This window comes from Hippoglossus stenolepis, chromosome 3 (genome assembly GCF_022539355.2).
Source record: "Hippoglossus stenolepis isolate QCI-W04-F060 chromosome 3, HSTE1.2, whole genome shotgun sequence".
Taxonomy (NCBI): Eukaryota; Metazoa; Chordata; class Actinopteri; order Pleuronectiformes; family Pleuronectidae; genus Hippoglossus; species Hippoglossus stenolepis.
The window spans coordinates 28,235,106-28,296,053 of NC_061485.1; the positions used below are offsets into that span (position 1 = coordinate 28,235,106).

The 60,948-nt window shown below is 40.5% G+C and overlaps 1 protein-coding gene across 3 annotated transcripts; it reads right to left on the reverse strand.

Moving 5' to 3' along the window:
- Positions 1 to 28,211: 28,211 nt before the first annotated feature.
- Positions 28,212 to 60,147, reverse strand: phf2 (PHD finger protein 2). Of its 3 annotated transcripts, none has more exons than XM_035151743.2 (22): positions 59,652 to 60,147; positions 46,016 to 46,089; positions 45,740 to 45,854; positions 45,160 to 45,320; positions 43,542 to 43,683; positions 43,235 to 43,421; positions 42,839 to 43,001; positions 42,322 to 42,409; positions 41,912 to 42,018; positions 39,983 to 40,074; positions 39,792 to 39,881; positions 38,507 to 38,851; positions 38,180 to 38,296; positions 36,431 to 36,546; positions 36,035 to 36,213; positions 35,644 to 35,711; positions 34,374 to 34,540; positions 33,149 to 33,468; positions 32,329 to 32,424; positions 32,133 to 32,242; positions 31,736 to 32,051; positions 28,212 to 30,640 (listed from the first exon to the last, which is right to left on the reverse strand). In XM_035151743.2, the coding sequence occupies exons 1-22, from the start codon at positions 59,747 to 59,749 to the stop codon at positions 30,552 to 30,554; spliced, it is 3,240 nt and encodes a 1,079-aa protein (XP_035007634.1). In that variant the 5' UTR covers positions 59,750 to 60,147; the 3' UTR covers positions 28,212 to 30,551. The 3 variants fall into 3 exon arrangements, with proteins under 3 accessions (XP_035007634.1, XP_035007632.1, XP_035007635.1); XM_035151741.2 differs by having other exon boundaries at positions 46,004 to 46,089; positions 59,652 to 60,146; XM_035151744.2 differs by having other exon boundaries at positions 33,149 to 33,447; positions 46,004 to 46,089; positions 59,652 to 60,145.
- Between the last annotated feature and the right edge of the window lie 801 nt (positions 60,148 to 60,948).

Sequence of the window (60,948 nt, forward strand, 5' to 3'; positions counted from 1 at the left end):
AAAACAGTTGCTTGGAATCGATTTTGTGGGTTTCAAGGACATTCAAGTGCAAAACTAAATTAGTGGATGCACCAAGCTGACCTACTTGAAAAGTGCATGTTGGCAGTTAACAAGGTTCAGTTGTAGCTGGAAAATTTTTGCTTGCATGACTTTCCTTGCTGTCATCTCACAATCACAAATGAATTATCTTGTTAACTTGATATGAAAATGTAATTTCTTTGACAAGGCCACAGCTTTAATCCCGGCGCTGCTGCCTGTTTGAAGGGCAAGCGTAACAAGCCTGTAAATGGAGCCGAAGGCTGAACTGACTCAAGTGGAACTGATTGTCAGAAGAGATAATGACTGATCAGCATCTGAAGACACCGGCTGACATGAACAAACATTACCTCATTAGATTTTATTAAAACACATTATTCATGTCACAAGATAACTAATAAAACTGAATGCATTCACAGCCTATTATATTGATGATCACACAACATATTATGAGTGTACAATTAGTAAATGAATGATGATGAGGATTTTCCTACAGGAACAAGCCAGTCGCCATTAAAGCTCTGAACTGAACCTCTTGAATCAGAGCGGAGAGCAAACACTGCAATGGCTACAGAAACTCCAGTCACACTTAATTAACTGGCCTGACAATCACACAGCTTCATGTCTGACTTAAGAGCATCCACATGATTTCCAGTCGACTCTCGGTCATACAACTTAAAAAGGCAGAAAGATTGATATTGATAAGCCAGCACGATGTCAGATGGGTAGCAGCTTGTCTGAAATCATATGTCCAATACCTCAGTTAATTGTATCAGAGGGTTCAATGAGTGAGGGTGGAGTTGGAGCATTCCACATTGCCAAGGCCTGATGAGACAGTTATTTGACTCTACATATTTTCAAAGTAATTGCTATATTGATCCTCATTTTTTGTCCTGGTTTTGAAAAGTTTGCCCTTTTAACCAACGTTATATTACGATGTCTGATTATGTTAGCTTTTCTTCTTCTGTGCTTTTGTATCATCAACCTGCCAGTATGATAAAACTGCACATGCTGTGTTCAGCTTACAGAAACCACTTAAAAGGATTTCAGGGTATAAAGTTCACCAATGTATTTACATTTGACTATTTTGTCCTTCACTGAAAGCAAGACTATAAACTTAGTCATATTTTTTCCCCCTATCTTTATTCAAGAGCATTGTCTTTCAGTTTGAGAGCAGGAGTTATCTATTTTATATCCACAATTTGTAATGCTCTTACTCAAGATACAGCATGCACTCAGATATCCCCTGATTGAGCTCACATTTCTTGTGCCTCAACTCTTCTCCTTGCGCTCACACTGCTTCTGTGCTGCTTTTTTTAGAGCGTTGGGATTTTCTGTCAAAATTCCCTGACCAATAGAAAGTAAGGTATAGTGATGATGAATGAAATTGCCCTGCCCTCGTTTAGGTAACTTTTGCTTCTGGCACTATTCCCATGAAACACAGGGGTGAAAGAAACAGGGCAGCGTCTATCAAGTTTTTTATTGTTGCTAGAAACAGTGTTCCCATAACCTTAAAAAAACTTGAGATCCATAATATTGACATTTTATGTTGACCAGCGATATGTTGGACTCCTCATGTTTTTTTGTTCAAGCACACTTGAATTTGATTGTTTGAAGCCGGTGTAAATCGTGGAAGGCGGGAGTGCATGAACCTGTTTAAAGTTAGCAGAAGTTAATACACCCGCAAAAAGGTCGGGACAGTTAAATTCGTCGTCAATTCACCTGGCATTCTATTGGTCGACAACACAATCAAAGAGAGGAGGAGAAATCCGAGAGCAGACGTGTCACACGAGCACAGAAGCAGGCGAAATGACTGAAGCTGGAGAGGAGGACAGAGGACAGCGAGTGCTTAATTTTAAGGAAACGCATTACAAAATCTGTACATGAAATGAATAAGTCCAGCCTTCAAACTGTAAGACCACGATCTTGAATAAAGACAGAAATAAAAACCATGGAGTTGGCCTCTTAACACCGTAGTCTATAGATGTAATAAAACAATGTTGACTGAATTCAAATTAGCCGCTTCAATCTCAGGGTTCTTGTAATAAAGAATCATGCTGGCTCAGGTTTTTTAGTAATATGGTGCGTCCCATCAGGAAACATAGGTCTGACTTTATGGGTTTAAGACATCTGATATTTCGTTAGCATTAGCTTACAGTACACAGCTGGTTTAATGGAGGATTTCAGAAAATTACTGTAAATAGAGGCTCTATGAGTCCTGTTCTGTTTGTTCAGGACAAAGGTTAAAATTGTCGACTTTCTCTCATTTGTTGAAACATGCTCTGTAAAAGTCATCCACCCTGTAGTCTCATAATTAGCCCCTCAGGCAGATAGCTGTTAGCGTTAGCTTATCCTCCTCCATTAAACGACTTGTTTTCAGTAAACAATGGAAGCTAGCTAAGTTTCATTAGCTCAGCTGTCAACACTTAACACAAGTGCTGCTTGTACCACTTTTTGCAGTATCACAATATAACTTACAAGTGTGAACAGCGAACCATCAGTAACGTCACTCCAGCTTTCTAGCCTGCAGGAAACTGTTTTAATGTGAAAGGCTGACTGTCATGGCTGCCATGGACAGTTAATTGTATTTAGATTCAGGATGAGCAGTGCATCCATCTCAAAATAGAAAATGCCCTCATGTACCTGCTCACTCGTCAGGTCCTGCTCTACTAGACAGTAAAGAAATATAATCTATGACTTTGTTTTCTTTGCTGTGATTAGATTTTGATGTGGAATGGGATATTCAAGACACATTTCACTCCCTCACAATAGAGAAAAGACTAAATGATTACAACTTACCACGTTTTTTATTTAATTATGACATCGAAAGTTTACTGCCTTTAAGATTTCAATATAATACGTGAAGGGACACGATCTCCTGGGGCCGTAACAGTATAACAGATGTTATCTGCAAATAAAATCAGCAGCTGCCTAATATCAGTGGAAAAATTGAATTTTTTCACCCACTGACCTCAATGAAAAACACAATAAAGCCTTTTATTAACTAATTTAGAACTGAAAAGTGATTGTGTCGTCATTCATCACTGATGTTAAAAGTTTAAGCAAAGAGAGAACACGCCTTTTGAGAAAGTCAAAAGACAGATAAATCGCCGTCAGCTCTGGAGCGATGGTGCTTGCACAGCCCGTGGCGGAGTTCAAACACTGAGGCTGGAATTAAACTAGAGTGTAAATGTCTCATAAATCTCACAAAAACCACATGTGGTGACATTATATCCACGTTTGACACTTGGGAGTTCACCACTGCTTAATAGCTGGTAACCATTGATCCGGTAAAGCATAACTCGTTATTGGTTGTGTTCACAGAAGCTCTGGTGTAAAGGAATTCCCCTGGAAAGATGATGACTTCATGATCTGGAAATCATTTGAAGAGGAACCAACACTTCATCCACATTTTGCACTGATTATCTAATACTGTCTTTACTCTTGTTCAAGTTACCTACTTGTGAATGTGGAATATTCGGCTTCACACTGCGTGGCGTCCCACGTGGAGAGCAGTACAAACACAGCAATTAGAGCTGCTCTGGAGAATCAACATTACTGTAGTCCCCACTTATGTAAGCAGTGCCAGAGGTTATTATGTTCCCAGGGTTAATTATCCAAGCTGCTGATAACATGGGTTTTACAATGTTTTGCCACTTGAAAAAAAACCTACAACCTCTTGGTGAAATATAAATTTGATTGTCGCCTCTGGTGTGTTTTTCTCTTCTTGTAACACTAACTCCTGCAAAGCTGAGTGTTGTAACATGAAAACAATGTAGCCCCAGCTTTCCCCTGAGGGCGCTCTATGGTTACAAACAGACCCTCTTTTGTAATTTCCCTAAATCATCAAGTCGTATAACCACAGTTGGAAACGGAAGCTTTGTGTTGAGCCTCTTTTTAAAAAAGGCATCTAGGCATGTGTAGCTGTGAGTAAATGTTATAGCTGCAGTGATTTTGAATACAGATTCTGTGAAAGGAGTCAGGTCTGTCAAACACACAGCAGAGTGAATCGGTCATTGCAGGCCACTTATTAGCATTCATACATACAGCACGCATCTTGCTGCATGTTCTTTTCCTGGTGGGTGGTCTCGCTAGATGTGGAAACTGAATTAGCGCCTGACCAATTTTGCCTGAGATCTGGAAACATTCTTTACCTTCCAGAAATGACCTTAATATAGAGCTGTAATAAAACACCTCCTGCCTCTGGCGTGTTGTTTTACCAAATAACATCTAACTGCCCATTACTCCCCATTAAAGCTAATGGTCACACTAATTAGGATAATTCCGTAAAAGGCTCTGTGTTTAGACCAAACTGTGGACGAGCATTAACTTAATGACAAGACTGACCACTCTCACACTTTGCCAGTGTGCACTTTTTTTCAGCCGGCGATTAGTCTGCAGCCTTTTGGATATGGCAGCGTTGAGAAGTGCTCTCTCAGCGGTATCACTGAAGTTCAGCTGGTTGTGAGGTCATGTTACGCTTCATTTCTCTTCATAATGTTAACGGTCACTTAAATTAGTTTCAAACTGTAATGATGTCTGTGTAAACAGTGCGAATAGTTAATGTCATGACAAGATTAATTGATAGACGTGATGAGTTACTACTATAGACTGTATATAAAGAGGTTACTACGCTACATGAGACTTCTTTAAAGCTGCTTCCAATCACTATTTTCTATTTTAACAAAAATTATAATCCGGTTTAATCCCCCGGTTTAATACAGAGCATTTTGGTGTCTTTCAGGTTATGGTTTTAATTTTACAACCCACAATGTTGGTGTTTTAGTTTAGTCTCGTGACTCTCATCAACTTTATTGATGGGAGTCAAAAGTTATCTTTCTTTCTTTCTTTCTTTCTTTCTTTCTTTCTTTCTTTCTTTCTTCTATCAGCATTTCTTCTTTCAGGAGTTGATGAAGACCAAAGCAGAGCTAAGAAACTAAATATGAGGACTGACATTCAACAGGTAGTCTAAGCATGAATCTAAATGAATTCTAATGCTGCTTTGTATCTCGCTACCACATTAGCCATAACAACTTTACAGGGCAATATTACGTCAAATGTGTGTATGTGATGTTTACCTAACAATATATTATAAATAAACAAGTGAATAATTGATGTAAAACCAAATGTTAAAATTGTGACACAAGAATAATTGTTGTTCACTTATTTGTTCTGCCTCCTAAAGGCCATCTGTATTGTTCTAATTCATGTTCAGCTCCCTAGAAACTTCATTTAAAATGTTTACTTTTGTCATAATATGTCCAGGTTAGTGAAAGAGAAAATAATTTATTCATTGTTTTTCCAACAGTGATTTGTAAAGGTTTTGGGTAATTAAGAAACATACTATTACCCTCATTAAAGACATCAAACTTGTTGTAATGCTTTCGTGAACTTGGTTTTCACCTCTAAATAATATATTCAAACGAAAAATGTTACATTGTCAGACTAATTTCAGGTAAATTAATTTATAAAGCCAAACTTGTCAAACTGCCTGAAAGTTCCTTTTTTGTTGCAACTTTGTTTTCCTGGATCACAGCATTGCCTTGGGTTTGTTTTTGTCATGATAATACAAAACTATGTAAATGAGTCATAAATTCAGTCACCAGAATTAGCCTCTAATTTACTGCTAACATCTTCCTTGGCTGCTTCGAGCTCAGTCTATTCCGCTCATATTTGAGCCCTTCTGGGAGAGAGAACTCTGAGAAGCTGTCATCTATCTTATTACTGGTTATGACCGGTCAGGAATACCTCTGCTTTAAAATCCTCTCGAGCGATGTCGGTTGACACTTAACAAATTCCTCAGGACATGTTTTGTCTGACTGAAACAGAGGAAAATAATTGACTGCAGTGGCGTAAAGAATGCTTTTAAAGCTGCTTGCCTTTTCCCCTCTTTCATCCACTTTCTATGCAAAGTCTTTAAAATCCTTGTAGCAATCAAGACGTTTTTCTCTGGATGTTCGACGTAGCCTCTACCAAATGTTTAGAGCACTTTAACGCTGTAATTTTTTTGTTTTCATAAGTGAGGCGGCATAGAGAGCCAGCACACCGTATTAATTGTATTCTTGTGGGTACTGCTGATTGCCAGTCTGCATTGCCGCTGATTAACACCGGCTCTGGAACGGCCGCTGTTGTCCCAGGTGCTCTGTGTTTGGAGAGAGAAACCTTCCAACATTAAATACTTCACAGAGGAAGTCTCTCCCAGGGCCAAGGCTACACAGCCAGACCACATTGAAACACTTTCTGTGTGCTTTTACTTCCTCCGCTTTGTGTAGTTAAATGTTAGGATTTATGTAACAGTGATCACAGCAAGCAGCGAGCGGGGCTGAAGTCACAAAATTAATTTGTAGTCTGACAAAGAGCTGAAATCCTCAGGCAAGTCAGATCAATTAGCATTGTTTTATTTATCAGAGCATCCAGGGCTTTTCAAGGCAAAGCCTCCTCCAGACATTTGTTTGGATCCCTGCTGCGTAGCTTTCAACATACAAGATTAACCTGAATTGTTGTCATCTGAGTGAATGGAAATTGGCGGATTAGTGCCATGTTGTTTAGACTGGAATTGTCATATACAATAGACACAACAGCTGCTGCAGAATAACAGGTCCAGGAGAATGATGTGGCGCCCCCCCCCCTCTCCTGCTGCATTATCAGGTTTTGCTTAGTTTCATCTTTCCTCTTTCGCTCCACAGCCAGAAATGAGCGGATGATTTGTCTCACCGTTTCCATGCTTGCATTCATTCGACATGACTAAGATTGTTAAATGTTGCTGGCCCCACTCCAGCAGGCCTAATAAAATAAGTATTATTTCTGACTGGACTGTTGAATGGCCTGAGTCCACAGCACTTCTGTGTGTGTGTGTGTGCGTCGTGTGTGTGTGTGTGTGTGTGTGTGTGTGTGTGTGTGTGTGTGTGTGTTCAGTGGCCCAGGAGCTGCTAAACGGAGTTGATTAGTGCAATTGGAGTATTCAAGAACAGAGCAGCTGCTTTGATTCGGCCTGATTGCTGTTTGAAGGAAATGGCCGAGAGAGGCACTGTTCTGTCAGGAACTGTTTGGCAGAGTCCAGATGCCCCTCCCCTACTCACTCACACACACACACACAAGGACACACACTACTAGCAGACCTCCCACTCGCATATTTTCACTTCATATTCCTCGGCCTGCTCATTTTAACTCCTGCCATCTGAATATTAGCCGTGTGTCAAACTAACCATGAAATAATGAGCGTAATGCTGCTGACATTAACTGTGTGACTCATGCTGGCTCTGAGCACGCCGCAACCAAAATGGCACCCAGAAACTTGAACGCACAAAGCCAGGATCCTGGAGCAGAGCAGTACTGTGCTGTTAGGACTAAACCAAATTGTTTCCGTTTCAGATGGGAAAGGGGATACAAACATTTGGACTCTTGGCTTGGGAGCCAGTCAGTGACCACTTTCTTCTCAGCGCGTTAATGACAGGGTTTGTGTTCTTATACGCTCCCGGAGAGCGATGAGATATCGACAGTGAGCTGCCGCACAATCAGCTGCCTCCAGGCAGAGCAGCTGGAATGAATACAGCCATCGCTGGCTGGCCCTCTCTCAGGCCTGCAGTTTCCACCAGGACCTGAGCAGATCCTGTGCCTGAGAAGTTGAGTGATATCAGTCAGGGACTCTGGATAATGATAATGATCACCTCCCGGGTCTGCAGGGTCTCCGCTCACTGAAAAGCTGGTGCTAATTCTGAAGTGATGAATGCTATGGCCCTGATAAGCCTTTTGAGAAGAAATGATCCAAGGAGAGAATGAACAGAGGCTGAAATGAATTAGATTTTCTGCTGGATTGAGACTTGATCGCTTCAATTTCCCATCGACTGTTTGATTAATCTTTTAAAAACATGCCATCAAAGACACACAAATTCATATCCTGTGATGATTTTGTCACACAAAACTGCTGCCCGGTTGTGTCAGCCAGTATCCCCAGGCCCCCAGGACCAGCAGCATAACTATGGAGCTCCAGTACTGTATGTACTTTGTTCTGGCAGTCACTCGCTGAGCTAAAGCACATTATTTCTCTTTCAATGCCAAGTCTGGAGTAATGAATGTACATACATGCCGCTGTTTCCTCTGCCGCCCCCGCCGATGTTGAAACATGAATGACTCAAAAGCAGTTCAGGACATATTTCACAAAACTGTCTTCTCCCCTCAGAACCACTCATTCAAACGCCATTTACGTAGAGGAGGAACACATGGTAAGGGAAATGCAGTGTTATTGTGTAATTTTGTCCGCTTTATTTGGAAATTACTTTCCCGCCCTCCAGTAAAGCAAATGTCAGGGGAGGAAACAGATTTTATACGGCAGAATTGACACTAATTTGCACTTAATAACAAAATATATATAATTTTTGTTGCTGTTTTTTTTAGAAGGTCAAGTAAGAAAAGCGTTCTTGTTCATATAAATTCTTTGTGAAAGGAAAAATACACAAAGAGAAGTTTAAAGTTAAATGAATTCTTGGACTTCTACCATTATACCAGTAATAGGTCTTCAACTTATTCACTTCTGCCAGGACTCCTCGTAATATGAGGCCATTTCCAGCTCATTGCCAACGACAGGCAGTATTGTTGGGTTATATATGTCTTCCTGTGCACTCATTACATACTTGTCAAGCACACAGGACCTGCCTCCAATTTAAATCATAGGCCTGAAATTATTGCTTCCTTCAGTCTAGCAGCAGAAATGTAATTATCATGGCCATAATGGTTCCTAGTGTGCAGAGTGATGGGCTGTTGGTGTCTTTTCATGGAGTGCTGACAGGATTTTCAAACTTCTCTGGATTGTACATGTTTCCTTGAACTTGCTAAAGATAAATGTCTATCTGAGGCTACATCCTTAATACTATGTTTTCATCAGAAAACACATGAACTGTTTTGAGTGTTAGAGCCGCTAACGTTTAGAAACGCTGCTGGCCCCATTTTAGTTGCTGATTGGGTCTTTTCGGTAAAGATATAGCCTTCTCTAATGATGTCTGACAACCGTCATTAGACTCGGCTACCAGTGTAGAATGCAATATGGATGTTTTAGCTGTTCTGCAGTTACATTCTGCATATTACAATGCTACAACTGCTTACATGCATAGTAGAGGAGCTATTATTATATCTGCACATCTGTGTGCACACACATATCTTCCTGTTTATATCAGCACGCCCGTAACCAGTGTACATAAGTGATATGTGATATGTGTTTTCAGACTTGTTATGGACAGGGATTAAAACTGATATGGAGCCAAAACACGTGTGTGGACGGATCGATGCAGATGTCAAATGTTAAAAACACAGCAGCATGGATGTAGCCTGAGAAGGTGTGCTGGAAGACAGATTGCTCAGAGTGTCAACAGGAAAGCAGAGAGACAAAGAGGGCCATGCCATCGAGAGTGGACCAGAGTGAAAAAATAGTTTGGCTAGTGGGTGGTTGGTAGTGGATGGGTTGGGGGAGCGTGGTGGGTGGGTGGGGGCGGGGGTAAGCATCTGAGAGCAATCGCAGTGTGTGACAAAATGCAGACATAACAGTCTGCTCTGACACTTGTTACCAGCACATAAACACTTGCCTCGGCGAGATAGAGGGCTACGGCGGCGGAGGGCTTGTGTCGATCTGACATTTATCAACCGCTAATTAACTGTTAATTTGCCAACCTTTGGGTTCAAGCATGCAGTCAATTTATCACGCCAGACAAACAGCGTGTCCCGTCACTCCCGAGGGGTGGTCCTGCTGCCGGCTCACAACATCCATCTGACGCCCTCGCCCAGCCCGGCTCTGTCTGCATGAATCATCTGCTCCCTTTGTTCCAGCGTGATCTTTCTAAAGATGGAGGTGACCCTTCTAACAGTCGGGTGTAAAGCCTGTTATATTCATGTTTGTTGATTGTTGCTACTCAACACATATAGGGCACTGACATTTTTCTTCAAAGCATTTAGGATATAACATAACATAAAGTATATACATGAGGTTAGACTGATGTATCACTTTGCTGATGTATAGTGAAAAAGGTTTATACAGTTTAAATTGAATGGATTGTTAATGTTTGTATGGCTGCATAGTAGTAGTAGTAGTAGTAGTAGTAGTAGTAGTGTCTTTTAATCATATCTGCGCTGTTCCCTAGGTAGACATATAAATATGAATTGATATAAACACTGACATCAAATCAATGTTAAATGTCTTGCACGTTGTAATTCAGACATAATTAATGGCTGGAAACTGAGTTTTTGGCAAAATAAAATCCCATTGGTTTTAAATGTTAGAATTATTGAGTGAGAAATGTAGGCCTTGCTAAAAGCTGCCATGATAGAAACTGAATATATCCAGTATGTTAATATGCCAACAGTTGGCATGTTACTCGATCTACATGCTAATATCCAGATGTTTACTGTGCAACTTTTAAACAGACAAATAATCACGTTAAATGTATATTCATCATCATTAGCTTGTTTGCATAATTAATTATGATTCTGTTACTATATAAGTAATAGTAATACTTAAATGTGAAATTACCCTCATGGTTTAATGCACTTATTGTAAGCCGCTTGGAGGAAAAGCCTCAGCTAAATGATATGTAATGTAATCTAATAAAATTATATACAGTTAGCATTATACGTTAATAAATACTCATGTTTATATGATTTTTTTTAACATACATGGTTTTAAGCTGTTTTGTTTTAATGCTTTTCTTCTGACATTTTGTCAGTTTTATACTCTGGTCCTGAAGAAACATTTCATTTTAACTGTATTTACTGTCATTGAAATGACAAATGAACTCTTAACTTGGCACGTTGAACTGTGGTAGCTCATATTCAACATGTTTGCTGGCTATCTTTGCATTAACCTCTTACAATCCTTTATTAGGAGTTCACTTGTAGAGATTGTTGTTTGGATATGTTGGAACACTGTGGGTGCTTCAATGCATATCTTGTGAGCATGTGATTATAACATTGAAGGTCATATACTTGCTATGCCTGGCATTCAAGTGGTTATAACATACTGCAGGGAGTATAAAGGCACAACCTCGGAAGGAAAAGCTGAGGCTGTTTGGAATATCAACACTTGTCTCTGGCGTATTATTAAATTACAAAGTCCATACAACTAAAATTACAACATAATAAATCACCATCCAAGAAAAATTAAGTTAAAGGTTCAGTGTGTAAGATTTAGGTGAAAAGGATCTATTGGCAGAAATTGAATATAAAATAATCCTAGTGTGTTTCATCTAAATTGTATGAATGTTGTTTTCTTTACCCTATAATTGGCCCTTTATATATTTAAATACTTTATATTTACACAGGGAGCAGGTCCTCTCTGTGGAGGCCGCCATGTTTTTTACAGTAGCCCAAACTGGACAAACTAAACACCTTTTGTGTTTTTATGACAACTGAAGGTTACCACGGGTTCTCTTTCATGTTTTGAAGGGGAGGGTGAGGTGGGGGGTATTCAGCTGCAACATGAAACTCCACCACTAGATGTCACTAAATTCTACACAGTGAACCTTTAAGCCATTTTTTGAAAACCTGCACACAAGTCACATCTAATGATTGTAAATACACCAACGGCAGGGTGATCATATGGACTCTTCTTGAAAACATGTCTCCATTTGAAGTTGTCACACCTACAGCCACCATGCTAACACAGCTAATATTGTTATTATACTGTGCTTTCAGTCAAGGATATTGTGTCCCATAATGACCAAGGGCTGCTTTTGTATTTTCCGATTTTATAATTAATCCAAGTAATCAAGAAAACTTGTCTACTTGGATTTTCACGGTGTACATCCTCGTGTATAAAGACATTGGGAGATCAGCAAATAGCAACTTTGCTCAAATCGCACTGCATGGCCCACAAATACCTCATTCAGCAGATGCCATATATACTGTGCATGGTAAAGTAATGATAACACATACAGTACCTAATAGTCATGTGTGTTGAAAAATGCCTCAGACCTCAGAGCCAAGTTTTCAAGTTATTCTGATGAAAAGCTGTCAGCAGCTGAAATATTTTTAATCCAGAGCATCCTGATCGTTTTCTTGGCAGGAAACAGGGGTGTGTGTCTGGGATATCTGATAGTGTGTGAATGTGTGTGTGTGTGTGTGTGTGTGTGTGTGTGTGTGTGTGTGTGTGTGTGACAGAGTTGAACAAACATGCATATGCCTGTGTGTGTTCTAACTACAGCGGCTGTTAGCGGGCAGATGGAAGTGTCTACCACTCTGAGGTGACAGCACATGTCAGGGCAGCGGAGGAAATGCCCCCATAAAGCATCGCTGTTGACAGCTACGGCTCGGTCCGCCTGACACCTGAAGGGAAGCTCTGTAGCTGGCCGGGTCACGTCTGCTAGCGCACACACACACATACACAGAGACGCCTCTCACAGATCAAACCCCTCCACAGTCACAAGAGCTACCAGCCGTACCAACACATTGCAAAGTGGTAACACAAAGGCTTGGGGCTCGGTGTGTGCACTGTGAGGTTGGTATCATCTGCAGCTCATACATCATACTTGACAGCAGGCCAATGGTAACATCCTCATTTTCTCCTCTGACAACAAGAAGAGGGAGATTACACTCCTGCTTGTTGTGCAAATGGCAAATAATTCCAATAATGAAACCAATTTTCCGAGCCAATCTGTTGCCCTGTATGCTCCACTTAAGCACAATTGCTCTGAAACCGAATGCGTGGGGCTAATCCTTTTAAAATGAAACACTTAAAAAATTAAATGATAGATCTCAAGCTGACGTAAATAGCGCAGCTCAATTAGGGCTATTTGAAATCCTAACTTCTCCAGCTAATCACCTCTCGGTGAAAACATAGAGCGGGTTTGATTTCACTGGCACTTGTTATTAGGGGAAGGTATGCCCAGAGATAGCAACCCCCCCACACCCACCCACCTCTTCACCAATTGCGCTCACTCAAGCATACGAGCCAGAGTCCGGTGCCAAATGAGGCTGCTTTGCAGCAATTTGACTTCCTTGAGGAAATCTCTGAGGCACTTTTGAGAAAGGACAGACTGTTTACTAACAGTCTCTGATTGCATGTGTTAGTCTATGGGGGGAGAGGAGCGGCACACCTGTCACGCAGCTCTCTCTCTCTCTCTCTCACACACACACACACACACACACACACACACACACACACACACACACACACACACACACACACACACACACACACACATTGATCTTAAATGAGTTTAATAAATTCTCTTTTATCATCTGAATGACAGGAACTCTACCTGTGTGAGAGGGATTCAAAAGCAGCCACAGAGAACTTCCAAGAAACTCATAAATAGTCAACTTTATCCACTCTGTCAGCTCCTGGATGAAGGCGCTCAGTCTTTTCCGCACCTTATTTTCTCCTGCCTCACATTGCTTTTTGATGATTAACATCTGCATATTAAATGGAATTTTGCAAACTCTATATGACCGAGGATTAATTAATCCTCATGACTCCGAATATTTTTGAAATAGGTAAACGAGGCCCTTTTTCCAATTTGGTTAACATATTTATATTAGGCTTTAAGCGGCAGCGTTTAGCGGCAGCTGAAATACTGCCTCAGTGTGCTCTGCCTGCAGCTGTGTGTGCCAGAGCCGGGGCCTGCTCAGTCTAATGTGCTCTGATAGTCCCACCAGAGGATTTCCTTACACCAACTCCCGGCCGCCGCTCGCTTGATCAGGCCCAGGCCTCAGTGCACTCATTCATCCTGCGGCCCCCCGAGCATGTGTGTGTGTGTCAGTGTGTGTGTGGGTCAGCGTGTGAGAGCTCACCTCGGCGGTAATGACAGCCCACTGAAAGGAGACCTGTGGTGAGCCCGAGCTCGCCAGATCTTTTCAAGATGCCTGCAATCAGGCGCTCAGGACCGTGTCATTGCTCTGCCCTTCGCGCTTGCACACACACAGTTTGAGGAAGAACGAGGTTTCCTAAGAGTCGAGCTGTGGCACGGTGAAAATACATGAGAGTGTGTGGCCTCGCTGATCAGGATTCAAAGTGAAAATGTCCTTATTCTACTGCTGGACGTGTTTTGGCCTCAGAACTCCCACTCTGCATACCGGTCACATTCAGTTTGCTCATAGCTGAGCGCTCCAGGATATTACAACTTTTGAGGGTTTCAAATGCTAACAGTGGTAAACACCGAACCCATTAAACCTGCTTTACATAATCCAACTCAGCGCAACAGAGAGGCGTAGCTCTCTGAAGTTTGTTTCCTGTAGCACATCATTTAGGACCCAGCAGGTCATTACAATCCCTATAAAAGGACAAAACTGCAAATGTTTGTGTTGCCGGCTGGAAAAATAGCATTCAATCAAAGCACTTTAATTTTAATCATACTTGTTTCCTCTGCAGTTTGGTGCCCACGGTTTGAAACCAAAGAAACAAAAAATAAACACGGCACTCCTGGTAAAGAAAACATGGATGAATTTACCCCGCTTTGTCTTTCTGTCTGGGTTTGTCCCACGTTTTTCCCCTGCAGGACCACACCACTCACCCACCCACGCGCACACGTCAGGTACGGGGAGAAAACAGTCAACTGTGTGAACATGTGTTTTACTAAATTTGCTTATGTAGAAAATGTCACATAAAAGGGAAGACATACATAATGTAGGCACTCTTTTCTCTCCATATTCAGGTCTGCCATGTGAGGTGTTGCTGTGAGACTCTGGCCATGTGTGGACACTGTGCAGGCCAGCCTGCAGCCCGGCCACTCTGCAGCCCTCTCTGTATTATTACAGCTGTAAGTGTGCCAGCCAGGGGAAATTTGTCTGCAATTCACCTGAATTAGAAGCGCTAACCCAGCTCTCCCGCGGCAAGCGTAATGGTTTGTTTATTTTCCTTATCTGTCATTTGCTTATTGTCCCATTGAGTCGCTTCAAAAAGAGTCTGTGGGGAGGAGGTCACCGCCACACGGCTCTGGAAAGTCCCACTTTTACACTCTTTAGTTAAACAGTCCAGCTTTGTGCCGCAGGTAACGCATCTCTCCAGGGGCCTGCGTGATGAGGAGTTCTCCACCCGGCTCACTTTGGCCTTTTGTTTATCTCTCTTGTCTAAAATTTCCAGTGAAGAGAGACTTTGAATAAATGCCACAGTAACTCTAAATGAAAAGATGCAAACAGCCTAAAAATAGATAAAGAGTGTGTCTCTGCCCAGGCTGACTGTGACTTACGTTGTTTCAGCAGCACAAGTCTGTAATCAGCGAGGGCCGATCTGCAAGTCGACCTCAGTCAGCCACAAGAATGAGGCCATCAAGATGTAAATGATTGTCTATAAACCATGTCATATGGTGAACAAATATGGTAATGTGGTGAACATCTTGAGTCCCCCAAATAAAACATTTTCTCCAGACCTCTGAGGAGAATAACCATGGGATTAGGTTGTGCTTATCAATTTTCCATTACGCGTTTTATTTTTTTTCTTGTCAATGAGAATTTGCGTGTTTCTGTAAACAACTTACAGCTTCTCGAAGAATTCAGCGGAGATGAAGACGAAGACAAATCGGGCTGACAATGTTTAAAACCACCCAGTGGGGAAGAGATAATTAACAGACAAACAAAAAGCCATTTAGTTTAACAGGAGTGGCACAGCGGCCAAGTGCTCCTTGGTGTGCAGCTAAGTGTGTGTAATGGCCCCACAGATGTCTGTAGTGTTCTTCCTCATTGAGATGTGGTCAGTGTGGGACGTGGAGCAGGCTTTGTTGTTGCTGGGGTTGAGGGTTTACACAGAGCCGGGCAGCCTCAGCGTTCTAAATCAGCCCGTCACACACCACTGCCTCCCTGTCAGAGACCTATCTGCTACCACTTACTCAGAAATGCAACAAATTTACTTATAATTACTTAGAATTTTGTCGTGCTTGTAAATACTTGTGCTCTGACAGTTCATTTATTTTGTTTGATTGCTGCCGACTATTTATAGAGAAAGGCGGCCTGAATACAGATTCCATGTGTCATCTAGATTCTGCAATGGGACAAAAGTGGCTGGGATGATTATCGACTGGTTTCAGGGTGTTTATGTACTCACTGAGGTCAAGGAGAATATGGCTGTAATTGACATGCATTCAATCTTAGGGTGGCATTCCTCCAGCTCCGCATGGGAGTGTCTGACAGCAGCAAACACGACTCATTATCTCAGAAACCTGTGTTCTGTGCAGAGTAATTGCTTCCCATTGTTCTCTGTTGTAGACTGATGTCTAATGTGCGCAAACTTTCTAGGTGCTGTTGCATGAGCTCGCACCAGTGGAACATTTCAGACATGAACGCAGTCAAGACGAATGGGCTCAAATAACGGGCAATAGGATGTTGACCCTTTAAAGTGGTGTTTGTACTTGTAAATCAACATATGTAAAGCCTGTCAAATAAATCTGTATGAGAAGTTTTTACAAACTATATCTGGGGTGACGTTACGCAAAGACAGAGAAAAAGGAAGTCAATAGATCATTTAAATTGTATTTGTATAGCCCTTATTCACAAATCATAATTTGTCTCACAGGGCTTAACAATCCCCTGCCATTAACCTTCAAAAAGAGTGAGGGAAAACTAGCAAAAAACCTTTTAACAGAAATAAAGCATAGAAACCTTGGAGAGAGCGGCAATAGAACATCAACAAAATAACAATATTTACAACATTCATGAGAAAAGACAGTGTCTAACATAAATGCAGAGGTATATCAATGTTTAACGTATATATACATAAGAAATGTCTGAAAGAGAGGAAGGGAGCACCAATGAAAGTGTTATTGCCAGTAACAGGAGTATATGTTAGTAGGTATATTGTATATCGAAGCAATCTAGTTGTTAGTAAATTGGAACTGTAGAGATACAGAGCAGAGAACTGTGTAGTACTCAGTGTTCAAAGTTCCCACACTGTGTGTGACACTACAAAGCACAAATCCTGCCCCTGGCTCTTCACTTGCATCTGATTCTACACAACGTTGGAAGGTTTCCTCAGAGATTCCACTTGGTGTTGACATGACTGCATCACATTATCTCTGCAGATCTGTCTGCTGCACATTCATGCTGTCAATCTCCTGTTGTACCACATCACAAAGATGTTCTACTGGATTCACACCTGGTGACTGAACTCACTGTCGTGTTCATGAAACCAGTTTGAGCCTTTTACTTTGTGACATTATCCTACTGGAAGAAACCATTACAAGATGGTAAACTGTGGCCATAACATGGTCAGCAACAATACTAGATAGACTGTGACATTTAAACTATGAATGATTGCTCAAATCAAGCAATCATGTAAAGGTCCAGTGTGTAAGATTTAGGTGAAAGGGATCTATTGGCAGAAATTGAATATAAAATAATCCTAGTGATGTTTTCACAAGTGTGTTTCATCTAAACTGTATGAATTGTTGTTCTTTGCCCTAGAATGGCCCTTTATATTTAAATACTTTATATTTACATCAGGAGTGGGTCCTCTCTACGGAGGCCGCCATGTTTTCTTACAGTAGCCCAGACTGGACAAACTAAACACCTTTTGAGTTTTTATGACAACTGAAGGCTACCACATCTTCTCTTCCATGTTTGGATGGGGAGGGTGAGGTGGGGGGTATTCAGATGCAACATGCAACTTAACCTCTAGATGTCACTAAATTGTACACACTGAACCTTTAAATTGTATTTGTATAGCCCATATTCACAAATCACAATTTGTGTCATAGGTCTTAAGACGGTGTGACATCCTCTGCCCTTAACCCTTAGTAAGAGTAAGGAAAAACTACTCAAAAAAAACCTTTTAGCAAAGTGTGAAAAGAAAAATATCTCCACACCGTCACACCAGTAGCAGCGTGGACTGTTGAACATTACAGGCTCCATGGATTCATGATGATGACATTCTGACTCTACCATCTGCAGCCTCAGCAGAAATCCAGATTCATCAGACTATGTTTGTGGAGCTGAAATGATCTTCTGCTGTTGTGCACCATCCACCTTAAGGTCGGACATGAGAGATCACTTTTTGTCATTCTGATGTTTGATGTGAACCTGACCTGCATCTGCAGGATTTTATACATTACAGTTGTGGTTTGGTCTCACAGCTCTCATCAACCTCATTTCCAGCCACAGCTGTTTTGCATGAAAAGGTTTGAATAAACCGACTGTACATTACCTGCCCAGGATCAAACAACTGATTGCAACGACTGTAGTGGAGCATTTAACAGGTAAAGAGCAGATATCTCACACAGGAGTTGGTGGAGACCAAAACCAGAGCTAAAAGCAGAATATTACATTCATCAGGTGACCAGAAACATGACTCCAAAGCTGCTTTCAGACATACACTGAATCCTCTGTATTGCATGTGTGAACGCAAATGTCCAAGTGAGATGCGGACTTTGTTCTCCTAGTATAAAGTCAGTATAAATCCAGAAGTCGATATGAGAACACAGCAGGGGATCCCAGCTGGATTCACTGTGGGGGTTTGATGATTCTTATAATGTGTGAAAAACAGACAAATTTTAAATAATAAAATAAAAAACAAAACAGGATTTGATGCTGTTGTGAATATGTCTGTGCAGAAAAACCTCCTGCTGTGTTGGGGATGTGTGAAAGAAAACTGAAGCAGGTAAACCAACCAATTCTCTGGATTTTACCCAGAGGTCGTGTCTGAAAATAGCTTGAATGAGCATTGATGCTGTTTCCTGTCTGCTGGATGTGTATATAGGCATTGATCTGCTAACACAATTGCCACGGATATTTTAGGGATATCAGCTGCTCCAATTAACCCAGCTTTAGAGAGTGACTTTCTTTTAGATATTTTAGTAGTTAACTAGAATTGAAGAACCTCAGCCAAGGCCCAGCAGTCCCCTTCAATTCAATCAAGCTGCACCAAATCACACAGACTCATAGATATTAGTTCCCTAAATGTGTCTGATTCTAAATCAAGATCCATGAATTATTTCCTGAGAAAATGTTGATATAGAAAGTGAAAACAATTCCTGAATCCACCCCCTGATCAGTATCCAAACTAAAATGTATTGGATTCTTCCCTGACCCACATCATATCCTTTCACTACGTTTCTTGGTAATCTGTCCTGGAGTTTCATGTGTAATCTTGCTTGTAAACAAACAAACATACAAATCAATCAACAAATGAAAGGACTGGAGTGAAAACAGATCCTCCTTGGTAGAGGTCTTTCAAACTACTATTCAATTCAGAGTTAAACTTTTTTTTTAAAAATGTGGCAGAATTCTGTTTTCGTGTGTATACTTTCATTTTAATCATGATCCCTGATAAAGTTAGATGCACACACACACACACACACACACACACACACACACACACACACACACACACCACACACACACACACGTATGTATAGGTAACACAAGTCTTTTCATTCTCTGTAATATCTAAAATATATAAAACAGCAGAAACTCCACTGGAACCACATTTGGCATCTTTTAAATCCACAGGCACTGATCATGATTAACTTTAGCAAGGCAATTCTAAGGTGTTGCATACTTTAAAAGAACAAACTCTTCTCTCTTTGTCCGCCCTCTCATGCCATTTGCACAGCAGTAAGCTGCACCCCCATCCCTCACACCTCTGCTCCTCCAGCACACGGACAATTAAGCACAAAGGGGTGACAATGTGGCTGCCGTCCATCTCCTGAGAGCTGCCAGCATCTGCCACGCTCCGTTTCAGATCCACAAACACTGACTGAAGGCCTGATAGCGTGGCTGCGGATGAACAGTGGCTGCTTGGCAGGCGAACTGCGTCACTGACACTGTCATACGGCAAGATGAGGCCAAACTTTTCTCCAGCTAGATAACTTCCAGAGTGATTGCCACAATCAAGTATAATCAAGGACTCTTCAGTGATTGCTTTTTATTGCGATTTCAAAGACGCAGTTTCCTTTTTGTCAAAGAGATTCAACAGCAGGATAGTTGTGAGTAGTGATGGGGGATTTTGGTACGTACCCAAGTTTGGATCATTTCAGCTCAAGGCTCACATGGAACCAATACCCAATGGCTAAAAAATTAGAGGATGATAAAATACACAAGTCTGAAGAAAAGCAGAGTCTCACACCACAATCTAATCATTTCCAGTTTCAAGTCAGTGGGTTCATGCAAACTTTCCTTGAAAGCCATTTGAATATTTTATCACTGATGATTCAGATCACCATCATGAGCAGAGGATGTATGGTAAATGTTTCTTTTACCATGGCCTTTCAACTCCCCCCGGTATTCAAGTTTAGTGTCTGCAAGATAACTGCAAAACATTTATTTTCATAATGGAGCCTGGTTGGATTTGTCCTCCATAAGGAGCCCAACTTAGATGGGTTAAAGGAAAGCATTACAGCCAGCAGGCATGTGACCGCATAATTTCAGCCAGAGGCCTACGCTTCCTCTGTTAGCTGTCATTATGCCCTCAGTAAGCCACAAAAAGGCCCAGCCATCCTGTGGAGATCACTGCACTCCTCGCCGCTCCGCCTGATTGGCTATTATCTAAATGAACCAATGTTCTATATCAGGGCTTTTGACTACATAACTACCCTGTTAATATTCGGAGGAAGTGCTGGAGGTCAGGGAGCTCTCAGCCGCTTGACCTCAGGGTCGCAGGAACCTGAGCCGCAGAGTGGCACATGGCAATGAATGAGCCCTAATGATTTAGATGGTATCTGTTACACAGCCCGGAGAAAGCCAATCTCTCTGGGCAATCTGGCTGTGGAGAAAAAGCAGAGGTTCGAAAATAAACCCCACTTGTTTCAGAGAGGGGCAAAGCCGCCTCACCAGCGCAGCACGTCATCGGAATCTACAATGATGAATAATTACACACAGATGACCACACGGCCACTTTGGATGCGCTGCCGCTGGACGCATGTTGTGCATGTAGCTGTTTGGAGAGCTGAGTCCAGGAAATGCAGCGAGTGATTGGGATTGTTTGTTTGCTTGGTGCTTAAGTGACTTCAGCACCTTGTTAAAGAGGCCCCACACAGTCTTTGACGGCGGGGCCCGTCACAGGGGCCTCTTCGGAGGATTAGCTGAGCAATTGCTTTAGTTGGGCTGAAAACAGGCCCTTTGTGCAGCCATTTAAGACGCTTGTTGATGCGTGGCGTGGCTCTGAGTTTCCTCAAAATACTCTGGTAAACATTGGGCTTATGCACAGCAGCAAAACCATGACCTTAAAGAACGCTTTCAAAAGCAATTTTCCTCCTCTAGCGCTGCATGTAAACAGTGTAATTGTACTTGGGAGACTCCCAGTGCCAGCTGAGTGTAATTTATTTCCATGTCATCCACAATGAAATCAGAGCCACTGTGATATGAGCTGAAAACAAAGCAACATTTCTCCATAGTAATTTATTACAACCAAGACCTCGCATCATGCTGTTATCATCCCAGCTCATCTAATACTGCCTGTTTGAGGCTAATGACCATCAATCAACCAAATTTGAATTGTTTAGCCCATATTCACAATCACATTTGGCCTCATAGGGCTTAACAATCTGTACAAGGTGCGACATCATCTTTCCTTAACCATCGACTACAGTGAGGAAAAACTACCCCCCCCCCAAAAAAACCTTTGCAGGGGAGAAGAGGCAGAAACCTGAGGGATAGTTGCAAGTGTGGGATCCCTCTTTCAGGACAGACAGAAGTTGAAAGTCTACAAAACGTAGATTATATTACATTTTTATTGTTGTTTTCTATTTTAAACATCACAACAAACACTTTTGATAAGAGTTTGGCCATTGGAGTTGTGTTCATTTCATATTTAGAAAATAAATACACAATAAATACCAAATATATCAGTAATTCATTCGAGTAGTTATTTACTCTGGACATTTCATTAACTAACAAATATAAACAACAACAACACAAATACAACAAAGATATGTTATGTACATAATTTGTCAATGTATTCATGGCATGTTGGAGAGAAAAATGGATAATGGAACATCCTCTCTCCTGAGGGTCAAGACAAATATATAAACTTTCCAACAATTCAGTTCAGATCAATTTTGTTTGTGTGGTGTCAAATCATAACATACATTGTCTCAAGGCACTTTAAATCAGAACATACAGTGGGCCTAAATAAAATGAATGCAATGTTAAACTACAGTACTTTAAAGCTACACACAGTAAACAGTAAAACACTGACAAAGTCATTTTTCAATATTATGGTAACTTTCCCTTTCGATAGGCGTCCACACTAATCCAGCGTGCTCCATCCCATAAAACAGAGAAGTTTGGCAAAGCTGCTGGTCCCATTATAGTTTAAACATTCTGGGGTTGTGTTTTAGTCTGGATGGGCGGGAAGTGACAGTTTTAGAAACATCCACAGTCACCTCCTGATTGGATGTTATCAGTCATGACTCAGTAGCAGTTCCACCTCGTTGTTTGTCCAAGAAAAGAAATCCCTGCTCTTACTTTTCACCATTGCTATTTGTAGTTTGTAGAATTTTCTGCAACTAAGCCACCAACTGTAGAGTCGACAGTCTTCTTCCCCTTTACACTGGCACATACGTGACCAGTATGTCGCTGCTTTCAGACATGCACTTATCTCCTGACATTATCCGGAGGGGCTGCATGTGAGAACACAAATGTCCTAGTCAGTTGCTGCGGACTTTCTCCGGAGTTTCTCCTGCCAGCCACCAAGTAGCAACTCCAGATAAGGTCCGAGTGAGCCCATTTGGAAATACAGCAGGAGCTTACACCATCTTTCCCCATGTGAAAGAAAAGGTTTTAAAACATTACTGGATCCAAGTGTTTTTTTGTATCATTCTAAGATAGTTTTTGAGTAACCCTGCTGACACACAGCAATGGAAGCTTTACTTCCTCGGCAGAGGCAATAACGACGTCAACTGGATAACTCACCTACGTTATGTTAGTGATAATCACTAGACAAGAGGCATCCTTGAAAACCAGAGGTGACAGTATTTTTCTGCTTCTCCACCCAACGTTTTACAAATAAAACTTCAGAAAAATGATTCAAGAATCAGAATTAATATAAATTATACTGACAAAAAAACAACACTTTAAAAAAAAGAACGTTATATATAAAGTATTTATCTGGTCATCGCTTGTCGTAATTTAGTAAAGCGGCCTTGTGTACTTTGAAAGTCCACCACTGAGGATGATGATAATGTCAGTATTAATGAATGTTCTGTTACAGTCTACCGTATGCAGCTAGGTCCTTATAAACAAAAGTCCTCGAAAAATATCTTCCCAGCTATGTGAACAGATGTTTGCCTGTGTGTGTGCAGCGCGGCTGAATATGTTGCATCTGTTGTTTGGCTTCTCTGTTTACAAGGATCTATCACACAGTACACATCCTAGATGTTTAGAAGTCAGAAGGCCTTGATGCAACGACATTGTTAAACACTTGACACGGAGAAACCCTTCTCCGTGTAATACTCTCAGAAACCGTGTTCACCTCTGAATCTATTGGATTTATTTAGCACCTGCAGCTTCGTGTTTCCTGAGGTTGAGTCAGTGGTTAAAGGTGGAAACTAAGAAATATAATAGAAATGAAAATGATGCAGGAGGTCTGTTCATTAGAAAGTGAAAAGAAAAGCAGAGAAAGAGTCATTTATCCAAGGTTCTGTGCAACTATAAAAAATATGTATAACAAAACATACATGTTGAAACAGGAAAATCTGACTGCCTAATGCCACAATGTGGTTAATATTGATTGAGTATATCTCTGTCTCTCCCATTTGTAATGCTAATAATTATGTTGAAATAGATAAATTATTTCCTAAGTTAATATATTTATTATGCGAGTTTCAGTTTTAAATAAATGAGAGCACAGCTGTAACGAGAAGGAGCTTGGTTTATTCTCTTCATCATGATTCAGTTTAATCTCCCTCTTCATGTGCATTCAAACTCACAGAAACCAGCTTAAAAAAATACAGTAACTAACTTCAGCTAAAGTTAGTTGTATATATTTTATCTTGCTGACCAGTTGGCTGCCTCTTTGGTGGGGTTTATATTTTTACAGTTCAATGACTATCAGCCGACGGGTGTGATTCCAAGATATCAGGAATGCAACAGCTAAAGTGTTAAGAAATAAAGATACAACATTAAATGCTACATTAACTCTACTTCAGTCAGTTCAGCAACTGCAGCTAATTAACAATTTAAGTTGTTGCTATGAAAATATGTGAATGGGTGGTAAAAATTAAAAAACTTAATAAAACCACTCTAATGGAGATTGCCTATGAGAGCAGTCCTGTTGTGTGTCTGATGTTGTGTGAGTGATAGCAGTAATTTAAGTGTGACGTTCTCTGCTCCTAACCTTCGACCAGAGTGAGCATTCTTTCCTAAATACAAATCATTTAGGCCAATACGGTGACATAAGGGTGTTTTTCATGTGTTGTTTCTTATGCTGAAAGAAACCTTCGATGTAATTGCTCGTTGTCTATGTCTGTAGGAAATAGTATAGTATAATACAATACTTTTTTATAATGTAGTATAATGTTAAATGTATTTTTTTTATTTGCCTAATGTCCTTTTTAAATGGATGAATATTTTCCTCTCTAAAAGAGAAAAAGACGACTTGTAAGTTTGATCATTTGCACAAAGACTTTTTCACAGTAGTGTGGTGAGTGTTTTTCTGTTTCGTCCATTAGGTGCCACTGTATATTTCTGAGTCATGTTTTGCATTTGGTAGTGCATTATTACTTTTGTGTTTATTTTATTTCATCATATTTTCCACTGATAATAATACAGCTAATTTAGCGATGAATGCAGAGCAGCAGTGGATGTAATGATGGAATAATGCAGAGTGTATGTGGGAATAACTGGGGGTTCATTATTCTGCCCAAATTGTCTGAATACACCATTACAGCGTCAGAATGCACTATTTTCCATAGTGTATTTATGGAAATGATACATCTCTCAGGTATAATAATATTTTATATGGTAAAACTAATGTCAAAGGGTCAGATCTAGTATTTAACTTGAGGAGATATATAGAGTGTGTTTGAGTAAAATGGTCTTTTGTCTTTATCATGGTGAACTTTAAACTTTTAATAAATACACAACAAAACTCAACATGTGCTGACAAAATGAAGCAAAACATGTAAAGAAAACAACCAACTGAAAGCAGCCTGAACACATGCCCGTCTGTCCTGCTGTGACTGTCACTGAGACAGCAGCAGGTAGTGAATGAAACGAGCTTTCCACGAGGCCTTGATCGCGCTCACATTAATAACACTCTCATTTGGGTGGGCTCTCACTTCACTCGTGACAGTCATTTCCTTGATGGGTGTCAGAAATTAACGATGAAGTGTTGTCTTCCAGTTCCAACATTTTAAGCCTGCCAAAGGTTAAGGAAACACGGCACCATAACACAGAGGCTCGGTGTTTGTCTTGAAACCAGGCAGCGCTCGCATCTGCACTCCAACTCTGGAGCTGTCGGACACTCGTTCCTATGCTGAGCGAACACTGTGTTTTGTCTCACAACTGTTCACACTTCATTAGTGAAGGATCTTTAAGGCCGCAAATAGAAATCTAGAAGAATATGAACTCTTTATACACTTGGCAGAGCATTCGTCCTGGAAGTTAAACAGATGTGGCCAAACCGACTCAGGTTGGAATCATCGCTCCCTCAGGCAAAAGTGACAGTGAAATGCTATTTATAACAACAATCATTATAATAATAAAAATAAAAATAAAAATAATAAAAATAATAATAATAATAACAAAAATAACAATAATAATAATAATAATAATAATAATAATAATAATAATAATAATAATAATAATAATAATAATAGTAATACATCTTTTTTTAAATAGGTACATTGATACTTTTTGGGAAGCAAACTAAGAAACACTAGGAAAGTGTGTGTGTGTGTGTGTGTGTGTGTGTGTGTGTGTGTCAAACATCACTCTGCACTTGTGAGTTTGTGTGAGACACCAGCAGATAGTTCCTGTTGTCTGACAGAACAGTTAATCCACACAGTGGGGAGCGACGGCGAAATGCAGAGAAACACAAGTCTTGGAGTCGTCAGCCACTTTTCATCACCGCCACAAAAACAGGCAACTTAGGACTCTTTGTGAGGAGATGGCTGCAGGGCCCGGACACAGTTGCTGCTCCCCATAGCTTTACCAATCTGTTGGCAGAGGAATCACTGCTTATGATCACTAATGACAGGCCTGAACTCAGAGGAATGGGAAGAATAAAAGGCAGAGTAATGGGGGGGGGTGGGGGGGGAGCATTTTAACAACTTGCATCATTGCACAGCCACACAAAGGCAAAGCTTAACCTGACATTCCTGCGTAATTAAGACATCTCTCACATGGCACGTTTCTCCTGACCACTGGGGACTCCCATACAGAACGGGAGGGCTTTCAAAGCAGGCGAGGGCAGCCCATTCACATCTGTGATCACTAAGCATGTGCAGCGTGGCCATGAATGCAGTTAGACTGTAACACTCTGCAGGCGATGTTTTTAATACACTGACATTTAAATTGTGATCCCACTTGCCCTTTAGTGGGGACCAACAGCACCGGTGAAACTGAGGGACGACCAGAGAAAATGTTCAGCCAGTGAAACTTTGATAAGGAAATTAAATTATGTAGAGCAGTTTTTTTTATTTCATTATTTTTTTTTAAATTAAAATAATAGGATAATATTTTTGTTTCCTCTGCAATCCAATTTCACAATGTGTGACTCTTACTGCACTGAGCATGTGGTTTATAACAAAACAGATTTTAGGCCTCAGTTGTAGATAAAAGAAATATGACATGATTGATGATTTGAACTAAATTGACTTTGATTGTAAATGCCACATTCACACTTATATTGGGATGACAAATATACAAAAGCAGGTTGAACACACTACTTTAAAATGTCATTTAAAAAAATATATAATTTTTTGCGTGTAGTTTATCTGCAGCCACATTTCAGACTTTTATTCCACTGCAAACAATGCAGCAGTGAATCTTTGAGTCTGCAGTGTGTGTGTGTGTGTGTGTGTGTGTGTGTGTTTGCCTCCACTTTCATCCCAGTGTAAACCTGCTTTCATGTCAGTGTGTGAAAATGATCCTGAGCGGACAAATTATGTGATTGTTTCGTGCGCTGATGTCGGCGCACTTCACGATCTTGTGTTAACAATTAGCCAACAATAACAACTCACTTTGATGCTCACCAGGGTGGAAACGGGGTCACGACCTTAAAACAGCCACGCCGGTTCAATGCAGCCCTCCCACCCACGCCCACGCCCACGCCCACGCCCAACCCCCACCACCACCACCCGGATCTCATTCACACACTCACACATCTGATTGAGAAATTAAATAAAAGACTGGTGCAGGAGGAAATGCAAGTTCCCATGAAGACCACTGCTCACGTTTTATTCTTGTGTGAAATCAATTGTGTCCAGATGTGTTATTAGGCCTGGATTGACACAGTGGAGCAGAATGTATGAAGGCATCACATCATTTATCAGTTGATGTAATCAGGCTTTAATTGCACAGAGTGAGACTTGTTTTTGTTGGAGACGCTGATTTGAAACGTCCTGTAAATAATAATGTGTTGATCTCGTTCTTTCCCCAAAACTAGTTTCCCTTTCTTTTCTCTAGTTATAATAATACAGCTGGAAAAATTTAATAAAATCAGATAGAATAGACAGCATCAGAATGTGTATTCAAATCGTATCTTAAAATCCTTTGAAAAAAGTCTAGAAATTCAGCTCAACACTGCATCCTGCATTTTCCCTCTACTCCAACAGCACTGCATTATGTGTATTTAAAAACATGCACATACACTTTATGACTCCATCTAGTGGCGTAGACTTATAATAATAATACTGGCTGCCACAGACTTAAGAACACAATCAAATCTTGTAAAGATGTTAATGTGAAAATGGGTTTTTATTTCTATGACTTGTTTTGAACTGGTAGATCCTGTACGGATTTCTGTGTAGCTACATGATATTTAAACTTTGCAACACCTGCTCAGGACAGTGAAAGTCCCTGAATAAAAAAAGAGTCCGACTACTGGAGAGCACTTTCACGTTAATACAGTTTTAATGGTGTTGACTTTGGCTTGGTTTTAATTAATGACTTGGCTAAAGTAGCTGCTACAGCTTTGGGAGACAAGATCCCGAACCGAGACCAGGGGCTGAAGCTCGGCCTGAAAAAAAACAAGGGAGCCGGATCAGTGTGTGATCAGTGTGCACTGGTGCAGGGTATGATGCAACTGGAAATATGACAATGTGAAGCAGGAAAAACATTTTTAGTCGACACCACAGAAGCCGTCACATTGCAAGTGGGAGAGGAACACATTACAAAGGAGGTTTTCCACAGTAACTGTATTGCAAAAGTAAACAAGGCGGACAATCATATCATTCAACAACAATATGTTTGCTCCTCGGAGTTTGCCATTTCTCTATGTCTTAAAAAAGTGAGCCATGATCTCAAACAGAATTGTCTAAATACAGAAAAATATAGATTCAGGTCAAAAAGGATTGTAAATACTTACTAGTACTGTAAATAACAGTGAGGGAAGACAGCTACAACAGGTATCATTCACTGTCCTGGCACAGTGGATGCATTTAATAGGTCGGACATAAAAAAATAAACCACAACAACGCAACACACAAATTGTACAAATAAAAACCTGAAAATATGTCCCACTGGCAGAGTTTGATCGGAGCGAATCTCATGTGTGAGGAGTGGACTTGTGGTTTACATCTGTGACTAAAACACTGCTGCTATAGAGTGCAGCACATTAAACCAGGTTTAAAGATGTCCTGACCCAAATGAAACGGCGTGACGGAGGCGAGGACGCGTCTGCTCGGACCTAGAATATTAACAATAATAACATGTCACATTGGAAATGGTTACCATGGCATCATGATAACATCGACACTGAGCGAAGATGGGATGGGGATGGGAAAAAAAGTTTGCTAATGAAGTTTCTGGTGTGTAAAATGTCTGCGATGCCCCCAAACACACACACACGCACGCACACGCACACGCACACGCACACACACACACACACACACACATCCAAAACAAAAAGGAAAAAAGAAAAACTCAAATTTTCTGCTGAGGGAAATTTCACAAGTAACTCTTAAGAATTGTACAAGTATAAAAAAGCTACAAACATTAATAAATTACATCACTGACACATAAACACTTCACAAGGTGCTAGTAAAATAATTCCGAAACCCTTCAGGATACTAGAACTCGAACAAGAGGCTGGTCATAGAAACTTTAAGTATTTTTTTTCCTTTTTATATCATTTTTCCTCAAAGCTTCGTGTCTTGTTCAAACAGAATAACAATACAATTAGCTTTGTGTATGTAAGGCCATATGACAATAAAATGTATTATTTCTTCAGTTGTTTTCCAGGCAACACCTTTCAATCTAAGGGGGGAGGGGGGAAACAAAGTTAAAAATGAATCTCTGCTATTAAAAGAAAAAGCAAAAAACAAAATAAAAGTTCAAATATTAGGACTATAATGTATATCCATATATATATATTTGTATTCATTTATTCATAATTAGCAAAACCGGTAAAAATGTAGGATTAAGCCTTAAGGAGAAAAGATACAAAAAGTAGTAATTTAAAAGGCTATGTACAAGCTACATTCTATATACTGTACTGTGTGAAGCCGTATAAATGCAGAGAGGAGCCTAAGTTGTTGGTGCTGCCTGCGAAAGCAAAAGAAGAGAGAAAGTATCCCCATGCAACTGCAGACCTGACATGGATGAGGCTTATCATTAGCTACAGGTCCCACGTGGTGAGCAGTCCTATGCTTCTCATGTCCAACACACATATCCTCAGCAGGCCTCCATGGCCATTTAGTCGTATGCTTTCCTATGTTTAACTGCAGGAAACATCCGGACGCCGCCACCGCCACCGCCGCCGCCGCCGCCGCCGCCTCCTCCTGGTGCACAGCGCTACTCGTGATTCACTTTGTGCTTTACAGTTGTTCCGTGAACTCTCATTTCCTATCTACGACACGAATAAATAAATATCAGGGCTGATAGTGCTCTGCAAACGTCAGTGTTAACATAAAGGGATAAATGCTCGAGTTGACTCCAATCAAAACCGTGCTCGGCAGCAACACACGGGGAATCTGCGCTCCTGGGAGAGGCCGATCCATCCATCATCAGTGTTGCAATGATAAGCTGCATCCATACAGAAGGAATTAACAAGTAAAATCCCCAGACCCTGGCCAAAGCACACATGCAACTGAATACATGCAAGGGATACTTTCAAAAATCTTGGAATGACTGCAATGTACTTCTACTTCATGTTTTAGCAACCCCTGATAAACTAACAGCTGTAGTAAAATGACATGTTCTCTTAAAAAATATTTATAGTAGGTTCTGTACACTTTAATATCTGAAAGTTATAAAGTATAAGTAGAGGCAAAAACCTATTTGAGTGATGTTCTTCTTAGAAATTGAAAAATGCATGATTTTCTTCTTCTCCCATCTTGTTGCAGTTATTGTTTTTTTCCATTGTTGGCTTTAATCAGTGAACAGGGAGTGAGGTTGGGATGGGACCCAGCTCATGAGTTCCCAGTCCTACAACAGTCCGCTGCATACTACAGGAGGAGCTTTCCATTTCGATGGATCTTTAAAATCTTTCCAAGTCTTTGTTTGGCTGTTGCCATGCCTTTCTTTAGCCGCTTCGCTGTAAAAAGAACAAGAGGAGACAGGAGGTAAGACAGGGTGTCCAGCTACAGTGTGAGCGCTAATAACACAAGATATACTTTGTTTTCATCCATGTTTGCTAGCTAGGAGTCGTCTTCTTCCCCTTAATGCTGGAGCATTGATATGTTGCTTCTTAGTAGCAGGAACGTGTATATCGTTCCTCTCTCCTCCTATTGGACCCACTCATAAACACGCTCTATAGCACCACCAGTGGGCAAAACCCCACCGGGTGCCTTTAAGCTAAAACACTATCACAGCAATATATATTGTAATTCCTATTTGTTGCCAGCAGTGGTCCATCGTTTTCGTGGACTATTTGGTATTCCTTTAAAGAGCATCAGTAGCTGGAGTCGTTTTCATCCTGAGATATTTTTATTCTTTTTGTTTTAATTTTTGCACCCATTGCGTGTTATAAACGTCACCAACACGCCCACTCGCTTGTGGTTAATCCTGCGCAGGATCTCCTAATGTGTTCTCACATGGGTTCATTCAGGCATTCGGACACTCTCCAGAGTTTTTACCACGAGCTGGCAGGAGAAACTCTGGAGAAAGTCCGCAGCCTCTCACTTCTAACTCAGACTTTTGTATTCTCTCATGCAGCCCCTCCAGAGATTCTCTGGAGTTCAGTTCATGTCTGAAAGCAGCTTCATTTACTTATTTGAGGAGGTCAGAGGTCATCCATCTCCAGTTTATAGACCATTTCCTCATAAGAATATTAACTCAAGACAGTTTCCTGGAAAGATGTTTGATGATAACTACAACTACAAAACCTGGTATATGGATGGAATGTTCATGGTCAACGTGCTAAATTGAGGATATAGCTGAAAACTGTTGTGGAACCAGAATATACCATTCAGCGTTGTATTTGCATCCTTTTCCAACATCAGCTACTTTCAGCCCTTTATCTGTTTGCACATAGATTCAGTCAGAACTACTTTACAATCTGCGAGAGTAAACTCTTGCCTGATTGACATTTTATGCGTCATGCTGCTAGCGTGGCTAAAAAAACCTACACACAGGAGCTTTAGACATGACTCTGTAACATGGTGAATAAGGATCCCTCATTACAGCCCACCTTTGGCATCTGCTGACCCCACACGATCCCCCTTCGCCGTGCTGCTGCTGTTGGTGCTCGTGGAGTTGGTGCTGTTGTTGGGAGAAGACATGGACGGTCGCCTCTGACTGAGGAAGACCCCAGGAGCCATGGGCTGCGGCACCCCCGGCGACTTGACCGTTCCAGTGTTGAACTCGTGGTCTGTCAGGCTGCCATCTTGGGAGTCCAGATTGTGCTCCGGCGAGCTACTGTCCTGAGAGATTTTTGGGGGCTCCTCAATTACTATTGCCTTCTTTTTGGTGCTTTTCTTCTTCTTCTTGGTTTTTTGTTGCTCCTCCTGTTGACACATATAGTTTTTTGAGCACCACTTTCATGAATACTTATTAGTATTGTGTAAAAGTATTGTTCATTAACAAACCTGATGAGAAAGCTTTGCTGCGGCTGCGGCCAGCCCCGTCTCTATGGACGCCACTCGGGCTCCTTCTCTTGCCGGCCTCTCTTGTCGGGGAACTGAGGGTCCTACACGGGCTGCGATCAGATTGATATACAGGTTAAACCTCACTTAATCCATAAAATGTACAGTGGACATCCTTCAATAATATGCTTGTATTTACCTGTCGGGCTGTATGGCGTGTCATCACTGCTTTTCCGTTTTTTCGATCTTGATTTGAAAACAGGGTTATCCTCTTCGGACTCCAACGAGGGGTAAACTACAATCACAAGTTGTAAAAGATTACTAACATGTGCTTCGTTGTCAAAGAGAATATAATATACTGGACAAGTATTGTCATATATAATGAACAGAGGAACGAATTTGTGTACTTGTCTCTGCTTCCCAACCTTGTCTCTGCTTCCCAACCAACTAGAATGGTGGAAGTTGCAGGACAGCTGTGAGACAGCTGCTGAATGCTTCCTGCTCAGCACAACCATCACAATCTAGATCTTTAATAACTGATAATTGGATGATCAAGATAAAAAATGACCTGTTTACAAAAGAAGAAACGAGAGCCAGCATGTGAGAAACGCTTCACGCAGGACTGAGGATTTCAGAAGAGAACGTTCGTGCTATGAAAAACTAATTAGACATAATTAGAAGTTGAAAAAGGATGTAAAATAACAATTGATAATGCGTGTTAATGGCTTATTAAAGAGGATCTGGGCTTTTTTTCACAAATTGGAGCAACACGAAAGGGAGGCACTGGAAAGAATGCATGAAAAATAAACATAAACCCTATCATCCAGTCCTAATGAAACGTTCAAATGAAAAGGCCACATCTAGAGTTAAAGAGCCACATGTTGATCCACTGGGGTCAAACAGTTTTTAACAGCACCTGTTATGCAGCACTGAGAATCATGGCAGATCATTATTTTCTCATTCATTGCTTACAAAATAACTAAATCAAATGGCACAGGAACAAGAGAAATTAGTCTCACCATAATCTGAGTCCTTGAAACACGCGTCCATGTGATCCTGGTCGTCATCGTAATCCAGACTCTCAATGCTGCTGCTTTTCCTGGGTTTCTTGGGGAGCCGTTTGGTGGGCCGCTTGCTGCTGTTGCTGCCTCCGCCGGCGCCGGCCCCTCCGCCGGCCTTCTTGCCAGCCTGCGCGCTGTGTGAGTTGCTCTTCGACTGGCTATTGTTTTTGGACTGGCTGTTGCTCCACGGCTGCTGCAAGCTGTCTGAAGACGACAGGTTGGCCATGGACAGCATGCCCTGAATGGCCTCCTGTGTGCTGGGAGATGCAGGTGGCTGACTGTAAGTACGTCAATAAGAAATACACAACAACGCAGCCATTACACAGCGGTCAACATGCAGGAAGAGGAGAAGAGCGACTGAGAAAATAAATTGAAGTCGGCTTTGAAGTCCATGTCAATGTCACCAGTCGTGCTATTAAGCATCATTATCGTTTGACATCTGCAAAATGTTTAAAAAAAACCTCACAGAATCTGGAAAAGAAAAATAAAACTGTCAAATCTAAATATTCTCCACAGACGTGCGATTGCTTTTAGAAGCAGCAATGAAAATAATTTCCCACACCTATTAGGGTTATTAGCTGCAGCAGTGAGCAGAGTGACCATCAAACTCCCACAACGAGCTGAAGGTGGGCTGCGTTCCATGCTTTCACAAAGTTTCCTCTTCAAAGATTTAAAATGATTTGAGAAATTAACATATTTCAGTCGACGTTTGGCTCATTTGTAGCTTTCAGTGCAGTGGAAACAGACCATCAAGGGCTGAACAAAACAGCAAACAACAAAAGGCGAAAAGGAAGAGCCTGGAGCCACGCAGCGCTTGATAGATTAACACGGGATGAAACAAACATTGACTTAACACTAACTGCTGACAGATTCTGTGTAAATTGTTGCCCCAGTCACTAGTTGATTTTTCAGCTCTGAGCAAAGTTATAAAATTCAGCTTTTTCATCCACTTATATGGGCGCTGACTGGGCCGTTAGTTTGTCAGCGTGTCACCCCATTAAGTGGAGTAAGACCTACATTTCATTTACGCAGGGGAGAATGGTCCACTGGGAGCCATTTACAGACCGTGTAAGACCGTGCATGTGCTGCAACCCGAGTGTGTTTAGACGTGAACGTTTCATTGGTGTTGAAGGAAATGGAGTGAAAAAGTAGAAAGTAATGACGCGAGGAGAAGTCAGTCTACCTGTTGGTGCTGTAGTCAATCCCTCCCACTTGCTTGCTCGCCTGCAGCAGGTCAAGAATCCCTGCGGCGCTGCCGGCCTTTTTCTTGACCTTAGAGTTGCGACCTTTGACCTCAGGCTTGGTCTCTGTGTCTATGTGCAGAGTCTCCTCATCCGAAGAGTCGGCGCTCTGATTTTGGAGAGAGTGGACAGAGTGGAAACAGACATGAGAGACAAAGAAACCGTTTAAGGCTCGGACATTCTGCAGGACACTTCTTGTTTTGAATGTGATTTATAGGAGATATTTTATTGGAGCTGTTTTGTTTCCTGAGTCTTAACCATTTATTTCTATTTCTATTTAGTTTAGAGGCTATGTTTACACCCTAGTTCATTAGTTTGTTGGTTGGTTGTTTGTTTGTTTGTAGGCAACATTACACAAAAACTACGTGAGTGATGAAACTTGATGGAGGCATCAGGTATGAGTCAGGAAATAACCCATTCTTAAACATTGTGAGATCCACTATAACTATGTGAAATTTGGTGCAGCTTGACTGAAGTTAAGGGAACTCTTGGGCCTTGGCGGAGGTATGCACTATACTGAGTGACATTCTAGTTTATTAGGGATTTCTGCCAGAATAACCCACTAGGGGGCACTGTAAAAATGAGCTCTGTATTTTTTTTTTATTCATATGCACATTTTGACACATGTAAACAAAATTAATTATAATACAGTGCCAGTTTATTTGGTGTGGACTTTGATCTTTATAGTTTGGACCATGTGCTTATATGGAGGGGGCTTGGTTTATGGCGTATACTGCAGCCAGCCAGCAGGGGGAGATTCAGATGTTTTGGTTTCCCTTTTGGGGGCTGTCATGTAGTCCATCTTTATTATACAGTATTTGCTTTGAACATATTCCTAAAGTAACTTGAAAGGAAATTCCCACAAACTAAGTGACACAAAGTAAATCTGGTGTTTCTGCCACCTCTGAGGATGTGGATCCACTGGGACAGTTTCCTGTTTTTCTTGATTGATAACACAGACCAGGATGATGCTGACATTAATTATGAGACTTCTGCTTGGTTGGAAGTGGAGAGGAAGCTCAGGGAAAATCAAGGTTAGGATATGGTTTGCATTCTTAGAAAGTTTCAGTGTAAATGACACTGTAGGTACAAGTTACAGCACTCTGTACAAAGTGTATAATGACATCACAAACTGGTGAAACATCAGCTACTTAAGAGGAAAGGCACAACGTTTGGTTAATGTGTAGAACATTAGTCACATTTGAGACGTACCTTAGTCACCAAGGGTTGCAACTTTGGTTTTTTGGCTGCCTGAATGGGCTCTCTGATATCTGACAGAACTGGGAAATACAAGAATTCTTTAATTGTGCAGCAGTGCAAACACAGGCTGTTAATCTGAAACGATCAATAATCATCATATTATTTGCGTTGTCACATACAGCCCCTCCAAAGAATGTCCGGAGATTATTCAGAGTTCAGTATATGTCTGAAAGCAGTGTAAGTAACCAAAAGTAATAATGTAATTCAGAATTCAATGCCAATTTTCACACTTTACAATACTCAATGCTGTGTCAACTGAGACTCTAGAAGTGTTGAGGTTTGATAGTTGATTGTCCAAATCAACTGAAACCCAACAGTTTCCAATAAGTCCAAAAATACTCACAGGAAAGATCTCTCTTAACGGTGTTCTTTTTCCGTCTGATGGGGAATTCATCAATCTTCAGCTCTCCCTCATCTGAGACGTATTCATACTCGTCTCTCACTGGCTTGCTTTTGTCCTCTTTTAGGTTTTGTAATGAACCAAAAACACTTGAGTTGGTCTGAGGTTTCAGCGTCTTGGAGCTGGAGAGGAAACCACAGGACAATAAAGGGGTGATGTGAGGCTCAGCCAGGCAACTGGCAGCGAGAAGTCCTTGAATTAGCTCTAATGGACATGGTGCTGATAGCCACATAGCTCTGTAATCACCGTAATATGCCACATGAGAAGGTTGACATGCTCTTCCCTCAAAAGACCTTTTATGAAACATTTATGTGGCAATCACAGCTATTCCATACATACCCAAGCATTTTCTTGTGAGACACAGTAAAGCTGAATTTGTCTTTATTGCTTGACAGTGGTGTTCTGTCGAATTTGCACTCCTCCTCCATTTTCAGCAGGGAGTCAGGTTTACTGTTCTGTAAAGTTCAAAAGGAAACAAGTTTAGGACATGATGTTATATGACAGACAGTGATCAGCAACTGTAACTTAGAACACATAGATTAGTGTTGACATTTTAGGTGAAAAAGATCACACTTTGAAAATGTACAGAGAACTGTCATCCAGCTGCCTTCAGCCCTGCAGAGCGGTTCAGCGTCTTTTAGCTCATTGTTTTGTCTTTTCAGTCAACAAACCAATCCCATCATAAATCTTTCAACCGGCTGCACACCTCATTAGCGACTAGCTGCTGAACAGAGAGGAGCCTGTAGCTACTTAATTTTTCTCAAGCGTTGGTGGGGACCAAAATCTGAGCTAAAAGCACAGAGAATATTGAACTTCTATTAGTCAAACTTCCGATTAATGCTTATATTGCTCTGGGTCGGTTATTTGTCTTTAATGAGGTGAAATCACGTTAATGTCAATCTGCTGCTGCAGCAAATAGCCAATGACTAAATTAAATAAATGGATTAATTAATTAAACTAACAGGCTAGTCTTTTAATACATTTTCATTCATCCATCTTTATTAAAGCTCGGTTACATATTTATAAAAATTATAAGGTTTTAGCCCATTTCCACTTTGACTGAAGTGTACTTTAATTACTACTCAAACAAGTAGCGTCACATCTTAAGTGCCATACGTGAGTAACACAAAACTGTTCTGTAGAAAGTAGCAGGGAGTCATTCCTTGATAATGAAAACATTAGTGTTTAAAATCCTGAAATCATCATGATGTTTATCTCCATGGATCATTTTGTGACTCAGTTTAAACTGAACCAAGACAAATGGCAAACAGCTGCCATAAACTGCAATTAAGTGAAATCCAAGAATATACATTTTCAAATATTCACTCCTTAGCAATTTTGTCTCCTAAATTAAAGGCACATGACAACACGTGTGTAACGTGAAACTGAGATGTCACATTGTCTCATTCATGTTATAACCTGACACTAACATGCACACTGTACACAGAGGAGCTGTGATAATGAGTGAAGATGAGGTCCACAGTGACCTTGGTAAACATCTAACAGCGTCTCTGCTCCATCTGCAAGTGTTTGGCCTGATGTGACGGAGCAGTGGGACGGGGATCCTTGGAGGGACTACAAACATTCAGCACAAGTTTGACATTGAATTTTCCACTAAACTAAAGCACTTTAATGTCTTCCTCTTGACAAAATTACACTTTACCTCTGAAAAAGCCGCCCCATGTTGGTAAGTAATAAGGATACACAAAGCTTTTGTAAAAGATGAGTGCATATTTGGTGGTGGGTACGGTAATAATGTAGTTTCCTTCTATAAACTCTGGGCCGGTGAAGGTCTCTGGAGCAGCTGTGATGAGCTGCAGACCTAAAATGTGCGACTAAGGCCGCATCATTATTTCCGCTGATTGCTTTGAAGTGAAGTGTGCAAATCTCTTTTGGACAATCACACTTCTTTTTTCTTTTCTCTTCAGCCGCTCAGCTTGTAACCTTCAAAAGTGCTACAAACATTTTTTCCCTAAATGACAACAAACGTTCACTTTGTTTTAACTTTTAACAGATTGTAATACTATTTACTTTGGCCTGTAACAGGCAGCCATTAGTTTTGAATGATGACGGCTGAAACGATCTTACCTTATACTTCCATTTTGCTTCAGTCTTGTTTTTATTCTGCTCTCTGATTTCAAACTTCTCCACGTTGTTCTGCTTCGATATTTCCTTCTCTGACATACTCAGGACATTTTTAACAGCCTGAGAAAATGGAAATATTTGAGATTATTAACAGAAAACATATTTAAGAGTCACTGTGAGTTACTTTCTGTGGACAAGTATGGTTAGATTTGACTTTCTGCTCGAAAAGATACAAAAAAATGGAGTCCTATTAATTTAAAAAAGGATAAAAACCATAATTTCACAACAAAACGACAGTTTTACTTTATGCTAACATTACCAACTGCTCACCTTCATCTTTTTCGGCTGGTCCATTTTACTCAATATGTCCTTTGCATGGGACTCGAGAGCTGCGAAGCTGGAGGGTTTCGGAGGCGGCGACGGCTCTTTTGCCTTCTTCGCTTTCTTCTTTCCTCCTTCCTTGACCTTCGGCACCTTCGGAGGTTTGGGCGCCTTGGGTATCTTTGGGGGTTTGGGAGGCTTGGGAGGTTTGGAAGCCTTCTTTCTAGCCTTCTCTCTGCTGGGTGAGGGGACATGTGCCGGCGACACAGGCTCCTCAGGCTCAGAGTGGGTGGATGGCGGCTCCTCCACTGGCACCTTAATGGCGGGCTCACTCTTAATGGCTTTTGTTGCATTCTACAAGTGGAGGCGGGGAATGGAGAAAGGCCAATATAATTTTGCAATCAGTAATAAAATGTCACCCTGACGACTGAAGATGTATTGAATATGAAGTAAAAAGAATTAAAATAAATAGTAAAAAGTTGATGATCAAGTATAGGGCTGAGCCACATGCTGCAAAGCTTCAACCCTAGCAAAATCCCAATCACAATACTAAGATGTTGGAAAAGCCATGAGTCTGCAATGACTAACTAACAAGCAAACTGACGAGTTTGGCAAAGCAGTTGAAGTGTGAACTTTTGAAAAATAACCTTAATAAATTGGAAATTACATTTGCCTAAGTAAGTCTTGAATGTTCTGCTTCCAGTACTACAATACAGGATTTGTATTATATTTTATTTTATTTTCAGAAGTACCTGTTTCAAAGTGAGTCTCTTAAGTTCAAATCAGCAGCAAAGGAAGTAATTCACCTTAACACCTCCTCTCTTCCCACTGAACAGAGCCAAGGCCATCAATTGACTTTGCAAATTCAAATATTAAAAATCTAAGTTAAAGTCTGTGGGGGGCAGTAGAGGAAGGTTAAGTGTCTTCAAAATAAAAAGGGCTCATCCTATAGAGATCATGAATGTTCTTGTAAATTTCACTCTCATTATATCATGCAATATTAAGTGCAAATGTGACTTTTGGGCCCAAGAGTGGCATTGCAGTATCCAAAAAAGGAAAAGGTTTGTCCAAACCATGAATAAGGTAAAGAAGGAGAGATCACCAGATCATTACATATTATCCTCTGAATGGCCTCATTAAATCTGACCTCTAGTAACGAAGACTCTAATATGTCGCTTGTAAAAATGTAAACCTTCATCTCTCACTGCCACCAAAATGTAAAACTACCTGGTGAAACACATAGAGACTGATTAATTGATCATATTGTATTTAAACTTAAATCAATTGAAAATACCTCTGACAGTCTGATCTCTTTGGCAAGATCCTTTATGAGCTGGGATGGTTTCATGTTCTCTGGAAGCTCATCTTCATGTTCTAAGAGCGCCTGTCAGGAGGTAAACAGACCACACCGTCAATCCTGTAACAACATCAGACACAAACTACTGACACTTACTGTACAGTAAATCCTCTTGGGTAAATCTGTACCTGTTTCTTTGTCCAAGCTCTGAAAGCTCCATTGATGATTTTGGCACCATGTATCAGATATGGAGCTGGTTGTTTATTTGCTTTATGTAAACCTACGGGAGAAGAAACACAGATGTTATCATTGAATCGACTGTGACCTTTAAAACTTGAGAAGTCGAGGCCATTAACTTAAAAAAGAAAGTCAAACTATGGCGCACAGCTGAGATTTACAGGATGTAAGCGAACAGATGATTATTGCTCTCGTCAGTGAACAGGAGAAGAACTCTGTCAACAGTGTGACTGTGTGTTTAGACAAACCAGAGCTCAGTCCCAAAACAGCGGAGTGGCGAGTTTGAGTCGTCGAGGAACAACATCAACATCATCCTGCTCTCTCAGGGCGTCAGCCACAATCTCAAACGATTTATAACAAAAAGTTCCTTTTCAGTTTTAGCTGTGACCAGTATAATTTAATAAAGCACAGTCAAATGACTATACAGTAAATTCTATACACAGCTACTGTGTTTAATCCTGTTTACTACAAAGAACATTTGCCCTCCATCACAGGAAAACTATTCTGAAAGTGTGTTTGATTCATTTTATTTTTTCTACAGTTCCTGATAAGTTTCAATTTATGTTTGGTCAAATTTACAGTATCTTTATATGAATGAACTTCATTTCCCATGTGTACTTGCAGCACCATAGGTTTGTTTCAGAAGTCTTTGAATATGACCTTTAAATAGAATATTAACAGTGTATGAAAATATATATATGTAGATCAAATTAATTTGTTACCTGGAAAAATATATACTGTATATAAAAACAGCCAAAGTTTTGGTCAGGTGAGTATCCTGCATATGTATCATACATTTTGTTTTTCAGTTTAGTTTGTATTTGTTCGTGGTATTGTGTGTTTTTAATGTATATTTGACTTAGCGAACCAGCTATGTTTAGATCATCTTTTACAGTCTATTTGTTTTATTCTTCTTTATTGTTGTGAGCTGCTGCAGTGTGAGCTCACCAAGGTAAAGACTTGTTAATAAAAATACATCAGTGGAAAATAATTGAACTGGCATTCGTGTTTCTAAGTGACCTCAAACATATGCACTGTGATATTTTGTTATTTTCTAGTTGACATGAGCAGATACTGATACATCTATAAAGAGCTATTGCTGTCTCACTGATTTGGTCCTTTAAAACTAAAAACAAACTCATTGAATTAGCGTTAGTGATATTCTAGGTAATACCTCCAAACTGCATCTATAACAATTAGTTCTAACCTTTGGCAAGTCTGGATTGAGATGCTTCAACTTCAATGCTTCACTTTAGCAAACCAAGTCTTAATGTGGATTTACTCTTTAATGTAATGGTAAAAGATATCTGAGAAGTCTTTTGAAAGGAAGTATGTCTAGGATAAAATAGGAAATTATTAGGACAAAATATCAGCAGCAGAGAACTGAGTCACTTTCCTGCTCTGACCATGAAGTTAAAAAGAATAATGGTATATTAATGGCAAAGCCTGGTGGGTTAGAAATAGTCTGCACAGCACACAACAGGCACACACACGCACACACACACATAGAAAATGGTGGAAACATAAACAATTGGCCCAGGCCAGCTGAGCAGAGTTTAAACACAGGCTTGTAATGGAGCAAATGATTCTAGCTGGGCCAAATCTTTTGAAGCTAATCATCTGTGAACTCAGCGATTCACCGATTTAATGACTGAAATAATATTAGAGCATCCAGCTCCTCATCTGTGCTGCAGACCTGCAGCGTTACGCCTGTGCCGCTTGGAAAAAAGACATTTCTGACAGTGTTTGTATATTCTCCTCTTTCGTGCATTCTTCTGGAGAGATGGCCAGTTGAACAGGGATGCAAGTTTACACGAGAATACTGCACGTGAGAGCGCAGGCTGGGTCTATAAATACATGAAAGTGATTTAAGAGTTCACCTTTGAATCGCTCCAGGAGATGTCGTCCGACATACCAGCACGCCGTCTCAAAGTTGGGGAAGGGGTTGAGAGTTTTGACGTTGAGCCGCTTCTCAATTTCATACGCTCTGAGGAGAATAAACCGAGAATGCTCAGCTAAACACTGTCATGTATTAACAACAAGTTTATTGCATCAAACTATGTAATTCTCAAGGTTTTTCCAAACGTGGAGAGTTCATAAACACACACAGACTATTTGGAGCTAAAAATGATGGAAACTACTGAGTCAGATCAGCCAAGACCTTAGAGTCACATTAAATCCCTCAAAAGTAGGACATGGTCATGAAAACAACAACAAGCCAGTTACCAAACACAACAACAACAACACAGCACAAAGAATGAATGTGTGTGTGATGAATCCGTGAACAAACCTCATCTGCATCTCCACACTCAGGTTGTGGACAAAGTGTCCAGAGAACGCCAGGCAGTCGACTGGGGTCAGTATTGCAATGATCCAACCTGAGGTGACGTCATATATCATAAAAGAGAAAAGTCAGTATATGTAATTAAAATATTCTATTATTACCTGTTATTTATAGCAATCAAGTATTTTTATGACTTTGCATCTCTGTAATGAAGTACTTGGATTTGTCAGGTATTCATTTGCTGTTTAAAGAGTAAGAAAATGTATTTCATTCATGTCTTGACTGATTTTTTTGAATCATTTTTCCCAAGCAGAAGTACAAAACCCCAAGTTATTTGATGAAGGCAAACAGACACACACACACACACACACACACACACACACACACACACACACACACACACACACACACACACACACACACACACACACACACACACACACACACACACACACACACACACACACACACACACACACACACACACACACACACACACACACACACACACACACACACTGACCTGACGGGATGAACAGAGTCTGGCCTTGCTTCAGAGTGCATTTGTAACACTTGTCCACTTGGTCAGCGAAGAACATTTCGCTGTGATTGGACGATGATCTCCAGCGCTCGTACAGAGACAGGTTGGCAGACATGGGCTTGATGAGGAAGAAGATCTTCTCCCCCTGAAAACACAAATGCAATCAGATTTTCTGGCATCATCTCCATCATCATAATCATGTGAGAGACATAATGTCTTCCACATTGTCTCTTGACGGCCTCCTAAGAATCCGTTCAGAATAGAAGGAAATCAGTGCAGTGTAAACACTGTTCTCATCATATTAGAGGCAGATGACACTGACTGTGTGATACACAGGTTTTATTGCAACATCCTGTTCTAAGCAAAAGTGTGACAGACCTTGAGGATATGGTACCAGACTGAGGCGCCGCCACACTCGATGTGGAAGTCTGTGTAGCTGTCTTTGACACAGATCAGACAGTATTTGGTGACTTTTGGCTTCCCAAGCAGAGCATCGTCAGGCCAGTAGTTTTCTACCCAAGACAACCGTCGCACAATCTGTGGACTCTCCACTATACTGTTCATCCTGTCCCAGGAAAACAGAGAGAGAAATCATCACCAGGAGTGTTCCAGACTTTGGCCCCTTCACCAGCCAGATTTCATTTTAGAAACGTGACCGTTAGACACACAGAGACACAGTATGTACCTTGCGTCCGAGAACTCCAAGTTGATGACGTTTAACACTTTCTTTCTGTTTGTGCTATAGTAATAGTCGACAAACTCTTTGAGCTTCATCTTGCTGTCCGTCTGTTTGGGGACGTCAACGACGTCCACGCCAACGTCGGGACCTGAGATGATAACAGGGGACACAGACGACACAATAAGACAAGATGCAGAAAAACTAACCACCAACAGGCTTTACACTTTCTTTAGACTGGAAAGTGTTCAACAAAACATGTCTGTTGCAGTGGACTGTTGAAATCTAACAAGTGATCTCATCACTGAGCACCAGGAAACAAGGGGAATAAAGAACAGCAGCGCCCCCTACTGAAAAGCAAAATGGTACATTGGTCTTGTGATTCGTGAGGGTAGATATTATTATTGTTTGCATCTTACTATATTATTGTTCCCTCACTAATTTTAATGGCAAGTTGGTTTAGTACTTGTTACAACACAGAATATATTTTATGTATAAAATCTTAATTTGAAAGGTAAATAGTAACTACAGCTGTCAGTTACACAAATGTGTGTTGAAAAGGACATTTCCCTGAGAAAAGATGTATAAAGTGATAATAAATGGAAATACTCAAATAAAATACCTCATATTCGTACTTAACTATAATTCCATAGGCAAATGTACTTAGTTACATTTCAACCTTGCTGGAGTGGTAGTGAAAGTCGTACAGGTTATTGTAGTGATACAAGGGTAATATTACTACTGCATTTAACACTATTGGTTCAGTGGAAATAACAGTCATATTTTTTTCCAGTGATATTAGAGGTATCATTAGTCATCCTAAATCAAACCACTAACACCAGTAAAATTGACAGTTACAGCAACAAAAGCGTTAGTGAAAGTATTAAAATGGGAGGTTGCTAGTAGTACTAATACTGTAGTACAATACAAACAGTAGCACTAGCACTGCTACTATTATATATTATATATGAAATTATTATTGGTATAGTAACATTAATTACAGTAGTAGTTATAGTAATAGTAGTATTGTTAGTCGTGGAAACAGTAGTTTGTTCTATCTATTAGATGAGTGAATACTACAGCTGGTCTTTTGACATGCTTGCACAGTAATGGCAGCAATAGTAATTACTGCACTGATATAGTAATAGTTGGGTGTAGTTGAAGAGATAGTTGCAACAACAATAACAACAGCAGCACTGATAGTAGTAGCAGCAGTGGTAATAATTATAATATTAAAACTAGTAGCAATGGTAATACAAATTAGTAGTAGTATTAAGTGTGGTTGTAATAGGAGTAGTAAGTTCAGTAGTAGTATAACTTAAGTGTTAACTGCAGTAGTGACGTGGGTTTCAACAATTGTACCTCAATTAGTAGGAACAGTTGTACAAGTACTGTTATAGGTGCAGAAGTGTGGAAGCTGTAGGAACAGCTCTTGAAGTAGCACAAGAAGTACTGGTAGTAACAGAGAGTATCAGATGAACTATCAGCAGCAGTGGGAGTAGTTTTAGTAATAAAACTAGTAGCAGTAGTTATAGAGGTAGTAGCAGTAGTACTAGTGGTATTAACAGACAGTATCAGAGGGACTGTCAGCAGCAGTGGCAGTAGTTACAGTCAGGGAGCGCCTTACCAACATAATTCTCCACATCACTGATGTAGAAGGTGGGAGCGGGCATGGATATGCCCAGACCATCTTTCTTCTGAACCAGGATTGGTTCGTTGAAGCCGTTCTCCTCCAGGTAATCCATGTTGAGCTGACTGCCGCTCAGTTTCACCACCACATCCTCAGCACTGCAAACCACAAACAAGCAGCATGAAGCAGAGAGCAACATGACAGATGTGTGATGGAGGGTTCAACTGACTTTGAAGACATTCAATGAGATGTGAAAACTATGTCAACAACATGTGAAACTATCTGAGTGCAGATATCTGCACTAGAGTGCAGATATCTTAAAAGTTGTGAGACAGTGCCCCCTTTTGGGGTTATTAGTAAAAGACAAGAGGAGAATATTTACATAATATGAATAAAATGTCAAGAGGGATAATCATTGTGAGGAATCATTTTATTTTACTGTATTTTTATTTAATTTAATCCTAATATCCTTTTGCTTACTTGACTATTTCAAGTAAACACCACAGTTTTTGGTGATGAGGTGTACAGTTCCATGAGGAGGTGAGGAAAAAATCAAATCTGTCTAAAATGTCTTTACCTTGGAAATGTCCGACTGCGAAGCTCCTTGATGAAAACCTGACTGCCATTCTGAACAGCCTTGATATCTGTGCTTTGTCCCGTGTCATGTTTGCTCCAGTTCTTTTTCTTTTTCACTGAAGATCAGAGAAAAAAGAAGAAAGAAAGTGTATTACACAAGAAAATAATACGGCAAATGATTGAATATAAATCTGAAGAGGGAAATAGTCATATCAGCTGCTAAGGACATGACATTTAGTGACTCCGCCTGAAGGTTGCCACTTACATGTGGATTTACCATCTGTCTTCTCGCAGTTTGGGCAGTGATATATGTCAATATCGGGAGCGTCATCTTCATCCACTCCAACACAGCTGAAACAAGAAAAGAATACATTTTACTGTTAAGTTAATGTGACCTTAAAGGACCCATTTTCATAGTATGTACTAACAGTTTTTCTTTCTTTCTTTTCCCGCTGTACCGATTAAGTCAACTTGACGGAAACTTGAAACATTCAGAATCAGTGTCTGTGAGACCACGTCTGCTCTTATTTATGTTCATTCCTTTGACAGCAGTACTGCAACTAACGGCTGATTTAAGAGGACAATTATTTTCTTCTAAACCTAACCCTAACCCTAACCCATTTTATCAGTTAATCATTTGGTCAATGTAAAAATGTAACATTTTAAAATTAAAACTTAACAAACACCCAGTTCAATTTCTCAAAAAACGAAATCCCTTGACTGATAGTTAGTGTGCTGTAGTACCCGCTGTCTGGAAGCACAGACGCATTTAAAATCTAAAACAGTAATTTGCCTGGAGCAACTGCGGAAGATGAACCATGAAAAAACACTGGAATGGTCCTTTACAATGACTCCTGGTTTAAAGTGAAAGACAGTGAGAGGACGACGAGTCTCACATACAGTCCAGTCCAATGCAGGACAGAGAGGCAGGACAGGCGAGGACAGTACAACACTTACATCAGACAGGGGGCTATAAATATCAGTCTACACTCTGTATATGAGTATTGTATATCACTGTGGCTGCTGAACAAAAGGACACAATTATCACGAGGCAGTTTGTCTTTGATGCAATAATCATTTCTATATTTCATCATTTACTCACAAAATGAGAATAATTAAAAGAAGACTTTTACTGCTGTTTACTTCCCATGATACTTCAGTAACTTGTGTTTAATTATCAAGTCTCACAAATAAAAACGGTAATTGAGTGAGCGATATAAGCTAAAACTAGAGTGAGGAGAAAGTATAAAATTATGACTGTAATATCATTGGGTGGAAATTTGTAATCAAATCCTCAGCAGTGATGAAAATAAGCCATCACCATTGTAGACAAGTGATAAGAAGATGAAAAGATGCCCAGACGATTGAAGCCAATGCATTTGTCTGGTTTGATAACAGTGAAACACGTCCTCCCACTATTTCAAGCAGCAGCGGTCACTGTGTCTTATGCAAGCAAATTCCTCCCATTTGGCGCCGCTGCTCCCAAACTCATTGAGCTGGGAGTTTCCCAGAATGCTTTCCTTTTTCCCCTGGGAACTCCACGGCTTCACTACAAGGCCTGCTCACTTTCAGTGAAGGCAGTGGATTAGGTGGCTGTGCAGACGTGGTGGAACAGCCTGTTTATGACATCCTTAACTTGGTGGCTTGGAGGAGATCTCCTAAACTAAAATTGTGCAAGCAAACTCAGATGTTCAGACACTCTTGCTCAAGAATGTCTTTAATGCAGTCAGTCTGGCAGTGTGTTCACTTCAGTTTGAGATTTATATAAACATTTCCCCTTGACTCCAGGCTGCTGATAAGCTAAAACGCACAACATGGGATCAGATTACCTCGACTATACCTTCTCTGCTTTGGTTGATTTCAAAATTGATTTTATGAGAACAGGATTTATTTTTAAACCTGGACCAGGTCTGAACTACATCTGAATCTGTCATCACCTAATGAGCTGCAGAGCAGCGTCGACCTTGAACGGTTCAGAAACTGACTGTGACCATTTACCTTCCTGTGTGGGGCACAAGAGAAATGACTGCTCCTCTACAAAGACTGACAACGGATCATACAACATGAACTGTTACGTTTTTTATGTTAACGTTTTTAAAGATCAAATACACTTAATGAAACCTAGGTAATCTAAAGTACAATCTTTAATTTATGTTTATGAGTGTTTAAGATAATATTACTGAGAGGTAGGAGGCCAGTACAGAGTGAATTTATGCTGCTCGATCCAAAATCCTTCCCTACATTATTCAGTGATTTCTTGTTATGGCTGTTTATTCAAGAACACTCTTTGGTTTTCTAATGTTATTTTACATGTTCTGCTTTCAAGAACATATGAAACAGTGGGTTGGATGACAGTTGGACAAACTTTTTAGAGATACCACTCAGTGGAATAAATGCACTTACATTTTTGGTTTTTAACTAATGTTTACAAATTCTATGCAAAATTATTTTAGGTTTCTACTGTAGTGTTGATTTCAAATTTAAAAATGGTAGTTTTGTTCAATGTTATTACAGTGGCTATGACAGAGTACTAAGCATCTGGCATAGTGACTGTAAATAAAGATGGACGACATAGCTCCACTTTCTCTCACTGTTCAAAAGTAATGCTAACATATCTCGTATAGTGGTGATGTCCTCTTGCACTGCTGACGTCATGAGGAGCTAGAGTCTGCACAGTAGTGAACGGGAGTGAAGACGTTGTATCGAGCTGCCAATCATTTCACCCTGTTTTAATAGCATTAAATAATTATTGTACAGCTACTGACATAGCTTGAATTACTTTTGTGGGAAATACTGCAAAGAAAGTGGAACAAAATCTGTGATCCATCAATGGTGTTTTCCTTTGGTATGTCCCACCCCCTTCACAAAATTTCATGGAAATTGGTTTTCAAGTAGTTTTGCATAATCCATGTAACTAACAAACTAGCAAAACACAGACAAAAACACAATCTCCCTGGCAGAGGCCATCGAAGCCAAACTTCTAAGAAACTTGAACATACATCAATGTTATAATGACAGAGACGATCTTTGGGAAGAGAATTTGGCGTGTACATTGACCTTTTAGTTTGGCCCTTGCACCATCTCCTAACATGGCGATTGCGATGATTATGTGCAGCCAGCCACCAGGGGGCAATTCAGATTTGTGCGCCTCAAGTTTGGGAGCTGTCAGGTCATTCTGGTCTCACTGAAGATTCAGAGTATTAAACTGCCTCTGTCTAAATAACAAAATGTTGATTACATTTTTATAAAATATTATTTTCATTTTAAGCCTTCAACTGTGGGGGGTTCCACAAACTACTTTTCTAAGTTGTTCTAATGTTTTTGCTGCTACTGACCTGCTGTTTGCAGGAGTCTTAATTTATTTTAATGGGATATTGCATACAAGTTTTAACAGGTAATTTTGTAATTTCCAGTTGGACCTGATGGTGGCACAGTAGTCCCATAGTTATTATGAATAGAGACAGACACAATGATGTCACAGAAACATGCTGGCACAGAACCTGGGTAACGCAAATCAGCACTTTCCTGATATTGGAGGGTTTAGATGACAGCGACTCTGCCAATTAAATGACGATGTACCTGATGCACCTGATGATGAGGAATGTATTTAATAGCATAGTATAACATCTGTCCAATTAGTGGTCCAAAGAGAAATTAAGAATGCTGAGGGAATCTCATATAGTTACGCAACTGCTATAACGAGCAGGTTACTTCTCAAGCCACATTTCCAAACCAGAACATGGCACAATCGCATAAGCCCATGGAAAACTACAATTACCGCGCAGCGGTTGTATGCCTCTGCCAACCACTGAAATACAATCACTTTGCTTGAGGGAATTTCTTGAACTTTTGATCTGATTTCACTTGCACTCAAAGAAAGTCTTGAGATATCGCATTTACAAGGCAAAATATGAGCTTTGTGAGGTCACAGTGACCTTGACCCTGGATCCCCAAAATGTAATCAGCTTATATTTTAGTCCAAGTGAAACTTTGTACCAAATTCGAAGACCATCCCTCAAACTGATCTTAAGATATCACACTTAAGAAAAACGTACTTTGTGAGACCACCATGACCTTGACCTTTGACTGTTGGCAACCAAAATCAATTCATTTAATCCTTAAGACAAAGTGAATGTTTGTGCCAAATGTGAAAGGATTCCTTGACAGTGTTCCTTAGATATCACCTTCACAAGGCTTTGTGAGGTCACTGCGACCTTGACCTTTAACTTTTGACCATCAAAATCGAATCAGTTCATCTTTGAGTCCAAGTGAATATTTATACCAAATTAGAAGATATTCCCTCAAGGCATTTCTGAGATATGATGTTCACGAGAATGGGACGGACGGACAGACAGACAACCCGAAAACATAAAGCCTCTGGCCACTGGCTGTCGGCGGTGCGGAGGCATACAAATTGGCATTCCACTGCTGTAGCCACGGCTGCAAAGAAGAAAGTGGTACCACCACTTCCAAAAACTGATGGATGCCCTTAATGTCTTTAATTTGTCCTGAAACAGAACTACCTCATGAAATGTTCAAAGTTAATTGTTGTGTTTCTGACATATATATGTAAATGTGTGTGTGACAAATCTGGTTTATCTCTGTGTCATTTCACTAATAGAAAGACAGAACTTTTGAGCTGAACATAATTTAAGTCAAAATAAAATAATAAAAACCAAACTAATAATAGCAATAATAATAATAATAGCAGTAGCAGGGTTTCTGCTACGGCTTCTGAAAAAGCATTTAGACCAGCCTGGGATTTGCATAATGTCGACACCAATGATACAAACTCAGTCTATGACACCTTCATTATTGTTCCCCTTTGCTCTGTCCATCGTGTCATTGCTGCATCTCTAATGAATCAAAAATGCCAAATCCAGTACAAAATAGGGACAATACGATACAGATCATCTCACTCAGTTCTTGCTTTGGATTAAAGCATTTAAGAAATACTGTTAAAACGATGTAAACCCAAGAGGTAAAAAACTGCAAATGTTTTGGATTAGAGAGGATTATATCACTTCAAAACTACAACCGCATTCTGCATCTCTGGATTAGTGAGGTCATCAAATACATTAACATAATCCTGTGTCCCGCATGTACACTGTATACAAAATACAAGCATTTATAATACAATAAAATGGATGCTCATAGCTGATAAAAATGTTTTGGATATTATTTGGACAGTGTAGTGATAGCCACACCACATCAGATTTAGATGTGGTTGGTAGGCAGCTGAAGGCAAGGGTTGGCTAGTTTGTGCCAGCCTAGCTAACTTAGCTACTTGTACCAAAACAACGTCATTATTAGAAAAGCTACACATACGCTTGACATTTAATTTGGTAATAACTTGCTACTTTTCACAGCAAATGGAAAACAAGGCTAAAAGACGTTGGACAACCCCTGTTCAGGTTTTACATTGACAGACATTCGATTTCTATAGCTCAAATATAATCCTCATGACAAAATTATAAAAGTAAAACGTATTACAAAATGAAAACCAGGGCTCACTGAAGTCTTTAAGTTGCTCTTGTGCTCATGCAAACATTTAAGATTAGTTTTTGAAAGCTATGTTACATTAGCATTACATTAGCAGTTTTTCATTTCTGTATCACAGCCGCATCTATCACAGAATCTTGTTTTGTTGCTGGGTTTAGCTCATGAATTGAATCCACACCCCACAGTTAGCACAGTTCAACCGAATGTTGCCTTCAAATGGAACTCATGACGTCATGGTTACGACATGGGAAAATGTGTACGTGGAGTCATGACAACACCGCTGCTAGGCAACGGCAACATGGACGCTAATATTACAATTACTGTGGCCATCCAGAAGCCACACAGGATAACAATGTACCTGGCAGGCGAGTAGCATAATGCAGGAAAGGCATAACAGAGGGAAAAGATGAGGCCTTAGGAAAATCACCATTTTCTTCAGATGTATTATAAAATTACAAAGAAAAACTCAATACGACAAAAATTTCAACACATAAACTAACCACCTGAGGAAGAAAGAACATCCATATTATAGCTTCTGGCATTTCTGAAAATGTCAACAAACACATAACAACTCGGAAACTCTGAGCTTTCAGAAAATACCAAGACATGAGGTGGTGAATACAGAGGGGGGGTGTTCATATGTCCACTCCATTTAAAGGCAGCACAGCTTCAGCCCACCAGTGCCACAGTATCCTCTGTCAGTCACATAACCTTCTACACAAAGTATCTTACACCTTGAAGTACCATGGGGTTCTCTAAGTGCCATTTTGGAGGTTGATTGCTAGTGTTAGCTAAGTGCTTACTTAAAGCACTTAACATAAAATAAAATACTTAAAAAGATAAGTGTCCTGGTTGCAGATCCGTTTAGTTATGTTTTACTTCATTTCGTAGTGAATGAAGCCATGAAGGAGTTTTTGTTTCAAATGAATAATCTCGGGAGTCAGCTATTAGTGCTAGCAATTAGCTGGTTCATTCATTAGCGAGCAATATATTAAAAATAAGTGAAAGAAGCTTTTATTTGAGTCACACCAGATCAACTGCTATGCAAACTAATGCAAACTAACATACAAACACTAGCTGACATGGAACAAGCTATGGTCTGAACATGAAATCAATCAGGGATGTCAGGTATGTCATTTGATTTTGATGATAAAAAAACAAACATCCATTACTCAATACAAGGTTAGGATCAATACTATTAGTTAAATCCTCAATACTCAGCTCTTCGGTCACTGGGTCATGTGATGTCCAATATGGCTAAGGTGGAGCATGTTACATCTGCTGACACATTTCTTTCATTCCGGTGGTGGGGGTGCGCATGCACTTGCACTAAGTTGCTCTCAGGTACACAGACTAGAGTGAAAGAGAAGTTCTAACTAGAGAGAGAGATCGACATAACAAGCCACCTGCAACTGGACCACTGCAGCTGAAACTATGAGGTCTGACTGACTGTGTGGATAGAAAGACATTTATGGATGATAGCACAGCCAGTTGCGCTGCACACAAGGCTGGGGCTTAGTATTACAATAGTGATACCTGGGCTATCAAAGCTAACATGGACAACTGAAATTAAACTGATTTACAATTGTTAGGCTTTGAATTTCATGTGAACTACAGTAAATGGTACATAACTGATATTATACATAATAAATTTCACTTTTTTATATTATATTCTATTATTGATCAGTTAAATCTGAATATCACAGACACAAGTTGTTTAAATTGCATGAGGAACTAATTACAGGAACTGAGAACCTTCTTTATAGGATACAAAAGCATGTTATTGCAGTATTTCCGAATTTTTATGTTTTTGAGGATTTTTTTCTAAATGCGTGGAGTTGTAAAACAACTGGCAACTTTTGTATGCAATAGGGACGTACAATTTAAAAACATAAAAAATGAGTTAAACTTTGCATAGTAGCCTTGAAAGACAGAAGAAATTGTACGTAAAGTCACACTTTAGGTCTCCTTGAGCAGAGTGCTGTTACAGTACTTAACAAAACTGAGCACACTCATGGTGCGTAAATACATATCTATTCCATTGAACAAAAAGCAGGAGAAGAATGACGCCAATTGGTTTGAATAACATAAATATTTGGACGAATCAAACTATGATGAAAAAAAAAACAATCACAAGAAGTTACTACACCCGTTATTGGTGAGATTCAATTCTAATGTTTTTAAAAAAATGTTCAGGTCCATCTTTATATTGGTTCTTCCTGGACTGATGGATGATACCACTCATCCGTGGAGAGTTGTTCTGTCATTCTTCAGATTCATATTTTCAGCTGCTCTTTATTGGAGGGGTTTTCTATTGGATTCAAGTCCAGGGGTATACTCATCCAGGTCATTATTTTTCTTCTTTACAAACTGTTGTGTGATTTTTGCTATATGTTTGGATGATTGCCTTGTTGGAAAATTCTCTCCTGCCAAACTTCTTAAGACTGGGAGTCATTTTCTCTTTCAGTATTTGGAAACAAACTTATGTCCATAGTCTGTAAATGTCATCTCACATGTCAGCCCTGCAGTCACTGTGGTGGTCCTGGCCTGGTCCACAAAAAAACAGGCTGGACCCCATCTGATCCAAATACATTTATTTTAATATCTTCTGACCAAAGAATATGGTGCCAATATTAATCAGGTTTCTTTTCATTTCTTTGGCAAAATTTAGTCTTCTAATTTCTGCCATTTATTTTTAGCAATGACTTTTTTCTTGGACGGCGTCCATAGAGTCTGACTTCATGCGATGTCCTTCTCACTCCCTGATCAGTCACTGAAACAACAATTTCTACAGATAATCCTTCTGCCAAATCAGAAGCACTTATCCGTCTGTTTTTCTATCCAAGGTTGCTTTAATAGTGAATTGTGTATAGCGTCATTTGTCAAGGGCGAGCCACTGTGCCTTCTGTTATTGATAGTATGACTCTTCCTGTACATCTTACCACGGCTGTGCTTCAGCTCATGTTCAGTAATCTACCGATGCTTTCCTATCCTCTCCAGCTTAATGAACTGCCTCCCAGTCTGGTTTCTTACTTGGTCAAGCTCAGTTCCTCACAGTGTGGAGCCGTGATGCATGAGACACAACCCAGGCCAAAACTGAAGCTGTTGTTTTATAACCTTGTTGATACAGTTATGCATCAAGAGACATTAAAGGTGTGCTCAGGTTTGCTCTATTGAGGTTGTACTTTAGATTCAGGGCCTGTATTGTCAAGGTAGGAACCTGTTTTTTTAACTATACAAAGAATTAATTAAATACAACAAATCAAATCAAAAAAGCACTTCAACTTATAAAAATAGGCCTATGATTATTGGAGGAAAGTACAATTTTCAGTCATTTAACATTTTAGTGATACTTTACAAAGGTGAACTCAGTTTTGTTGTATAGTGTAAATAATGTGAATACATTTTTGATTATGAACAAGTTATAGGGAATGACTGGTCCTGCATTCAGCCACTGTTTGTGGATCAGCTCCTCTATTCTGTGCTAGCAGAGCTGCGGTGACGTCTCAATGTCTAACCTCCGCACACCCAGCCTCCCCGGAAGTTCCTTTCCCAAGTGAACCACTGGAAGGCTTTTGTTGTGAAGGAGCTGCAGGAGATACTAGACTTAGATTATGGTCTGTAGCTAAAGAATTCCAGGAGTGTATTTACGTTACTAACACAATTTACACAAATGATAGCACAAATTATTCCCTATGATAGTGAAAGCTGTCTAACAGAGAGCAGACTGCTGTAGGACAGGTACATTTTTTAAAATAAGATTAATTATATATTAGGGGGTTAGACCTTCTTTAACTCTTATGACTGATTATCTATTTGGAAAAAACTACAGCCATTTAAAGACAGCTGGGTTTGAAGGTGGTTTGTGACGTGTCAGGTGTGTTATAGTGGAGGTGAAAGGATTTGCTATATAGTCAGAAATTATGTAAAGTAATTATCAGGTACTTGCATGGAGGTGTTTAGTCACATTAAAAACTAATGGATAATTGTTACATTGTGATACCAGAAGGGTGCTCGGAGAGCGCATACCTCAGCCAAGGCTAACACACTATCCTGCCATGTTAGAGAAGTGAAAAAGATCCTGGATCCACCCATTTATCTGGATCCACTCCAAAATTGAATGTGTTTTCCCTAGAAGGTCATGCACCACCCCTCCACACAATTCCATGGAAATTGGTTCAGTAGTTTTTGAGTAATCCAAACAAGCCAACAAACACTGACATCAATTCCTTGGCAGAGTTAATAAAGTTACAAGTACTGACATCATCAAAGGTGTGACTGACCCTCTCCACTGCAGTAGTGTTCACTGGTTCAATATGTGTATAAGTCTGCACAATAATGGTAAATAATAACATTCATATACAGATTGTGCAGGAACTGAGCTTGCTGCAGTGACTGGCAAAAAGGAGCCACTCCAGTCAGTTCAGAATTTGAACTGCCATGTAATAATAATATTATGAAAGAAGAGTGTAAAATGATATAATGACGTTACCTACAAAATGCGTTAAGGAGTAAAGAATATAAATTTGCATTAGTTATTAACAGAGCTGAGAGCTTGATGCCACTGATGGTAACTGAATGTGTATTGAATATAAAGCTATATCTTGTCACTGTGGTGTTTCATGGTACTGTAAGTAAGTTTGCTGTGTGTGTGTGTGTGTGTACAAAATTACTAAACAATGCACAGATGGGTTTTCACCAAACTTGGTGGGAATATTACTTGAGAGAATATCTACAGATGATGACGTTTTGAAGCTGATCAGTCAAAGGTCAAAGGTTAAAGTCAACAAAAACATGGTGCAAGATATCTATGCAAACAAACTGATCCGAAAATTAGTCCCCATCCGATTACCGACTATCTGAACCGGGTCACAGAAAAGGCACAAACAAGGCAGACAATTACGTCATGACCATATCATAGGACAATGATGTCATATTGCTATTCCATGACATCATTATGAAAAGGCATCATTATAAATATAAAAAACATTAGCATTGCGAGACTGAGGCATATACAGCGCATGTACAGTATGCATCGCACCTTTAATGCTTTTCATTTTTAAATTGGGAATCATTAAAAAATATGTATACAAAATTATTTTGGGAATTGTTTAAGGTATTTTATATTAACAGATTAAACTTTTACACATGGATCTCTCCCGAAAATGAATACTGACAAATCTATGCCAATAAGTAAGGCAAAAATTATAGTTCGAAAAAAGCTGTCGATTTTCTAAACATGATTTTCGTGCATTTCTGCGCAGCTATTTTAGTTTCTTAGCAGCTGACATATTTGCCAATATTGATATATCTGAGCAAACACTGGCAGATAAAATCAGTTGCTCAATTTATCAGTTTGACTCTAATGGTAGGTCTGATACTAAATATTCTTTAGGCTTGGTTTTGTCTGTTTGAATATAATAAGAGCCAGTTCTTATAAGATACAATATGTTTGATGCAAACTGCACAGAGTGGGTACATCAGAGCATGTTTGCTAAAAACAGCTGCTAACTGCTTTTGTAAAAAAAGATCGATGGGAGCCATGAGACTGAACTCTGCAGTAACCTAAGTAAAAAAAGAGCATAAGAAGCTGAGTGAGGCTGCAGAGTGAGAGAATAACCCTCTGGGTTTGTCCTCATGAGTGACCCTTTTCACAATAAACACATTCATTTAATGCTATGATGTTTTTAAAAATGCAGTTTTAGAATTCCAACCATTCCATAACGCCCTCATGAGAACATTGGGCCTCGCTCATTTAACATGGGAAACAGAAATGTACAGTAAAAACCAGACACTGTGGTTTTTGGAGCAGTTGGCGTTGGAACTATTTCCTGATCAACAACAGCTGGGCACAATAAATGCATGCGGCATCTTAGAGGAACCTCCTCTGAACCCAGATGTGACTCAAACGTGGACAAAGACGAATGTAAAAACAGCAGAAAAATGTCGTTTTTCAGTTTGACTGGAGGTGGGCTCCTCTGTGCTTCCTGCTGTGGGTTGTTTGTGAAGCTGAGCTGAACACAACTCTGTACTGATGCAGAGAAACTGACCCCAGTCTTCTCATCTGACTATGTGACTGCAAATAAACATATAGCTTTTCTTCGAATGAAATCAACATGTCTACTACATTGTTACTGCTACATGCGTGTGCTCTTCCTGTCGTTACTACATCTTCTTACAACTAGTGTAATCATATTCCCACACCACATGTACTACTGTAGTTTTAGTTTGACAATGTAATTACAGGTAATTACTTCCTTTTCGCCACCCAAACGTGTACATGTCAGATAACGGCACACAATAAACTGCTCCCCCTTGCCACCTACAAGGTAAACACTGAATCTGGTCCTCATCAGAAACACACTATTTAGATGTGTGAGGATGGCTCAGCTGAGAGATCCCCTGTGTTTCCTGGTTCACTGCGTTTCATTTTGTGCCTGCTGCCACTCGGCCACATCACCCGGTGACAGCACCTATCATACAATTATGGTGGTGACACACAGGACAAATTCTACGCATCACATAAATGTACCTTGGCGATGAGTTACCACAGATCCACACCATGTAATGTCGGCACATTAAACTGTAATTTGGACGTTTCACTCTGAAATTGCACAGCTGTTATAATATTGTAATTCATCCGCTCCATATTGGACTGAATCTGACACTGCGGCCACATGGGGGATCGTGATCGTGGTGGATTATTATTACAACTAGATTGCTTAGATGTACAATACGACTACTCACATATACTACTACTACTGGCAATACCACTATCGTTACTATTGTCATTACTTTTGTATAAATACTTTGATACGCTTCTCCGTGAAGGTTGTAAATAATATTTTGTTGATGTGCTCTGTTACATGCGACATCTACTGCACTTCCGTCCACCCTGGGAGAGGGATCCCTCACATGTGACTCTCGGAGGTCTCTACATGTTGTTTTTTCCCTGTTAAAAGTTTTTTGGGGTTAGTTTTCCTCACTCTTATTGAGGGTCAAGGGCAGAGGATGTCGCAGATGTGTGTATATAGGCTAACAAATACGATTCGATGGATTGAAGTCACACGTATCTTAACACTTGGTCCAGTAATTAGTGGAAATCATGGTTTTGAGATATGTGGCAGGGTTTAGTCATAAACTGGTACGGACACTGGTTATTACACATTATGTTTGCAAGATACAGATTCTCCTTTTCAACAAAAGACATTTAGGAAGCATTGTAACTGTATTTCTGATATGGTCCGGCCACTGATCTGGTTGTTAGGCAAACATGTGAAGAGTATTTAAACATGATGCTTTACTATCCTAAACATGACTCAGTGGTCGTGTGGGTGGTAGTCTGGAGGTCAGAGGCTGATGTCCAGTGTTTAAGTCCACGACATGGTGTGTTGCAGACGGGTTGCAGAGCTCCATGCTGGCAGAGGCAGCCAGGGGAGCAGTAAAGGGTTAACGTTCAGGCGCGTAAATACTGTCCATGGCTCTAAAGGCTCGTTCGCCCAAAGAAACACGGTTAACAAACGACCCGCTCCCCTCGCAGACTCCCGGAGAGCGGCCGAACGGCCTGAAGCGAGCCGAGAGAAAGGACGGGAGCGGGGACGGGGTTGTGTAACAAGGCGAGCAGCGGCAGGAGGGAAAGGAGACATGATGAGCACAGGGATTTGTGCAGCGTATGTTCCGCGGCGAGGACAGCGATGATCCGCCGCTGTACGACACGTCTAATCCCACTGAAACCACACAGAAGCCCCCACACGCATGAACCAGCTCGCTGGGTGTCACACATCGAGTCCATTTCCCCGCTACAGCCGAGAGAAGACATCCAGCACGGGCTATTGTCAGCCATCGCTGCTGCCGCCTGCTGCCAGGAAGGCTGAGCGGGGCTGAGCTGCCCTCTCTCCGGTCGTGATTTCCAGCCGCGCTCCGTCTGTGGAGCCGGCGAAAGCCCGGGGAGAGGTTTCAATATGGCAGCATTAATGTGTAATAACAGGCGTAGTGTCCGCCTGAGAGAAGCCGGGGAGACGGAGGCGAACACACGGCGAGTGGAGCCGAGGCTTCCCCCGCTGCCTCCGCTCGGTACGGCGGTTCAGTCCGGGGCGAAGCGGGGAGGTTGAAAACACATCAAGCGTGATCAATACACCCAGCCCGCACCGAAATATCTCCATTAACCCCCGTATTTATCGTATAACATTCATTTACTTTGTGTTATTTGCGATAAAATGTCACAACCCTGCTCGGCTACACCAAACTCCGCCTTCTTCTTCTCCGAGCGGCCTGTCCTCAGATGCAGACGGGCGCCTCGGAGCCACAAAGCTGTCAAATGCACCGAGCAGCTCGCCATTTTTGTTTGTTTTCCACAAATGCAAAGCGCCAGAAACACACAACACGGCACGGCGGACAAAGTGGGCCCTTACCTGCCGTGGAACCAGTCCTTGCAGGCGTCGCACTCGATCATAAACTGGGTCACGTCGTAGGGCAATCTGCAGACGCAATACACTGGTACAGTCGCCATGTTCAATTCACAGCTACGTCGGGATAGACTTGGGGGGCTGCGGGAGGAACCGCGTCCTGCAAACAATATGATCCAGTATGATCTTCCCCAGAAAAAAAAGCCAGGGGCAGTCCCGCCGGACACATGCGGCTACACGCACATCTCCACCACGCCGCGGCCGTGTTCGCGATCGTGCGGAGCGCTGGGAACGATGGAGCCCCGTCGTGGCGAAGCTTTCCCGAAACGCATCATTATTATTATCACTATTATTGTTGTTATTACAGTGTGCGTGCCCCCTGGTGCCCGCGCGCCACCGTCATGTCAGCAGCCGGAGCGAAGCGTCGATGTCGCTGCGAAATGAGAAAATAAATAAATAAGCAACGTGAAAGTTACGTCAGGGAGCAGGTTAATCGGCAGAGCTCAAATCAGATGAATGAACGTCCGGGGATCAATCAGCATTAAGCGCTTCCATTCGGAGGCAGAGAGCTGCGCATTGACAGCAATACAAAGGAAGATGTCACATGTTGAGAATACAGAAGGACCGTTTACTTATTACTTCATCTCGGATCCGCGCGATAAAAACAATATAATCATTTATTTATAATGAATTTTTTTTAATGTTAAATTAAATTATTTTACACATTTTACCTCGGGGCCGGCTTTTCAGGTCGATTTTTACATCTGATGCTATACATTAGCGTTAATAGATTCTGAGGATGAGGCTATTAGATTAAGTTTAAATAAATAAATGCAACACAAAGAAGAACAATACATTTTAGTTCATGGATTATTCTCCACCCATATATAGCATTGGCCCGAGAGACGAAGGCTTTGAAATGTTGACCCTGAGACAAATCATACAGTAAATATAGATCATTTTAAATATTTTATTTTATATTTTACTTACTTATAGTTAAATTATAATGAAGAATAACTATTATTTGTATTGTGCTTTTCATTTAAAAGAAAGATCCACTAAAGATAAAAACATTAATGCATTAAAGGTTGAAAGCCTGTTCACATAAGTTGAGTATTGAAAGTGATTATTAAAACACTTTGAGGTCATTTTAATCAATGAAAGGTTGCAAACATGATTTGGAGTTTATTAAGAACTAGAGATTAATTATAAAAAACTAATTGCTGCATTTACTTAGAGGCACAAGCATATTATAAAAATAATTTGACTGTCAATTCATAAATTGAAAAAAAAGCGTAAAATT

Coding starts and splice junctions, on each gene's coding strand:
- phf2 (XM_035151741.2), bottom strand. CDS start 59,749: ATGGCGACTGTACCAGTGTATTGCGTCTGCAGATTGCCCTACGACGTG. Junction 43,002..43,234: donor TCTGGTACCATATCCTCAAG/GTCTGTCACACT, acceptor TTGTGTTTTCAG/GGGGAGAAGATCTTCTTCCT. Junction 32,425..33,148: donor TTTCAAGGACTCAGATTATG/GTGAGACTAATT, acceptor TTGTGATTGTAG/TTTACCCCTCGTTGGAGTCC.